Source organism: Diadema antillarum, unplaced genomic scaffold (assembly GCF_040938485.1).
Source record: "Diadema antillarum isolate AM-2024a unplaced genomic scaffold, OU_Dant_1.0 seq00000512_RagTag, whole genome shotgun sequence".
Taxonomy (NCBI): domain Eukaryota; kingdom Metazoa; phylum Echinodermata; class Echinoidea; order Diadematoida; family Diadematidae; genus Diadema; species Diadema antillarum.
The window spans coordinates 1-53,536 of NW_027271466.1; the positions used below are offsets into that span (position 1 = coordinate 1).

At 39.8% G+C, this 53,536-nt stretch overlaps 1 protein-coding gene across 1 annotated transcript; it reads right to left on the reverse strand.

Annotated features, from left to right (window-relative positions):
• Positions 1 to 450: 450 nt before the first annotated feature.
• On the reverse strand, positions 451 to 51,061 carry LOC139734153 (xanthine dehydrogenase/oxidase-like; the record flags this gene model as incomplete). The annotated part of the gene is made up of 31 exons (XM_071644957.1): positions 50,977 to 51,061; positions 48,791 to 48,848; positions 48,113 to 48,209; positions 47,342 to 47,450; positions 46,807 to 46,995; positions 46,407 to 46,472; positions 45,767 to 45,832; positions 42,804 to 42,945; positions 40,544 to 40,714; positions 40,067 to 40,143; positions 37,979 to 38,075; positions 36,847 to 36,956; positions 35,848 to 36,032; positions 34,664 to 34,829; positions 32,670 to 32,765; positions 31,033 to 31,150; positions 29,987 to 30,038; positions 28,361 to 28,478; positions 27,209 to 27,331; positions 23,382 to 23,600; positions 22,933 to 23,063; positions 22,254 to 22,428; positions 20,035 to 20,226; positions 17,375 to 17,523; positions 14,754 to 14,842; positions 13,660 to 13,751; positions 7,571 to 7,699; positions 4,399 to 4,473; positions 3,901 to 3,953; positions 1,255 to 1,435; positions 451 to 642 (listed from the first exon to the last, which is right to left on the reverse strand). Coding segments are annotated over exons 1-31 (3,768 nt in total), but the record flags the coding sequence as incomplete, so codon positions are not given.
• Positions 51,062 to 53,536: the final 2,475 nt, after the last annotated feature.

Sequence of the window (53,536 nt, forward strand, 5' to 3'; positions counted from 1 at the left end):
GCATATTTTAGAAGCAAAATTATCTCTTTTTCTTCCTTAATTGGCTTGTAATTCCATGAAATATGGTCCATCTTTACATTTTTTATAGCCACATGAAATAATTGTCAGTGATGAATAAGACAAATTAAAGTGAGATTGAGAATTCTCAACGCCAAAGCCATGCGTTGCGTAGTGTGTCGTGTGCATCCCCATGCAGATTCGTACACTGTCTGTTTGCGTGCAGTGTACACTCAAGCTTCGCACATGTACTAGGCAGGCGAGCTGTTTGTTTTCAATTAAGCTACTGTACAGGCCATACCTGAAGTGATGTGTACCAAACTATGAGATTCAAGAATACAATAATGGCTCATCCCATTCCTATAAACAATGGGCTATGTATACATGATCATTACAATAGGCCTGTTTGTTTCTGAGGCTGTGTCATTTTCTGTGCCTTGCAAGAGAACCCACCTTTGAGGAGTAAAGTGTGTCTTCAAGAATCTTGCGGTTCCTCAGGAGTGTGACGTTGAACTGCTTGGGCACATCCCTGGCTGTTGGGATCTTGTAAAGGCCGGGGCCGAGATTAATGAGAGCACCCTCACTGGTGAACTTTTTCTCCTCCATGGTGAAGTAGCCGTAACCCTGGACAAAACCGCCTTCAATCTATGAACCACCAAGCCAAAGAGCAATATACCCTTTATCTTTTTTTTTTTCTTTGAACTTTATTTCACTTATAATGCAACGTCATTAAGCTATTGCATTATCTTCACACTGCTTGCCATGCATGGAATCATGGGAGAAAGACATGTTGAGGAAATGTGTGGGGATGAAAGCTGAGATTGATAGTAGTCCACTACAGCTTGCAAAGGGCTACGTGTAACCTCTATAAACCCTTAACCCAAAATATGAATAAAAACCATCAAATTATGACTGAAATTATGAATTTTGACAGGGGCAGATCTAGCTTCTAGCTAGGGAGTGGGGGTGGTGAGGGGGTTTGCTGCCTATTCTCTAACTCCCAAAACTGGCTGACAACCCCCCCCCCAAAAAAAAAAACAAAAAACAAACAACAACAACAAACAACTGACAACCCCCCCCCAAAAAAAAAACAACAACAACAACAACAAACAAACAAACAAACCACAAGTCTTCACATTTTTTACTGCTACTTCTCTCTCCAAATTCTCTTTTAAAAGCAACAGAAAAAAACACACAAAAAAAGGTTGTTGAACTATACACAATCACTCAACTGCACACACATAACCACACACCAACCTGTCCGATGTCAATGGTCGGATTGATGCTCTTTCCGACATCCATCACGATGTCGGTGGACAGTAGCTGGTGCTGGCCGGTCAAGACGTCCACCTCCACCTCAGAGATACCCACCCCAGTAGTACTGTACAGGTAGAAGCTTCCCTTCATTGTACCATAGTCAAACGTTCCACCAGGCCTTCTGCAGATTCAATAATCAATTGCAGAAATCCTTAATCTCACAGACCGCGTATTCACGATTTTACCAAAAAATTATTAAACAGATCCAGCCTTGGCAATTGAAGTGTTATATTGACATCAAAAAGATTATCTAAAGATTTCTGATCTTACAGAGAGAAAAAACAGAGTAAAGAGGTCACATTTCTTTACAATACTAATAACCCTAGGTCCTATAGATCCACATTTACTTAACCCATTGAAGACTAGTCCAGAGTATATGTAACCCTGCACCTCAAAACAAACAAAAAGTCGCCACACATGAATTTTTAGTTAAGACCATATTCTGAAAGAGCAGACTGTAAGCTTTAAAATGATGTATAACTCAAATCAAATGGACTCTCCTAACCTATCCAAATATTGGAAAGAAAGCACAAACTCAGGAAAAGTGTGAACTGAGAAAAGAGGCTCTGAAGTACAGTGTCTATTCAAGCGCTTCATCTTTACCAAACCGTGCTAGCTGTGCGATGAATGGGACAAAAAACAGGAAGTAAACCACCAGAGTAACAACAATGAAGGGATTATCAGATTAAACTGAAATTAAGCATGCCTCATTAACACATTCTGTCCGTAATTAATGCCAACTTTCAAAGCAGTAGCACTATCCTTTCAAAAGTTACTAGAGTTGAAAGTGAAGAGTGTGGACAAGGTTTTTCAGAAATGAAAAAGGGATTCTAAAGACACACCTAATCACACTATTCTACCAAAAATGTTCGAGATAAACTGCTAAAAAAACACACTTTCCTGCCCGTTTTATGATACCAAATTTTAGCATAATGTAAAAGAAGACCCGCTCTTTCAGAAAATATGAAAAAGTCAAGTTCGGCTAGGTTGACCCATTTCACTTATTTTCAGTCCTCACGCAAAATCAGTGTGTGCGACTTTATGTTCGTTTTGAGGTGCACGGTCACATATATACTCAGGCAGGTGTTATAGCAAAACCAGTTTGTCCTGAACAGGTATTAATAAGCATACACACACACACACACAAAAAAAAAAAACAAAAAAAAAAAAACAGGGCGATCAACTCTCTTGCCTTCTGACAGAAATGAATAATTATGTTTATGCACATAACTTCTTTTTTTTTGGGGGGGGGGGAGGAGGGGATGGGGTAGTTGGGGTTTGGGGATGAAGGTTGTTTTTTTTTAGCTGGGTGTGAAAAGATGGATTGCATGAGTTTGTCTAATCCATCTAGAATTCTCGGTATTGCCAATGCGCGACAAACTTTTGCGCATGCTGCAGACCTCTGTCACAGATGCACTGTGGTATTCCTCAGGAGCATTGTCGCTTATACGGTTGGTTTGCGTGTGTCTGCGTTCCCATGCAATGCAATGCTGAATATGGGCTATCCAGCCATCTTCTCAGATGGAAAATTAACAAACAGACAAACAATGCACCTTTCATCTGCTTTTCTTTCATTGCTACTTTTTTTTCTCCACTTAGAATTATGCTAAAAAAATGTTTAAAACTTCTGAATTTTACTGATTTGTGGTCACTGTTTAAGGGATTGTATAGTTTTGGTTGAGACCTAATTTCCTGTTTCTGACATTTTTTTTTTCGGTGAGATAATGAGAAACCTCTTATGAAATATGAAAGACCATGTAATTCCATGAGAAATTCAATGTTTATTTGATGAAACTTGGTTTTGAAATGGCTGAGATATCCCAAACAGAGCAATTCTAATAAAGTGTGGGACCCACCTTTTATTACAATCTCTTTGTTTTACTCTGTTTTAGGATGTTTCAGTCATTCCAAACCCAATTTTCATCAAATAAACTTTGAATTCCTCCTAGTATGGTATGCTCTGTACTATTTCGTAAGTGTTTTCTTGGTATCTCGCAAAAAGTTAAAAGCCCAATTCTCATCTCCACCAATACTGTACCATCTCTTTAAGAGTCATGGTTCAATGCTGCAAGACTTCAATGTGCTGGTCACATGATGAAAAGTGAAGAAATCTTCAACAAAAAAATACCTCCTGGATAAACGTAACCTGAGTGCATGTGCAGCCAAAACCGGGACAAGTTTGTCCCCTGAGGTATCCCATCATGCATCTAAAGCGATGCTCACCATGAGGCACCAAGGTATTGCCGATACCAAGAATTGGGGGGGGGGGGGAGGGATTGAGCTGGCTGGCCAAATTTGTTTTTCGAAGATTGATGATCTACATACAATACACTAATGTAAATGATTAATTGATTTAGGAACAGCTGGGAAAACATGAAATCAATCCCTCATGGATTTTCACCACATGTCCTGATGCAAAAGCCTAGTAAATGTGAATTATTAAAAAAAGTAAAGAGAGAAAACCTTTACAGTATTGTCTGTCACTGCAGATGAGCCTACATACATTGCAATATTTCTTTGACTTTGCCCTGTATACTTACTGTACAGACTTGTACGTGAGGCTTACATCATTGCATGTGTACTTACTTATAAAATCCTGTTGCTGAAAGGCTGATACGATCTGCATAAGCAGCCTGGACCTGAAAAAAAGAGCAAAATTAAAGACAATGGAAACTTTATTCTCATTGCAGAAGTGAGTACTTGCAATGTATCTATCATTGTTTTTGTCACAGTGAATGTGGCTTAAAATTTGTCATAAAACCACAGCAGTTGAGAAAAGAAAAATCAAGAGGCATTTCTGACTGAATCTGACTTTATGTGACTGAATCTGCAGACTTTTCTCTTCATAAGAATTGTTTATTCTAATTTCATTCGAAATATTTAGAAAGATGATATATTCCTGAGAAACGAGGTTTTACTTGCGTCTCATACAGCGTAGAGAATGACATCACAGACACCTCTACTGCAGGAAGGAAAATATTTTCACTTTTCATGACTAAAAAAAACAAAACAAAAAACAAAACAAAACAAAACAAAACAATGACACATTCTGTAAACCTGTTTGCTTAGAAAAAAGAGACATACCCACTCTTCCCAGCTTCCCTTGGGGTTAGATGCACGGAACGGCTCCAGGCGTTCAAGAAGAGTCTCGCACGCCGCCTGTTGATCATGCAAGTACATCAAGTTGCATTATGGGAAGAGAGAATTGGTATTTTAAGAGACAGAGTCAGAGCGACATTTCTTTACTATTGCTTTGAGGGGACATATCTCTGAAGTTTGTAAAAATTCATTTTATCATTTGTTTAATATTGCACATATTCGGAATTATATCCCTCATGTTAAGCTTCTTGCCATAGGATTGTACAGAGCACGAACATGGTGTAGTTTTACTAGCTAGCTACGAGCAGCTGGATGCGGTGCAATTGGTTACTAGCCAGCGGGATATAGTACTTTTGGGAATCCATGATCTGCATCCAATCGTGATCGTGCGATCGATATCGACATTTCTCACTTAAGAATGTACGCAGTGCGCGCAGTAGCGATACTTTTGAGCGACCGACAGTCCTGTGCGTGGCTTGTAGCTAGCGCTAGCAGCGCTTTGGAATTGCGCGACGGCATAGAAATCTGTGGTGCGATGGCGTGTGTGTGTGTGTGTATTCGTTAGTGTGATCAATGCAGTTCAGCTCATTATTGACAAAGTGACTGCGCTTCAAGTAACGGAGGAATGATTGCAGCAGAAGGACACCATATCAGATCAGGTACGAATTAGGAATAAACTAAAAGCGATTTTGAAGATGATGTGGGTAACCAAGCCGCTTTAGACCTACTTCTAACGTAGTCCTGGACCTCCTCGATCTTTCGGAGTTTTGCACGCTGTAGTGTAGCTCGTACGTGTAGGAACCAACGGTGTCGTTCGCTACGCGCTGCACGCACTGCTGCTGCACTGCTACGGCCTAATGTTAGATTTAACGTCAGGAAATCTGCTCATTTTTCCAAACGGGAACCATCATCACTCTAGTAAAATGCTCGAGAGGGATATAAAACAAATATCGACTGCTTTCTTTCGGGCCATGGTAAAACTATTTGACCTCGGTGATTTCTCAACAGTGCCATGTCCCTCGACTTCGTCTCGGGACATAGCACTGTTGAGAAATCACCTCGGTGCAAATAGTTTTACCATCTCCCTCTGCAGCAGTCGATATTTGTATAGCATTTGACTCGGGAAAGTACTGAAAAAATCATCCATGCGTTTGTCACAAGCAGATTGGATTATTGCAATAGTTTATTTTATGGCTTACCTGATAATCAGTTACTATAGGTAAACTACAAAGGGTGCAAAATGCATGTGCTAGATTAGTCTGCAATTCTCCTCGTTTTTCTCATTGTAGTCCATTACTACGTGCATTACATTGGTTGCCTGTAAAGCAGAGAATCATATTTAAAACTGTTAATTGTATATAGAGCTATTCATGGTACAGCACCAGTGTACATACAGGAACTGGTAGAGTTAAAAACATCATTTCAAACATTTTATCACCTCCGAAGTTCACGGGATCAAACATTATTGAAATATCCATCATGGAAATCAAAAGTTACTCTCGGTGACAGGGCATTTTTGTATGCTGCACCAAAATTATGGAATATCTCCCTTTGTTTGTAAGACAAGCACTTACAATTAATGAGTTTAAGGTCAGGTTAAAAAGTCATCTTTTGAAGTAATGTATTTTTTGTTTGAATTTCTTGTATGTATCTGATTTTGTAATGCGCAGCAGAGTAATGTCCTTTATTATTTGTTTCTGGACCCAGTTTCACACACACACACACACACACACACACACACACACACACAAAATGTCAAAAAAGTCATAATTTTTCAGTGCCTTGAATTCAGTGGAAAGGTCAGCTCATCATGGAAAGTGGTCTCGTGTAAACACAGAACACAACCAAGACAGGAATAGCTCCCATGTGAACATTACTACATTCTACTGTAAAGTGGAAACTTTTGCAGCTTTGAATTTTCACACATTTTGCGCAACCAGAAACTAGCGCAAAAAATAAACAAAGATTTTATGTGAACCGCTACAACAAAAGGATTCGAAAGTTGAGGGTTGATTTTCTGAAAATGACTTGGCATTATTCAATTACTCTTCCGTTTTAGTTTCATATTGTTATTGAACACAACTCATAAGAGTACTTGGTTGCGGAGATATTGATGATTTTATGAGACCGTTTGGAGTGGTGTAGGAAATCAGCATTTTGAGAAAACCTCCTGAAAGATTTCTTTCCTACACAATTGTGATCACGGGGAGGTAAGACAGCCTTCACCCATTGACAATAGGTCTGCTCATAGGAACCTCCGCCATGTTCATTCAAGCTTATCGCCCACGGTCTACGCATGACCAATCAGTAACCAGGATGCCAGGGGTGGAGTCTATAAGCGGCGTTAAATCCAAATTTTCAGACACGTCTCTGTTCCATTGAAAGTCAGAAAATCATGGCCCAGAAAGATGCTAAGTTTCTGCCTTTCTTTGATCATTTAGCTTCGAAATTTCAGCAGATCATAGACAAAACATTAGATTACAACATTATGCCAAAAACAGAAAAAAAAATAATGGTTTTGAATGATTTTGATGATGTGACTTTAAACTCGATCTTCTTGGCTCAGCCGTCGGCAACTTTGGATCCCGTTTTGTCGCAGGTCACATATGTGTTCATATTTCATAAAGATATACTAATTTGAGCTATTGTTGAAGTATGGTACATAGTACATGTATGCACTATCATCAGAAAGTTGTCAATCACAATAAATAATCGCTGCAAACGTTGAAGGCTGGATTATGCCAGTATGTAAATATGTAGGGTTATTCATGATTTCATATTACTATCGTACACCTCCACAGTTTCCACATGTGAGAACACAGTATTGCAAGTATTTGATACCAACAGGATATTTATGCACTGAAAGTCGACTGTATATGAGTGTACGGCAGAGAGAGTATGTAACTATATTTTCCTTCTATGTAGCAGGACTGTCACTGTAAGATAAATGGGATGGGCAAATCACAATATTATAAAATCACAATATACTCCCCCAGACCTGTGCATGTGTCCATGCGGTGTGAACATAAAAATGTTTGTCTCAAATTAAAGTTCCCCAATTGTGTGACAGTATCAATTTCATACTTTAGCTGCAAAAGCATGCAAATAGGTGTTCCTGCAATAAGATCAATCCAAAAAATGTAATCCCATGTATTACCTTGACAGCTCCGCCATACAGATCAGTGCCACTGCTACCTCCAGTTGCCGTTGGGTTGGGGACCTTGTCTGTTGCTGAGGCACTCGTAGAAATCCTTTTTACTGGAATCCCTAACACTTTGCTCGCAACCTGACGAAAATTGTATGGAAAAGTAAAACAAGAAAAACTGTACCACTATCATTCAGATTCACCTACTCACGTCTACTGACTTCGTAGTCATCTTCATTCTTGTGTATCAAAAATCAAGTAGCACTGAATGCGCATAGCTTCATGTATCTGTATGTCACATCTTTACACACTATCACCATTTCCATATTTAAAAGGTTTGCGTATGCCTGACTTGAAGGGGAAGACTTGTATGCAAATTGGCAAGTGGCCATTCAGAGCAAGGCATTTAGAAAGCCATGTGTTTATTCATTTATATAATATGTATATATATATATATTCCCCTTCTTCTTCTTTGACTGTTCCTAATACATTGCATGTCTGCACTTAATGGGGTCAATAATTTGTACTGCAGAAGAAATGGCTAGAATGATTGTGAAATCAATGCTAACTTTATCCAACTTGAAGTCCGCTATAATTTTAAATCAGTTGTAAGTTTCCGTTTTACGAAGAGACTTAATAGGCGATTATAATTATAGCTCATCACCAAGACTTAATTATTGATTTTATAGTCAAAACGAAAAACACAGGACGAGGCTGGTTTCTGGTACTGTCTGCTTAAAAACAATACAATACATAAAGCAAAACAATCAACAAAATCAAGAATGTATTGTTTGCCACATAACACAGCCACGGAAGTGTAGTCTACTAGTGCGCCGCAGTATGATTAGCGCTACAGCCGCTGAATTAGCAGTATGTTATGTTTGCAACAGAACCGCAAAATATGCAGTTGTTTTGCATTGTATTGACGAAAGTAGGTCAATAGATCTAGCACATCTCGAGCTCAACGAAAATCTGCGTACGCGCGTACCGTAAAGATCCCGCACACTGCACTGCACTACGTATGTCTCAGTATTAAAATCTAATGTTATAACAGTATTCATTGACATGGATATAAAAAAACGTACAGTAACTGACTGTCCAAGGTGAAGGTCGTGTATGCATTGTTTCAAGTCTTGTGTGTTTACGTGTAGGATTATGGAAACTTGTGAGTGTGTCATGGTGACTATAGTAGCTTGTTTTTACCTCTACGGTGCAGATCGGCGTTGTAAAGAATAGATCGCGAGTCTACATGTCGAAATTCTAGACCTAGTAGACGCCGCTAATCATGCGGTGTTTCATACGGTAAGTACAAACGACTCACTGTAACGTTACTTAACTTAGGCCTAACATTAGGCCTATTCACTGGTTAGATCTTAAATTACTGTTGTACTCGGTGCTATAAAACGTTAGAATTAAACTCTTTATTTTCTGTATAGGGCTACTGAACTCTTTATTAGTATCTATTGACGAACTAGCTCTACGTAGGCCTACGCACGTCAGAAATCACTGGGTTTCCTCGCATATGGGTTCTGTGGCAAGATATGCATTGCACACAGATGCGGTTCCATTTACTCGGTTACTTAATTGCCCTTGCTGGCGATGGCTTGATTGGCGGGCGGGTGGGCCGAGGCACCGGGCGCGCAGGCTGGGATTGAGACTGCTGTCTAGGGTGTTTGCGTGCAGCAGTCGCGTAAAGCAATGCGTGCCGATCATGAATTTCATTCAAGGAAAAGACCATAATTACATGAAAGAAACACAACTAAATGTTAGAGAAAGTGAGCAGTTAACAGACCAACATTTGTGACAAGACCCCAGCTAGACTAGGAAAGTGTGACAGTCATCTTTCTTCAGTAAATTGCCTTACAATTGAGTCTACCTAGACTGTCTCTACTTAGGGTTAATATTTTATCAACTGTAAAGTTATCATGGATATGGAGTGGTTGAGAAAACTTATATGTTGATTTGGGAGGAAGTTGTTGAAGTTGATTTCCACTCTGGGTCTCTTGATAAAACAGACTTGAAGTTTATTTGGAAGTTAATCATAGATTAAGTGGACTTAGAGTTGATTTGAGAGGTTAATCATAGACTATCTTGACTTAACGTTAAATTTATCTTTTGATAAAATGGGGCCCAGGTGAGAGATTGTATTTGTTTAAGTAACAAATGCAAAGAGAAATACATTCTTTGGAGCAGCATTCTTGCAATACACACTAATTTCTCTGATTCCCCAAAAGGCTAGGGAGAGAAGACGTGTTGAAAGACAAACTGGTCAAATCATTGCTCACTGCTTGACAGAATTACACATAAATCTTTCTCACTGTTCAAGTGACTGCAATAGCAGTGCATCTGCCATCACACATATTTTATTTGATGTCTGATAACTAAATCATCATTCTAAGACTGTCTACATGTTGGATCGGACTAGAAATGAAAGATTCAATAACAAGAGACCCGGGGGTCTCGCGCACACCTGAGTATCGCAAGTTCACCTTCCATGCATTCTAGCAGACTCTTACCTAAGAACATTGGAAACTTGGGGCGTGGGCAGCTTTAAGAACTGGGGGCATGGTGTCTATTTGCATATTCCATCACACTCACTGGTAAAAGTACCTGCCAAGTACAGATTGTACTTTATAGAAGGTTAGACTGTGCAGTTTGGAAACAAAAAGACTTAAAGTTCTATCACTTCTGATTCTAGAGAAGAATATTATTGAATATTCCTTAATTTAAGAGGTTTGGGCCCCCTGGGGCCCCCAAGGAAAGCATGGTGCCCAATCAAACACATTGAGATCCTATCCCCCTAGGAATACTACTTGCCAAGTTTGGTGAAAATCCACCATGTTGTTTTTAGGAAGAAAATGAAGATATACATTTAAGGGGGGGGGGGGGGATCTGCAATGAACAAACTTGGAACTAAAGTCATCAATGTACAAACTCATGGTATTAACTTTGCTTTATCACTTCTGGTTCTAGAGAAGAAGATTGGGCCCCCTAGGGGAGCATGGTGCCCAGTTGAATAAATTGAGATGTTAACCCCCAGGCATGCTACCTGCCAAGTTTGGTGAATATTCACCAAATGGTTTTCAAGAAGAATATGAATATGTACACTTTAAGTCCCCATTTAGACCCATCCCACCCCTTTCCCCTGGGTCCCAAGGGGGGGGGGGGGGGGGGGGGGGCAGCCCTGGATCTGCAATGAACAAACTTGGAACTAAAGTCATCAATGTACAAACTCATGGTATTAACTTTGCTTTATCACTTCTGGTTCTAGAGAAGAAGATTGGGCCCCCTAGGGGAGCATGGTGCCCAGTTGAATAAATTGAGATGTTAACCCCCAGGCATGCTACCTGCCAAGTTTGGTGAATATTCACCAAATGGTTTTCAAGAAGAATATGAATATGTACACTTTAAGTCCCCATTTAGACCCATCCCACCCCTTTCCCCTGGGTCCCAAGGGGGGGGGGGGGCAGCCCTGGATCTGCAATGAACAAACTTGGAACTAAAGTCATCAATGTACAAACTCATGGTATTAACTTTGCTTTATCATTTCTGGTTCTAGAGAAGATTTGTAAATATTCCTTAATGTTGGGGGGGGGGGGGGAATTGGGCCCCCTAGGGGCCTCCAAGGGGAGCATGGTGCCCAGTTGAAGAAAATTGAGTTGTTAACCCCTAGGCATGCTACCTGCCAAGTTTGGTGAATATTCACCAAATGGTTTTCAAGAAGAATATGAATATGTACACTTTAAGTACCCATTTAGACCCATCCCACCCCATTCCCCTGGGTCCCAAGGGGGGGGGGGGGGGGGGGGGGCACCCCTATGTCTGCCATGAACAAACATGAAACAACAGTCATCAATATACTGACTCATTGTATGAACTTAGCTCAATCACTTCTGGTCCTAGAGAAAATCTTTAAAGATTCCTTAATGGGGGTGCATTGGGCCCCCCTGGGGGCCCCCAGGTGGGATATGATGCCCATTTCAAGGAATTGAGATTCTATCCCCCTAGGATGCTACCCCAAAATTCATCATGGGTTTTCAAGAAGAAGATGAAAATGTACAATTTAGGCCCCATTAGGACCCCTCCCCACCCCCCCCCTCCCCTGGGTCCCAAGCGGAGCACCCCTGATTCTGCCATGAACAAACTTGAAACTACAGTCATCAATGTATTGACTCTTAATGTGCCAGGCCCAAAACCCCTAACGTGCCAGAGGTTTTATCTAACGTCAGAACGTTTCAAAACTGGACTGACAATGACATTTAAAACCGCCATATCTCTGAAACTACAGACTGTTTTGAATTGAGTTCTACACAACATATATCAAGAAATGTTTGTTCTTTTGTGTCATATAGTCAGTTTGCCATAATATCTATCTGAACCTGAAATATTGCAGAAATAATTGACACATCAAAAAAACTATTAGAAATTTTTGTGTAGTATGGAAAAAAAGAGTCAGTCGTGTTTTTTCTTCAAAAGAACGCTCCCTTGACTCTGTAAGAAAGTTTTAGAGCAACATCTCCTCTTTCAAATGATAAGAAAATTGCCTTCTAGAATTGTATGATTCCAAAGATACTAGCAGTTTATTTTGTCTTAGCAATTTCTCTTTCTGATTCAGTAATACATTCCCAAATCTGAGCCCTTTAGTCCCAGATCCTGTATTTGAAACTTAAGTGATTGTCCCGCGCCCTTCAAGAGTGTCTTTTGTCCACTTGAGAAGGAAGAACCTACTAGTCCTCCTTTTGTCTAACCGGACCGCGGGCAGGGGGTACTCTATTGAAATCAGCAGGCCTTTGTCCGCGTGCAATTACTTATAGGCTAGCGTGGGGACGATTAGTGACGTTCACCAAAACAAAAGGATGAAAGACTTGACCGACGAACCTTAGCTGACCTAAGCTGAACCTCTTTGAGGGACAAAATCAAAGCAGCTTCCCGCAGGACAGCATCCAAGCGGAACAATACGAGTGGAACCGCATAGACAATACACGCAGATTCAATAGCACACACACGCGTGGTTTACCTATGAGACTTTTGATCCATACACATCTCGCAGAGGGTGCGCCCGCTGCGGATTTTCCCAATGTGAAAAAAATACATCTAGCTGAAAAATCACGTATTTACTCAAAATTTTCCAATGTAAGCATGCTCATATTTTTAGTGGAAACGATGGCTATACTAATTAGCTACCAGAACATATCATTGGCAGTTTCTTGGTGTAATGCATTACGGTATCATAAGAACTTAAATGATCAATGCTTTTCTCGCTCTTCTTAGTCTCCGATCGGCGACCATAGCACGTCAGGACTGAGGTCGCCGTTTGGCGACCATGGCACGTTAAGAGTTAACCTAGCTCTATCACTTCTGGTTCTAGAGAATAAGATTTTTTAAGATTCCTTAACTTTGGGGGGTTTGGGCCCCCCTGGGGGCCCCCCAGGTGGGGTATGGTGCCCATTTGAACAAATTGAGATCCTATCCCCCTAGGGATGCTACCTGCCAAGTTTGGTGAAAATCAGTAATGGGGTTCTCAAGAAGATGAAAATGTAAAAAGTTTATGCACGATGGACTACGCACGACGCACGACGCATGCCGGACGACGCACGCCGGACGAAGAACGATCGCAATAGCTCACTTGAGCCTTCGGCTTAGGTGAGCTAAAAATGCTGTTTAGGGAGCTTTTGCAGGACCTAATTTTCCTTACCAATTCAAGACACATGCCAGCACATAATGTGTTGTTTTGTGCACTGTCTGTTCCCAATATCATGCCTTGCAAAATATAAAGATGAAGTAATACCATTAGTATGATAAAACCTGGCAGGTTCTGCATGTATAATATGTGACCCTGCACCTCAAAACATGCAAAAAGTCGCCAGACATGATTTTATAGTTAAGACCATATTCTGAAAGAGCAGACTTTACGCTTTAAAGTGATGTATAACTCAAATCAAATGGACTCTCCTAATCTATCCAAATATTGGAAAGAAAACACAAACTCAGGAAAAGTGTGAACTGAGAAAAGAGGCTCTGAAGTACAGTGTCTAGTCAAGCGCTTAATCTTTACCAAACCATGCTGACGGTGGTATTGTCGATTAAGCAATAATCTTTACCTGAACCACCTTGGTATTGAGTCCCTGCCCCATCTCAATACCCCCATGGTTAACCAGCACTGATCCATCAGTGTAGATGTGTACCAGGGCAGCTCCCCCCCCCCCCCCCCCCCCCCTGGAAGATAGGAAGGGACAAAGTCAACTAACATTTTCATTGCAACTGATTGACAAATTGCCCTGCATCGACGTAAATAAGCACTGAATTGATCAGTGTTTTAGTAGTAGCCATGATAAAAAATCATGGGCGTACATGAGTATGTACGCCCATGATTTTTTATCATGGCTACTACTGAAACACTGATCAATTCAGTGCTTATTTACGTCGATGCAGGGCAATTTGTCAATCAGTTGCAATGAAAGCATCTCGACGGAAGAATTTAATGAATTTGAAACATTTTCATGTTTTGCTCTCTTAATTCAATAATTATTTGTCAGTCTACAGCCCCTTGTTTAGGTTTCCTAATACTGAGAACATCTGCTATCTACTCTGCTTGCTTGGTTCTTTGCTAGGCTACGAGTTATTTTCTACACACAAAATATATATAATACATATATATTAAAAGAAGAATGATTTTCTCCACATTTCATGTAGCATATGTTCTCGTACACCTGTAACTATCTGTATCATCGATGCCATAAGTTTTGAAATGCCCTTCATTATTTTATTTTCTTAACCATTGTCTATTCTTGCACTTGATGGAGTAAGATTTTTTTTTCAGATTATTCCAAATTAAATAATATTTCCAATATTATCAAAGCAATCAGCCAGAACTTGAAGCTTTGGAGTTAATATGTTTTCCACAGGTGAATGGAACAGCTGTAGTTACATGCAGGGCTGTCAACATTTACAAGTAAAAAATCACAGAAGTTCCAAACAGTAATCAAGGAGAGACTGAGTATGACTTGCAAGTCAATTACAGGCAAAAGTAATTCTACGGTATATTGGAGAGGCCTTTACATTCTCATACCAGTTCATTAAGAGATATTTATTTTTCATGGAGTCTCCTATTGAGCCAAGAAGACTTAGTAGCTCCAGGACATGAACCTGCATGGGTCCATACCAGCTGTAAATAATAGTACCATCCAGAGAGAACATACCTGATTCATAGTATTGTTTCCAAACATGCCGATACCATGTTTGGTGGGCAGAATTGCAATACCACGCTTCCGCCATGTGTTCTGCCTGTAAGCAAAGAAAAAAAAATCATCACAAGATTGTGCAACTTTTAAATGTGATGTTGTGACAGCAACAGCTTTCCCTTAACCCGTTGAGGACGAGTCCCGAGTATACTCAGAGAGGAGTCTATGGGAAATGCATGTTGTATCAAAATCAAACTGTCCTCAACAGGTTGAATTGTCCATCTAAAGCTATTCTTTCTTTCTTTTTTCTTCTCTTTTTATACAAGTGGTTAGGGCCACACAGGGCAGTGTCTCTGTCAATGTCTGTCTTGCAATGAAAAGATTTCAATCTATATTATATGATAGGACAGCAACGTTGTGTGAAGTCAAACTGTCCTCTCCAGGTAGATGCACAAAACTGTCCCCCGGAAACAAGGATGGAAACATGGAGGTACAGTACGTTCTACGCATGAAAGAGTCAAAACTTCTGCTAACCACACTCTACTTCTTCCTGTAGAGAGCAGGGTACAAAGTTCTGTGAAGTGGTATGTCTTGAGTACATCCTGGAACAAACAGCGCCGATGAAGCACACCCCTTCTGATTAGCCATCAGATGACTAGCCACAAGTCAGCAAATGGTGTCAACCAGATTTCAAAAAATGGCTATATTGAATGAATGAATCAATAGATCAATCAACCAAACAAACAAACTGAATGAAATTATGCTGCAACATAAATTAAAGACCACTAGGATTTATCCACAGCAAACTCTCGACTACCCTTTATGACAGGACACACAGATGGACAAGTGGGACTGAATGCTGATGGTTCAAATCTACCACACAAAAACAACTCAAAGTCCTAATACACAGTACAAGGGTTGACCCCTTCATGTAGGTTTTGGCTCACAACCTAAATATAACCTACAATGTACATGTACAATCATAATGGAAGTGCATGGGAAATCTTGATCCTACAGGGAGTTAAAGGCAGTGAACACGATAAATCACTAGCCACTGACAAAGAATGTCATGGGCCATAGATACATAACTGTTTCCTGAAAGATCTTCCAAAAAAAAAGTGCTCAAATGTGACAACACATTCAAAATCCTGCATTCTAAGTGCACTCCGAGGCACCTAAAACTGGGTTCTGATGATATCTAATATTGCAGAGCTAGATCATGTGACAGGTCTCTTTGGTATGTGTAAGTTAACCCTAATCAGACCGGGCTTTTTTGGCCATGCTAAAAACTGTGTGGTTTTTTTAATGAACTTTGAAGACAATTAAGGGGCATCCTCCTTCGTACAAAGCTATATGTACATGTGTACCTTGGCATAGCTACTTAATGAGAGAGTGCAAAGCAATTTCTTAATGTTTGGAATCTGATTCAAACAATTAATCATTGTGTCTGTCTACTTCTGCAAACTACATTTCTATAAACATAGGTGTAGAGTGCATAAATCTATTCCCTACCAGATGTTGTAATCCCCATTATCATAAAAAGGACCAACCAGCAAGTTTCTTTGTACACGAGGGCCCCGAATTCACGAAGGTGGTACAATCTTTGTCCATGGGGCGCCAATTAGTGTCGCATGGTCTTTTCGTTATGAAAAAAGTCATTTCATTGACAAAATGTTCATTTTGTTGACAAAATAGGCCATGCGACACTTGGCACCCCATACTAACCCTATTCTGACTGGGGGAGGGGGTCAATTTGACCCCCCCCCCCCGACATTTTGCGTTACGATTCCGGGACGCGCAAAGATTTTGCCGCATCGTTTCATGACTTTTTTCATTGAAGTCTCCAGCATATTTTGAGACCGAATTTGCGATGGCAGAGTTCACCACTCTGAAGTTACATTTTGTACGTAATGTTTTGCATATGCATGTCAACCCGAAAATGGCTCAGATTCATGATATCATGTGCAAATCCAATGCAAATTGTGTGTTTTTTTTTTAATTGATATAGATTAGATTAGTTCAACTTTTGACCATTGAAATTAATCAATTTTAATGTAGGTACACACGTAAGCTTGAAAAAGTGCCTGCAACAAATTTTGGCAAAAAAACAATAGAAAACAAAAGGTCGAAAATACATAAAGAAATTAACAAAACAATAAAAACAAAAGAAACTTAATTTGATTGTGCTATTTTTTCACAAGAAAATTGTTGGATGTGTCTTGAGGAACTCTGACACAAAAATTGAGCAATCCTTCAGTCTTTTTAATGGAGTTATAGGTGAAAATATGATTTCATGCGTAAATTTACATAACTGATTTACTATAAATAGAAAGCCATTATTTTTCTATTATATGACCATGTAATCTTGTAGTTATGTGAATTCGGGGGCAAAGAAGTCTAGTTTTGTTTTGTTACCTGTTTTAACCTTGTAGTTAACATCCAGCTCTATCTTGAGGCAAAATTTCACAGCGATCGCGTGATCGGCGGCCGATATCTGAAGGCAAGGCCCCCCCCCCCCCCCCCCCCCCCCCCCCCGTAAAAACTTGGTCTCAAATAGCCCAGTAATAAAATAGGGTTAAACCACCTTCGTGAATTCGGGCAAAGAAGTCCAGTTTTCTTAGTTTTCTTTTGTCACCTGTTGAATTCCTCCACCCTCTCCAGCCGATTCTCGTAATCCATCTGTCTGAGACACGTATCCCAGCATTCCCTGAAAGATGCCATGTCCAAAGGCGTGTCTCCTTCCACCACACAGTATCCCTGTGGCCGGAAGTTCATCTCTCGTACCTTGCATTGTAAATAACAATCATGCAACAACAAAAGAAAATGAAAACAAGGAAAAGTAGAAATTACGCAGTGCGTAATATATGTCCCCGCCGGAAGTAGCATTTAGTAGCAAAATGTACAATATAGGTAAAAAGATCAAGGTCAAAGGTCAAAGAAGTCAAAGGTCAAAATTCTATGTAGAAGTTTTGAAGCCCTCACCTAGTGCCATCACATAAAGCAAACGGAATCGAAATCGGGTTAGAAATGGCGAAGGAGTAGCATTTTGTAGCCAATGTACAATGTAGGTAAAAAATCAAGGTCAAAGGTCAAAGAAGTCAAAGGTCAAAATTCTGTGTAGAAGTTTTGAAGCCATCACCTAGTGCCATCACATAAAGCACACGGAATCGAAACAGGTTAGAAATGGCGAAGGAGTAGCATTTGGTAGCAAAATGTACAATACAGGTCAAAAATCGAGGTCAAAGTTCAAAGAAGTCAAAGGTCAAAATTCTGTGTACAAGTTTTGAAGCCCTCACCTAGTGCCATCACATAAAGCAAATGGAATTGAAATCGGGTTACAAATGGCGAAGGAGTAGCATTTTGTAGCAAAATGTACAATATAGGTCAAAAATCAAGGTCAAAGGTCAAAGAAGTCAAAGGTCAAAATTCTGTGTAGAAGTTTTGAAGCCCTCACCTAGTGCCATCACATAAAGCAAACGGAATCGAAATCGGGTTAGAAATGGCGAAGGAGTAGCATTTTGTAGGCAATGTACAATATAGGTCAAAAATCAAGGTCAAAGGTCAAAGAAGTCAAAGGTCAAAATTCTGTGTAGAAGTTTTGAAGCCCTCATCTAGTGCCATCATATAAAGCAAACATAATCAAAATCGGGTTAGAAATGGCGAAGGAGTAGCATTTTGAAGCAAAATGTACAGTATAGGTCAAAGGTCAAGGTCAAAGGTCACAATTGAAATTCTGTATAGAAGTTTCAAAGCTCCCATGTAGTGCTATCATATAAAGCAAGCAGAATCAAAATCGGGTTAGAAATGGCGAAGGAGTAGCATTTTGAACATTTTGATCACACACGGACGCACAGACGGACGGACAGACGGACGGACAAACACACGTACGGACCCCGTTTCATAGTCCCCTGCTCGAACTCGTTCGGCGGGGACAATAAATACTGTAAAAGTGGTTTCTTTCACGTACAGAAACTTTCGCGGTTTCCATCGGTGCCGACTTTTTCGTGTGTGTTTAAATTCGCGGTCTGTAATGATAGCATTGTAACAAGCGACGAGTTCAAAACATTTTTGCGTGATGTTAGATTCGCAGTTCAACCTTAAAGCGCGAAAATAAAACCACCGCGAAAGAAACCACTTTTAGAGTATTGACTAAATGTGACCCTGCACCTCAAAACAAACGAAAAGTCGCCAGACATGAATTTTTAGTTAGGACCATATTCTGAAAGAGCAGACTTTAAGCTTTAAAATGATGTATAACTCAAATCAAATGGACTCTCCTAACCTATCTAAATATTGGAAAGAAAGCACAAACTCAGGAAAAGTGTGAACTGAGAAAAGAGGCTCTGAAGTACAGTGTCTATTCAAGCGCTTAATCTTTACCAAACCGTGCTGGCTGTGCGATGAAAGGGACAAAAAACAGGAAGTAAATCACCAGAGTAACAACAATGAAGGGATTATGAGATTAAATTGAAATTAAGCGTGCCTCATTAACACATTCTGTCCATAATTAATGCCAACTTTCAAAGCAGTAGCACTATCCTTTCAAAAGTTATTAGAGTTGAAAGTGAAGAGTGTGGACAAGGTTTTTCAGAAATGAAAAAGGGATTCTAAAGACACACCAAATCACACTATTCTACCAAAAATGTTTGAGATAAACTGCTAAAAAAACACACTTTTCTGCCGGTTTTATGATACCAAATTTTAGCATAATGTAAAAGAAGACCCACTCTTTCAGAAAATATGAAAAAGTCAAGTTCGGCTAGGTTGACCCATTTTACTTATTTTCAGTCCTCACGCAAAATCAGTGTGTGCGACTTTATGTTCGTTTTGAGGTGCACGGTCACAAATAATAATACATGTAGGCAAGAAATATATTGCAATTCTAGAAGTATCACTCCATATAAAGGAGAAATGTCATACAATCATACTTCTCTTCTTTAATTATGTTTCATACATTGTTGTTATGCCACAACAAACAAACAGTCAAAAAAACACACAAAGACTTGGAGTGCACCTTACAGGATATACGTACAACGTAAGAATCATGTACACAGTGGCAAATTTCATTAGTTGCATTTTAAAGTATCTGTTCTGTTTATTTCTCATTATGCACAACAGAAGACACAATATATCTTGTTAACCCGTTGAGGATGAGTCTCGAGTATACTCGGGCAGGTGTCTATGGGAAATGCGTGTTGTAGCAAAAACAAACCATCCTCAACAGGTTATACTACCATTGCCAATGGACCTACAAAGAGCCCAGTAGATGGAGACTGGTTAAGATGAGGTTCCTACCTTTCTCTGTGAGATGCCTGTTTCCATGGCAACCTCAGTCAGGATGTGCTCAATAGCCGTCAGGCCCTGTGGTGCCCCGAAGCCACGGAAGGCTGTGTTGGGTGGCTTGTTGGTGCGGCACCCGTAGCCTGTTACACGGTAACCTGGAAATTGGTAGACGCTGTCAAATATGACTAGGGCCTGGCGGACAACCTGGGAAATGACAAATCATTATACATTGTTTTGAATACAGGAAATAAGTCTTCACATTAATGTCCCTCCATTTGCTATCTCTAAAGGAGTGTGCATGCTCCATCAGGCACTACGATAACTGCAAATTATGTGCACTCCACATGAATGATGACCTCTACAGTACCTATGCTTTTTCACCAGTTTTGACCTCACTGAAAATTAGTTTAGTGCACTTGGGTGAATCATTAATTTGTTGTGAATGTATTCTAGGCTAAATTACAGGTTACCAGCAGGTAATTGTGGAGCTTCTATCTTCTCTGATGAGAATGTAAAATAGCTTGCTCTTCCAGGGGGTCCAAGAGTGTCCTCTGTACCTGATGTAGTACTAGGGTAGTGTTTGCCTGTACAGTCAAACCTGTCTATAACGGACACCCAAGGGAGACGGAAAAAGTGGTTGTTATAGACAGGTGGCCGCTATAAACAGGTAATCCAACTTTGTGTGCATTGCTTACATGTACATGTGTGTATCATCGTTGTATCCTTACATGTACATGTATTTGTGTATGTATGCACACACCGTGTGTTTCAGGCATTAATCATGTCGGCGTATATAAAATTGTTACACAGTAGTATGTGTATTGTTGTGAAGAAAGCTTAACACTAAGTGCATTATTATGTCTGAATGAGGGATGAAAGCAGCGATGGCGATCACTGAGCGTTACCCATGAATGACTGGCACGGTGGTTACAAAGCAGAAAAACATGCTGAATTATCGGCTCGGCTACGGCTCCAATGGGTTTTTTGCCGCGGGAAACAAAACTTGTGGCCGCTGGCCGCGTTAGACAGGTGGTCGCTATACACAGGGTCTTTAACAGGGCTTTTCTCTCGCGGGGATTCTTCAGTGGCCGCTATAGACAGGTGGTCGCTATAGACAGGTGGCCGATAAGGCAGGTTTGACTGTATTTGAGTTATGCAAATCACGTCCATATGACCTATATGCTTATTTTGATGACACTGGTAAACTGTGATTTCCCTGTAATCAGGTAATACCCCTTTCATATCGGCCAAAAACATGGCACTTCCTCCGGCGACTGGTATGCCTCCGCCATAATGCATGGTTCTCTGAATAGGTCTATAGCACAATGTCTTGACAATGTGTGATGACAGTTTCACATAACTGGCAAAATATTAAAATGACAGGTTTGTCACAAATGCATTGAGTGTTCACTTTCCTTGAACTAGGTTTATTTGGATGAATGGCTATACTGTCTAAGAGTGCAGGTATTTGGGGATTTGAGGATTTGTATCCAACTTTTTACCCTTTTATAAGTTTACAGAAGAAGTGAAATTTAGCACTTTCACTTGACCTTTGACCTTTTGGCATGAAACTTCCAAGAGAATCTGTATTGGATAATACATGCATACACTATTAGTTTCAAGGAAAAAATCCTGCAGATATTGCATAGATAAGAGAGAAATAATGACATTTTGATGAGTTGACCTTGACCTTTGACCCCTGACCTTTGACCCCTGACCCCTAAATTCCCTACATGATCACTGCCAGTCAGTACATGCTCCTATACTAAGTTCCATGAAGATACCTTGAAATGTTTATGGGGAAATTTTCAAGTTTCATTAGGATACCTCTAAACAGTTTTTTAGATACGCTGTCCACAAACTTGATTACGGACGGACGGACGGACGGACAACCTGAAAACATAATGCCTCCGGCGACACTTCGTGGCGGAGGCATAAAAAAGCGCGGGAGGCTGGCCAAAAGTAATCACAGGACCTTGTCCCGAGCGGCTTGCTATGGGAAGGTGTGCCGAGTTCGTGCCGTGTTCGAGATCAATATGAAAGGGTATTACGGGCTGTACCTCGTGTTTACATAAGGATTTGGGAGGGCAGTCACGCCGAGTTCATCCCAGACTCGAGTCTGGCATGACATCCGAAGATGCCAATATGAAAGGGGTATGTAAATTACAATTCAGTATAGTGCATTTAAACTCTTCAAAAATCGCATACTATCATGGAATATTTACACTTACCCATTTTGTACACTGATCCATGTGTCCACCATCTCCATACAGCTTGGCATCCACTGCTAGGATGCGACCGTTCCTGTTGTAGCCAACACGGTAGTCCAAGTGGAACGGATGGCGCCCTCCTGTGATGATGACGTCATCTGTGCGTTCCAGTCGCATTCGCACCGGCCTATGGAGTCTGAATCAGAGTGAATAAACAGGTACAGGAGTTAATGAGATGAGCAAAGGTTTGTACAACGTACCAAGCAGGGCTAGTTCTTAGACACCAGAGGCTTTGCGACCATTTTTTATTATAAAGTTATTGCATTCCCACACTCCCCCTAATAAAACAACTACTGTATATGCCATATATTTTATAGTGAGTACAAATTTCTTATGAAATGGGACTTCCCAGCAATTTCACAAGTGGTTAAATTCGCGATTGTGGAGTTCAATATTGAATAGAAGAATGTATGCATGCAAGTTACATTCATGTCCAGATCAGAGTTAATACTTTCGCATGTTTTAAAATTTGCGGATAGCAACCGACTTGCAAAATTTGTGAAAATTTTGCAAAATACTCAGCAAGTACAATTAAAAAACAAAACAAGGGCCACATTCCTAAATACATATCACTACATGCTTCATGACACTGAACTCAAACAAACAATTCAAAAGGGTAAATAGCAGTAGACGGACTTACTTTTTGGCTGCCACACAGCAGGCAATGAACAGTCCCACCTTGTCTCCCTTTCCTCCGAAACCTCCTCCAATTCTTTTGGCATGGCATGAGATGCAGTTCCTCGGAACACCCATCGCCTTGGCTATTGCTCTCTAAAAGGGAAAAAGGAAGGATGTGGAATACCTGTATGAAACAGTGAAAGTAGTATTCAGTTTGGCAGGTTTTGTAACATTATATATTCACGCTTATTAAAGGAAACCAAAACCCAAAGAGAAATGTGGATTGAGCGAAAGCAGCAACATCAGTCAAATATATCAGCAAAAGTTTGAGGAAAATCGAATAATCAATGCAAAAAATATGAATTTTTAAAGTTTTGGGTGTTGGACCAGCTGGATGAGGAGACTACTTGAGTTTATGACAGTTGCCATTGCTGAAATGGTCTTTGATGGCAGTTGATATGGGTAGGATACCTGGAGCATATCCAGGGTCTGAAGTGAGGCATGGACCTCCACTTCATCACCCTCTCCTGGCCGTGCCACACACGTGTGGGTCTCCAGGTATAGGTGCTCCTGGCCCCCGACCTCAAAGGATCCCTCGAGGATTTCCTCGGCCTGCCCAAAGCTATCCTCGAGGTCCCCTTTGGAAAACTCCGTCACAGTGTCAAAGAGGGAACCCTCCTTGATCGCTTCCTGTAAATACCAATTGCATAACAAGACAAAAAATTAGCTGAATGTCTCAACAAATTTAGGATGGCATCACTGCAAATAATCATCACAAGGATTTATACTTCAGCGAGAGAGTATGTCTTTCACAGATACTGAATGCTCTCTTCATTTTCAATATTTTCCTCCAAAGCATAAGCATGAATGCTGAATAAGCTTCTGGAATCTGCTCTATCATGTACAATGAAAAATTAAAGCAAGTATCTTGCTTCAGTGTATTGTTTGAATTGGTAGTTGATACTAATATTCATGCATAGGAACCTAACCAGTATTAACAATGATACATATTTGTGACCCTGCTTCACAAAACAAACAAAAAGTTGCCAGACATGGATTTTTAGTTAAGGGCAGATTCTGAAAGAGCTGACTCTAAGCTTTAAAATGATGTATAGCTCAATTGAAATGGACTCTCCTAACCTATAATATTGGAAAGAAAGCACACACTCTGGAAAAGTGTGAACTGAGAAAAATGGTTCAGAAGTACAGGCTCTATCTGTCTATTCAAGCGCTAAATCTTTACCAAACCAAGCTAGCCGTGCGATGAATGGGACAAACAAACAAATGTAAACCACTTGGGCAACAACAATGAAGGAATTATCAGATTAAGTTGAAATTAAGCATGCTCTATCAACACATTCTGTCCATGATTAATACCAACGTCCAAAGCAGTAGACTTATCCCTTCAAAAGTTATCAGACTTGAAAGTGAAGAGTGTGCAAAGGGTTTAATATCAAGAAATGAAAAGGGGCCTCCAAGACATACCTGATCTCACTACTCTACAAAAAAGAGTTGTAGAAAAACTGATGAAAATGCACTTTCCCATTCATTTTACGATCCCAAACTTAAGAATAATGTAGAAGGGTAGTTCTTTCAGAAAATATGAAAAACTCAATATTGACTTAGTTGACCCTTTTCACGTTTTTTGAGTCCTCACGTAAAATCAAGGGGTGCGACTTTTTGTTCGTTTTGTGATGCACGGTCACATTTATGATGTCACTGGCATTATCATTACTGGTTGATGATGCCATGATGTGCGTAGGTAAATTTCTCTTGTTTTCTTACACCAAGACGAGCACTATGGGTTCCTGCACATATTCTTGATTCTTGATGGAGTAATCCCTATAGCAGCTGCAAGCACAGCTAGACTGGGATGGGTTGGTGCAGTGGCAGTATGTGATGGTGCACGTGATGATATCAGTATATGTACAATTAAAACGTGATACATGTGCAAGTAAAAGATGCTCTTGAATTACAGCATCCTGTCACCAATGGGAGGCTTCATCCTTCGGATGGCTGGAAGGGCAGCCTCTTGGAAAGCAGCCAGGGTTTGTGCTGTTACTGCTTGATGTGGTAGACAGTTCCATATACGGATGGCTCGAGGATAGAAAGAAAACTTGTAGGAATCTATGGTGGCCACAGGTACTGTAAGCTTGAGGCTGTGGTCGTTTCTGCTGATGTATGGGGCTGGTGCTATGAAAGCTGGGAAGGAGATATTTACAAGTTGCTGCCGTATTTTGAAGAACATTGTGGATTGTGCAAGGAGGCGACGTGTGTGCAAAGGATCCCATCTAAGCTGTCTCACGAGACTCGAAGATGATGTAGTCGTTCGGTAGTCCCGGGTTACAAAACGTGCAGCTGCTCTCTGGATTCGTTCAAGGTTTTCAACACACTGTGATGTGTAGGGATTCCAAGCTTCTGGACTGTATTCAAGTTTGGGGAGAACCAGGGCTTTGTATACATATTCTTTGTTTGCATCTCATACAAGATTTGCCTTACAATGTGTATGTTACCTTGTTGTCTGGTGCATGTAGAATTACACTCTTAACCCTAACCAGGCCGGGCTTTTTGGGGTGTTCTGTGGCCGGGTGAGGGTTGATTCAACCACCCCCACCCCTCCCCCCCCCCCCCCCCCCCCCCCCCCCCCCCCAGGATCTCGACCGTCAATAACACAATCGCCATGAAAATTGGCACATGCATTGCCTGTGGTGTAATCTACCAAACTATACAAAGAGAAATGGAACTTTTCATTATATTAATTAATTATGCTAATATATGCATAAACTTATACATTGTGCTTTAAATCAGAAAGCAAAGCTCCTAGAACCCTTATTTTTGGTGATAACATTCTTTGTAGCATTCCTTAACAATGTACTTGACAAAAAATCTGGTATCAAAATCAATTTCTTATGTATTTTATTGTTTTATGAATTTCTTATGTATTTCTTTGTTTTGACCATTTTTTTTTCTCATTTTTTTTTTCACAAAATTTATGACAGAACCTATTTCAAGCATAACTATGCTAAAATTAATTGATTTCAGCCTGTGAAAGTGAAAATAATTATATCTTTATGAATAAGGTGAGAAAACTCCAGTCTTTATACACAAAATCACATTTTTTGGGAGCCGTTTTCGGTCTGACATGCATGCATGCCGTCAATCCCTCGTTTGAGGCGAGACCCCACTTCCACGAAGCTGATGGGGTGCTATACCTCGCTAAAGATTTTTCGTTTGGGAGTTGGGAGTCGAAGTATTTGTCCATTGCAAATTAACTTTCTGCTCAGGCGTGACAAACCTGAAGGCCAAGCCAGGGTTTAATGACTCAAGCAGCTGTCGTATTACGTCAGAGCATGATAAGGATATCTGCCTGTGGCAGACCATTCAAAGTGAACTCAATTTTCTCTATCCTTTCTAAAGTTTTCAATTTTATATTCTATTGAGAAATTCTATGGTCATCCATTTTACATTTCGAACGAAAAAAATTGACCCGTAAATAACGAAAATACAGGAATAAGAAGGAGAGCATTCCCAGTTTGCCGGCGCTGACAATGTGTAATGCACACGTACACACACACACGCACCATGGAGCTACATAGCCCATGCCAAAACCAAAACAATCTCCTCCTCTCGCGGTGCCCCCCCCCCCCGGTGGCGCTGTGGCGATGACTGATGCTTAGATTAGGCCAGGGTCAAGAAGCATAAACAGGTGTTTTATATCTTTGGTTTTTAAGTCATTGATTGCCAAGATATACACTGGCATTATTTACGGGGGTGTAGCCTCTTCAAACAAGAGATTTGCGTCATGTATAAAAGGTCGTGCAGTGTCGTAACGGTATGCACGATTTTCGCGAAAATGGTGTCAAAAGATACGCGAGACTTTAAAGTAAAAAGTCAGTGAACGGCGCTGTCAAAACAATTTCGCGCGGTGGAATATTCATGAAAAATAGAGGCGAGGGGGGGGGGGTGATTCAACCTCCCCCTCCCCCCGGCCTTTTTAGGGTTACAGAAAATAAGATCAAATAAAATGGAGAATACAAAAGGAGACTAATACTCATAGGCATTGCTTTCTCTTTTACTTTTCTGTGAACAATTCAGCAGCTCTATGATTATCTCCCTGAGAAGCAGAAAGGTCTTTTAGATCACACATTATGCACAACCCTACCTCCCTTCAAATTCTGAACCACTAGAGATTGTAAGAACAAGCAGACACCAAAAAAAAAATCTCAGAGATTAATAATCCTGCTTTTAACTGATGCACCCTGCTGTATCCAACAACACAGTTGAATGAGAATACTTGCCTGGAGAGTGAGTATAACAGGTTGCAGATCCTCATACTGGACATCCACCAGTCTGGCCGCCTTGACCGCTAGCTCATGAGACACGGCTACAATAGCACCAATGGGTTGACCGATGCAGTGAACCTATGGATAGCCAGACATACATTCAGCCAGCAAGACAGACAGACAGATGCATACACATTCACACACAAGCACTAACTGTAGTGCAAAACAAGACATTTGGTGACTTTATTGACACCAGGAAAAACATTTGAATGGTTCCATGACATTTGCTCCTGTGACAACTGCTTGCATGGAAATATCTGCATGCTAAGTCAAACAAGCCAAACATAAATTCCATGTACAGACATATAACTCTAACCATAATCCTTATCCTCACATGAAACTACTGTAAACCTAAAATCCTATCACAACCCTACCCCTAAGTCCTTGGAGAAACTATGAAAGACCAGAAAGATCTGGGGTTCTAGATGCTCTGTGATGCAATTTGAACCTTATTTTAGAGACCATTTTTCCAAAAATATAGAACCTACACATGTATGGGTGATTTCCATACAAGCACCAATATGGATAAGAGAAATATCAGTCTTGGATAACATGTATGACTGTTCTAAAAAAATCTATGTCAATTTTCAAAAAAATCAGAATGCTCAGTTTTTCATGATCCCAAAACCACAGAAATCAGTCTGAGAACAGTTCAGTTTTAATCAGAATGGTAGGTAAGTATGCACTTCTGCATCAGATCAATATCACACTGTTGCTCAATTTGTTCTATGATGTTCACATACAAAGTGTAGTGGTTTCTCTTCCAACCTTCAAGTGAGCAGGGAAAAATTCTGTTGACACGATAACTTCTTTCTGTATTTCATATCATACACTTTTCAAAGTTGTTTTGATACTGACAGAAGGAACAAAACTATTGTTTGAACCATTGTATCACATTCACACATTGCTCACATACTACATTTGTAGGTACATTGTGGTTTTGTTACTAGTACTCCCTCATCCATAAAGGTGCTTTATGTAAGTATGCAAGTGTATTGTTGCAAGTTTCCAAGTGATATAATTATGTTAATGATGTCATTAGCTGCAGATGAGCACTCACAAATACACCCAACACTGAAGCAAACAAATCTCATATGTGACTGTCACCTCCGTGGTGGCGAATATCTCTTCTTCCTCATCAATGTTGTTACTGGCAGGGATGTCTGAGTGACTGAGAAAGGATACCACTCCATCTAGGGCGAGGGCTTGACTGGGATCTACAGCTCTACAACCAGGGGAAAAAAAAAGCAACAAACAAACAAACAAACAATCAAACAAACAATATAAACAGATGAGAGGGAATCACTCATATCAAGTAATATGTATAATACGGGATATGTCATCATGACAGCCAACCAACATAAAGCTGCTACATTGTACACTCTTGCTTCCCGGCATATGCATTTCTAAATTTTCCATGTTTTAGGCTTTCAGTTCATTACAATTCGTCAAAATCTCAGAAAGAGTAAGAAAGCTGGTAACCTACAATTGTACAACATATTGACCGATTCTGTGACGCGCTATGTGTATTCTTGGCAAGGGCAGCGCCATTACTCGGTGTCTCAGCCGACCCCCCCCCCCCTTCCCACTCCCCACCCCTCTCCCTACATTAGCACGCGCCCAGAATGAAAAACTGCTTTAGCCAATGGGCGTCTCGTACTGAGTGCGCGAATGCTTGCTTAGTGCGCAAACCTTTGTTACAAGTGCGTGATAAACATGTTGCCCGGGGTGGGGGGAGAGCAGGGGGGGTCGGCTGAGACACCCACTATGGCTGCGCCCAGTGCCATGAAATGTCTGCTGCCCTCAACGAACCCGAATCGGTCAATACAGTGTAATAAACATACTTTTGATAAATCAATGTCTTTGACTTACTGTGATGCACTGCTGGGAGTCATCATAATAATAATAATGTGTGATTCACTACATAACAGGCCCACCATTCTTTAAATGTAAGCATATCAAACACACAGATAGCTACAGACAAAAAAAAAATAACTAAAATGCTTCCCATTCTGACTACAGTTGTATATAAACAGCATAGCTTACATGTATCTTTAAAATGACACTAGAAGAACTCATATCGCATTTATCACCGTCTTTTCTATAATCAATACTACTTTCTTTCAACATTCCTATGATCAATACTACTTGTCTACATCCGTAGTTGTACTATCATACAAGACAATATTAGATCATTTGACTAAAGTTATGACATAGATATCTAAATGAAGCAAATAAATATAAATACACATAAAAGGCCATAATAGCATTATTGCGGCTATTAGTTTCATCATTGATTCTAAAACTACTACGCAAAATATCACACATGATGATCATGACCGTGTAAATATTAAACATGGCATTCATAGTCATCAGCAATGAATAAAATTTCTGTCTACTATGTCACTAGCACAGAGGGTTTTCCATTCTTCATTTTTATATTCACAACAGACAGGTTGCTCCTAATTTGACAGGCTTTCCCTAGCACACCTTCCCCCGACCAGTATTAACAAAGAGACCAGGGGCCTGTTTCACTTGTCATCAGTGACAAGTTGTCATAGATATGACAAGCTACTGAAATCTTTGCAGCTGATTGGCTGGCACCAAATTTGTCATAGAAATGTGGCAGTTGTCACTGATGACAAGTTTTATGAAATGGGCCCCAGGTCTCCAGGAGATGATGCAGCTACATAGAGAAATCCCAGGGGGAGGAGGAGGAGCAGTAGGACTTACAAGAGTCGGGCATGTGCCCTGGAGCTGATGACAGGAGCAAGGTAGAGCTCATCTGATGGACAGGCAGACAGACAGACGGACAGACAGACAGACAGACAGACACAAAGTGTTACAATACAAGCGACTTTCATCAAAACTCCTGTTACATCTAGTCATGAAAGCCGGGTACTAACCACCTCTCATATTATATACACACATACATTGCTGTGTAATCTAGGCCCTGTGGCACAAACAATAAAATGTGCACAGTTTCTAAAAGTGAAACAATTCCTCACTTCCAGGGTGCCACATAACTTTTTTGAACCACTTGCCCAGTTGGGCAAACATATTTTCAAATTGTTGCAGAACACTTGCCCCAACATGAAATTTACTTGCCTGAAAAGAAAGTCCACAAATATAAGAAATGACACAGAAAGCACATGTTGATTGCCATGTTTGGTTTGATCGAGTGTTGGCGATGCATTGCATCGCCATTGGGGTTTCTTACATAAGTGTTGAAAAGTTGCTGAAATGAAATTAGCATCTCTAAATAGTCATTGTTTTAGGGCTTCTTTATGGTTCACTTCTTCATGGGTTTGCATGGGGAAAAAAGTGAAAAGTGGCTTCAAACCTTGCTGCTTGCCTACTTTGGGCAATCATTTTTTTTTTCATTGTTTCAAAACACTTGCCCAACTTTGCTTTTAACTTGCCCCGGCAATCAGGCAAGCACTTAAATACCTAGCAGCTTGACTTCATTATCCATCCCCTTTCTATGAAAATATGGGGCGTTCCCAGGCATATCTAATTGGCAACAGATGATCAAAACTAACCTGCACATAATGGCATACAAAATGACTGATATATAGCAGCTAGAGCATCAAGCCATTAGTGTGACAAGCTACACTATTCTAGCAAGAGGATCTTGTAAAATACAGGGAGTCTTGATTTATGAGAGGCATCCTCATGGTAAATGTCTCTCACCTACATATTTCTCTTGGCAACACATAAAAAAATTTATACAATGTACATGTATATGGGGCACAAATGTGTGTCAAGTGATATCTTACCTGTCTGTGGTGGTATGTCGTCACAGTATGCAGCTTCACCCGAGCACTGTCGGAGGGCCGAAAGATTGACCACTGGCCGGCCTAGAGGATCTGCATCTGGCTGGTCCAATGGGGGTGGCTGGTTGGAGACCATGATTATGTTGTTATTATGAGGAGAGCTCACTGTTAACTTGTGTCTGTGCATAGATACTGCACAATAACTCCATAGTGACATTCTATATCACTGCTCGGGAAGTTTTACATTTTGAAGTAAGGGGCATTGTATTTTCAATAGTACATCGGAGCAGTTGTTGTAATGCTGTAGCAGTAGCAGAAGTCTCATGAATGGCAACAATAGTAAGCTTAAAACTTTAATACTATGTAATAGGATCACTGAATAAAAGGACATCACTTTATCTTGGCTTGTCAAAGCTGGGTTGCCCTTTGAATACCAACATTGGAGTTCATAAAAAGTCAACACAACGACTGAGGTGTCAACATAACGAATAAAGACATTACATGAGTCCTTTACTTTAGGCCCTATGAGTCCTTTCTTTTTTGTTTTCTGTTCAAGTTATAATGTCAGAAATCACATATCTTTGCAATGTAAAATTGCACAGGAGAGATTCTTATGATCTGAAAATGCTTGCAAACTTGAGAGACAACATTATGAAACTCCACTTTAAACAAAACCATAATTTTCATAAAATCAGGCACATGTACTTCACAGAGCAGGCCACCGCCATACAAAATTTTCAAGAACATCAATTTAGAGGCATGCACGGAATTCACTTAATAGTCTACTGAGCGGTATGTATTACAGACATTTGATGTGACCCGCCACAACAATAGGGTCTGAAAGTTGCTGAAGGCTGAGCCGGGAAAAATCAAGTTTGAAGGCAGATCATTAAAATCAGTCAAAACCATCTGATTTATATTTTTGACATAATTTTGTAATCTGATGTTTCGTCTATCATCTCCTGAAATATTGAAGCTAAATGATCAAGGGAAAGGCTAGAAATAAGTGTTTTTCTGAGACATGATTTTCCAACTTTCAACGGAACAGAAACGAGTCTGAAGATTTAGATTTAGCGCCGCAGTTAGACTCCGCCCCTAGCAATGAGGGAGTGATCTTATTGGTCAGTGTGTGGCATCCTGGTTACTGGTTGGTCGGGCGTAGTCCACTGGCGCTAAGCTTGAATGAATATTGCAGAGGTTGCTAGGAGCAATCTTCGATTGTCAAGAGGTGAAAACTGTCCCACCTCCCTTGATCATCACTGCATCGGAACAAAAACTTTGAAGGCAGTTTTCTCAAAATGCTGAAAACAATGCTCTTTGCCTCACTTTGTCTCGGAGAAAAGCACTGCACCGAAGTACTGAGCACTCCAGTACTGTAGATGTGTCACCACTGCTGAATTACCAGACTAGTCCTTTCGAGAGAATTCAAAGTTCATTTGTGGGTTTATGGCATCACCTAGTGATGCAAATACACACTGTAAAACACAATATTTTTATGACTTGAAACTCTTGCGAATTGCGAACATTCAATACATGTAATGTCGACAAGAACTTTCACATGCATTTTAATTTTGCGAATCTTGGCTTTCGCAAAATTCACAAAATTAAAATGCACGCGAACACTCCTTGTTTTACAGTACCTGATAGACCTGGGTGCTGACTGGGCCATCCTCATTATACGAAGGCAGCAAGCTGGGCTCTGATAACTGGCCTTGGCCATATGGACCAGTCAAGGCCTATGCAAAATAAAGAAGATATAAGACAAGGAATAACAAATTCTCCTTTTGATTCAAATCATCATTCTCACATTGGTATGGTGACATTGTGTGAACTGATTAAACATCGTTATCAGAATCATCTTTGTCTTCCTTATATTACCATCTTCACAACACTCTACAGTCAGTGGCAACAAACTTTAAAAGTACAGTGCACTCCCGTCATAACAAACATGGTTATAATGAAATTCCAGTTACAATGAAGAATGAAATTCCAGTTACAATGAAGTGAAAAATTCAGGCTGCAGCATTATCTGCTGCATGTTTTTTATTACCCACGCCGATGAAAATCGGCAGGGGGTTATGTAAAGGGTTCTGTATGATTGTTTGTTTGTTTGTTTGTGTACAAGATAACAAGAGAACGGGTAAACGGGTTTGCACGAAATGTTCAGGGGATGTTTGGATAATGACAGGAAAGAATCGATTAGATTTTGGTGATAATCGGTTGACCCTTGCAAATTCTGTGTGACCTTGAAGTTTTGACCCCATGGTATAGTGACCACTCCGAAAATTTCCCGTTTCTCACTTTGCGATTTTCCGCTACCATACGAAAACATAAACTCCCAAACGATCCGACTCCGCTGCTCAGATGTTCGTAAGAATTCCGAAATTTACGTTTAGGCCTATTTGAGGGACTATGTCCTTCTGGATTTATGAAAGTTCGTTCTCCGTCGTCACAAACTGGCCTGTATTTTGATGATTTTTCAAATTAACATTGATTGTTTTTTTCGTTGGAGGAGCATTTGCTCGGTCGCAGTCACACTGCACGATATGCGCGCTCAATGTCAATGCGTGTGCAAGGCCGCTGAAAATGCATCGCGCTCTACCCTGTTGGTGCAAAATTGCATCGGGGACGTTGTGGCGCTCGTTGGTGACCGAATACTGGTGCAGTAGACATTTGCATTCAACCCTTGCATTGAATAATTCCCGTAGACACTAATCATAGGGGTAATTGCCTAGGGAGTACGTAAATTTTGTTTTTCTTTTGCGCTTTTGTGGATACCATCAAAGATCGTACACTCCTACGACCTTTGATATCATCACACTCTCGGCTTGTTATAAGCAAAATATCCCGCAAGAAAACGGCATATTTCTCGATTTTTCGGCGACCCGTCGCGTACAAGTTGTAGACAATACTCTTAAAACTGGACTTAATTCGCGCGCGCTTGGAAAAGTTCCGATTCTGCACTTTTGACGGTGGAATTTGGGATTTTCGATGGATTTTTGGAGGAGACTAAAGGACTTTCCTGTTGTGAATGAGTGTTCCCGTATGTGAAATGATGTGATTTGCGTGTGATGTGATTGTAGAACCAATGTACGATCTTTGGTAGAACTCACTGGCTGGTGATAAAGGATACTGGCAATTAAGTGACCGAATTCTGGTAGATGACCGAATGCACAGTATGTTTACCCCGACTTTGTACAAGGCGTGGGTCTGCCGCCTTTGACGGCCCCTCTCTAGTCACTTATTTGTTGGGTTATAACAAAATTTTGATAAAAGTAACAAAAGGAAACTGCCAGTCTCGAGGATTTCATTATAACAGCAGTCCATTGTAATATTTTCTACACAAGACTGAGAAAAGGAAAGAATGAAAGGAGAGACAGAAGGAAAGAATGAAAGGAGAGACAGAAGGAAAAAAAGAAAAAGAAAAAGAAGTCAACAAAGAAAAAATAAAGAGGATATTAAAGAGAAGAAAGGGAGGACGAAAAAGAAATCAATGAAGATAATGACACAAAAAAGATACATTGTACTCTTCAAAGGGGAGTACATTCAGCCAATAGATGCAAAATGCACACTAAGCCAAGATCTGAAGTGTTGGAAAGTCTTGACTGCATCAGTAACATCGTCATAAAAATACCTCCTTGATGTTGATCTGATGGGAGACGGAGACATAGAACCTCAGGAAGCATGTCTCCATCAGGCTTTGTCTGTACTCAGCGGAAAAACCCATCACATGTGGAGCTGGATGGACCTCAGATGAGATGGAGTTGAGTGCATCCTGAAGAAGACTCTGATTCCATTTTCTACAGTGGTTGTGATGAAATAAAAGTAGCTTGATTAGGGATTCCAACTGGTATCAAAACATTCTTTGTACCTTTTACATAGTAAACAAAAGTCAATATTCTGCTAGATCTTACAACTTTTAACTTTTTGCGTGCCATGTTCACACACCGGACTCAGTCGATGGATTGCAAAGTTAATACATATTTTGCTCTAACAAATGCACAACCCCACCGAAAACTAAACAGCAATATATTGCCATATGCCACAGTACACTGAAAGCTTCACTAGTGATTCTATTCCTCACAAAGACACTGTGTGTTGCCTGATGATTTAAAGGTAAAACAAAGGTAAAAGGTTCTGGTAAGGATTTGAGAAACCGTACGTCTAGCATCAGTTCATATTTGCTTGCAATATATCGTAAGGGTCTACCAAGAAACTTACCTGGGTGACGCGATTAGCCAGGATAATGAGTAGTTTGGGAGTATTTTTAGATTAAAAGTATAGAACAATAAAAGTCAGTATACCGACCTTTACTCCATGCAGGATCCAGGCTAACTCGGACTCAGGGACAACTCAGCCCTATATCAAACAATAATACATGCAGTTTGTGATTGCCATGGTTTATACATAGGCGTATGTTTATTTTGTTTGCATTCCAAATAGAACCTCTTTGATGCACGTGTAGATTCAACTCGGCCCCTAACTGCGACCAGTCACAACGCGAAGTGCTCCCATAGTACAACTGTACAATTCAGAGGGAGAACTCAGCCCCGCCATCAAAGCGAGGCTGAGTTGTCCCCGAGTCTGAGTTAGCCTGACCCTGATCGGGTAAGTTCTGAGACTGCGACTCCGACAAACCTTTTTGGTTAATATCTTGCATTTTCATTCCTCTTAATTATGTGCAATAAGAATGCTTCTGTTACCATAGCAGCCTCCACCATATTATGGTGGGTACATAACACACACTGCACACATTTCAAATGCTTCCATGCAAGGTGCAAATAATAATTATGAATCTATGGACTGCATGCTACTTACTGTCCAATCAGACTGTTGCTTGTCTTCATAGCAAGAACCACCTGACTGTCCACTCCTCCAAATGCCAACAACAAATCCTTGACCTTTGGCCCCTCTGGGTCAAGGGTCACCCTCAATCCACAGGTGACCCCTGCAAGGCTACAGTGGTGGCGTGGTGCAATCTTCTGCGCAAAGACATAGTCATTCTAAAGGAAGAAAAAATAAGATGCCAACATAGTTCCTGTAGCCAAATAAAATGACTTTAACAATGTCTTGTGAGTGACTTACTGTAAAGCTAGAAAAATGTGTTGCAATAAACTTCGGGAATTGGAGGCAATTACTTTTTTTCGCTGCATAGAATTCTCACAATTACCAATTGGCATTCAATATATTGTGTATCTAACAGCAATTTTGGCTTGCATTTTACTTTTGCAAATCTGGTGTCCTTGCAAAATTTGTGAAGAGTTTTAAGCGCCCTCAAAAATCTGGTTTTACTGTACTGTTCTTCACAACATCAAATTAAAGCCATTTTAAGCATTCTACATCAAAGTAACTAGGAAACAGCTTGTGGCATCTTCTTATTTCTAAGCTTTCTCTAAACTTTTATCTCCATTCATACAAACATTTTTACTTCTGTGACAAAAGTCTGGGAAAATAGTTCACAGATAAAAAATAAAAAGGAAAGAAGAAATGATTTTACATAGCATTTGCCTGGCATTTAAAAAGATATATACACATATTGTAATATTATGGAAAAACCTTCATAAAACAATGCAACTAAAATATATGTGTGAATTGAATGAATGTAGGAATGTTAGCAAAGCACATGATTGAAAGATAAAGGAATTTTGGACAATCCATTCAAAGGTTATTTATTTTTTAAGTTTTGGTGCAATCACAGCTGCATGAGAAGACTCATCAGTTGTGATGTCACATACAATGTATGAAGAATGATATACAAAGAACACAAAGAAAATTTCCCACGAATGATGGAAATTTGCAAGCTTGCAAACTACTTACTTTGTCAGTGAAAGGGATGTGTAGAGACTCCACAATTTCATCTCGGTCAATCAGAGTTTGATCAGGTGTGGGAAAGAAATCAATGTTGAATGGAACAGTGCGCCTGCAGTCTGCAATTATACAAACAAGTAGGTGTCTTGAAGGTCAGTAAGGGGGAGTAGATATTTCTGAAAAATAATGCACACATACCTCATTTGAAAATGCACAAATTCATGTTGACCGATTCTGTGACGCGCTATGTGTATTATCGGCATGGGCAGCGCCATTACTGCGGTGTCCCAGCCGACCCCTCTCCCTACATTAGCACGCGCACGGAATGAAAAACTGATGCACGGTTGCTTCAGCCAATAGGCGTCTCGTACTGAGTGCGCGAATGCTTGCTTAGTGCACGAACCTTTGTTGCAAGTGCGCAATAAACATGTTGCCCGTGGGGTGGGGGAGAGGAGGGGGGGTAGGCTGGGACACCGCAATTTGAGCTAATGGCTGCGCCCAGTGCCACAAATTGTCTGCTGCCCTCAACGAACCCGAATCGGTCTATAGAGAATAGAGAACATAATATTTCTTCAAATGGCCCAATGATTTCCACAGTAATTCATATGTTTCATCTATTCTGAACATTGATTCTTAGCCTTGTACATCTAACAATCTTTTAAATGCCATGAATTGACATCAACCTAAAGATAATGGTCATCACTAATAACAGAATTCAAATCAAATTGAATGAAAAGATAACTAAGAACTATAGTAATGCACAATAGGGACACTAATTTTCCCAAATGTTCATTGCTCCTCGTCACCGCAAAATAGCAGCTTTAAAAACAAACAAGCAAGCAAGCAAACAAACAAACAAACGAACACATACAATGTACCTCTCCCTTCACTTTGGCAAACATATGATGTACAACATGTGAGACAACCTGCCACAAAACAACAGATATGAAGCCAAAATGAATATTCAGTAAACTGCCAGTATCTGAAATACAGGTTGTATCAGTTGTCCATATTCCGTTGTTTTTGTTCACACGTCGTACCTCTGATACCTAAAATTACACACTTGAATGGTTCCCATAGACAAACTATGGCTATCTAAGAACAAGAAAAAAAAAGAAGGGGGTGGTGGGGGGTAACCTACCACCTGCCTTGACCAGAGTGACCATTGTCTTTGTTGCCATGAGAACCACGCTTAGGTCCATTCCACCTGAGGCTGCAGCCACACTGGGACCTATGGTCTGCAGATTGGGAATTAAGACAGTTCAGTGGATGACACAGCAATATTCTGTGGGGATAACGGAAGTAACATGGAAAATCACTGATATTCAGATGGTACCATTCAGTAATGGATTACAGCACAATGCAAAACTGCCATGGAAAAGCAGGGCATTCTCAATTCAATTATCCCTATACTTCTTTTTTAATATTCTAAGCCCTGGTGCCTTTAATCCATTCCCCACACAATTTTCTGACAGCCTTCAATGCCCCCAAACAATATTCTTATTGCTCTGCGACAGAGAACAAACAGGCTGGTAATCTACCGGTGCAAAAGCAGTCAAGCAGTACATGTTTCCCTTTTCCGCAGTCAACTGCGCAATTGTGCCATCATACAACTACAATGCAAAATGTCGAGCAGGTGTAAGATTATGAATACAGTGTGCTCTGATGGGTTCACAAACCCTTTTGGTACATATTATAAGGCATCTGAATGTGGTCAGCATAAGTCTATATGTTATACACTTTGATACAAGTCTTTTAGCAAACAAGCATGCTACTATTAAGGTGGAAAAGGTCGATTCAACAAAGATACGAGCAGTTTTGATACAGAAATAGAACAGCCATACATGGAAGAAATTCTTAATCTTTCAAAAGATGAATATGATTTTTATGGTCAGCATAACACAGATAAGCATGAATTTATGCCACAAATGGAAACACTCTTGTCTACAATTAGGGAACCTGGTGTATCAGGATCCCATAAGGAACGGATAAATCTCTTATCACCCTCTTACAAGCAATCCATTATAACCACTGCAAATATGGGTAACATAAAGCTGGACATGCCATAAAGATATGATATTAAAGTCTCTACACTTTAACAATAAATTTTGTGTTGCAGTGTACAATACTTGTACATTACATCAATTGTTATCTTAAGTCATCAGAAGCAACTTCTTTTGGATTCCCACAAACTGAAAATAATGGTGAGAAGCTGGTAAGTACAAATTGTTAGTATAACTTTTCATGCCAGCGGAGTCATGTGAAAAATAAAAGACAAACAAAAGAAAACAAAACAAGTGACAGAGGTTACTTTCAGATATCATCTTACTCAACACAAGGATCAAAGGTGCATAATGAAATCTATTTTCCCAGGACTGGCTATCACACCTGAGACTGATGACGCCAATAATTAAAGGACAAGTCCACCTTCATATACATAAGGATTGAGAGAATGCAACAATATTAGTAGAACACATCAGTGAAAGTTTGAGGAAAATTGGACAATCCGTTCATAGGTTACAAATATTTTAAGTATCTGCGCAGTCACTGCTGGAAGAGAAGACTACTACAGTGTATGATGTCACATGCGTACAACTATATAAGGAAAATAAAAAGAGAATTTCACAAAACTTTACTTTTTGAATAAAGTGCACATTTCTTCGACTTGCTACTGACGTATGTTAAGGGCAATATTATTCCCCCTGTCTTCTGAAAGAGAGAAGTTGAGTGTTCTTTTGTTATGCGAGAAAAATGGAAATATGCTGAATTTTCTTTATTCTTTCTTTATATCGTTGTACTCATGTGACATCACAAGCTATAGTAGTCTTTTCATCCAGCCGTGACTGAGCAGAAACTTCAAAAATTCATAACTTTTTAATGAATTGTCCAATTTTGCTCAAACTCTCACTGATGTGTTCTACTAATATTGCTGCATTCACTCAACCCACATGTCTATGAAGGTGAACTTGTCCTTTAAGCTGACAGTTTTGGGTCACAGCACTTTTTTGAAGACCTGGGACCAGGTAAATGTCTCCTTCTCTTTTTTTTTCAAATGTTTGACCTTTTGCCTACTAGTACTTGGACGGTCAATGGTTTTGTTTGCTTCATTTTGTTTTCTGTTTTGTTCCGTGTTTTGCTTTGTTTTGCAATCTGTTTTGGGGACAGGGTCATATTACTTTTATTACAACGTATGCTAGAGCTCCCACATGCATGAGAACAATGCACTCACAGCCATATTCCTGATCTGCTGTCCTCCGAACCAGCGCAGGATCTCAAGAATGGCAGATGCGCTGCGAGTCTGATATTCTGGACAGCACAAGGAGAGAGGGTCAGATGATGTGAGAGAGCAGAAATTCTGTCATCTGGCAGAATTGTACATGATTTTATTAGCCATAAAATTATAGCTCATTCATTCATTCAGGTGTCTTCTGCTCTCGTTTCTTTTTTCTTCACTATGGGGCATTCTCTTAAACCGGGGGAAAAAAAAACAGACTTGTGACAAAAAAAAAAAAAATGTAATACTTTTCTTTCTGTTGCGCTATACACCCATTTTTGTCTCCTGTAAATAATACTGGGTATTCTTCCATCCCATTAAGACAGAAAAAGCTAAAGAAGATATTAAAACCATCGTGAAGTTCAGTGCATTGCACATAATATGCAATCATTACTCAGAACACGATTTACAATAGACGGTAATAAACCATACCTGGGTATTTATCGACCACTTCTTTGAGAATCCTCTCCAGTTCTGTCACGGTGACCCCTGACCCTAAGGTGACCCCAGTGTCAGAGGTTGTGACCTTGGTCAGTTCTGTTATCCCATTTCCAGGGGAGACCACGCGGAGTAATTCAACCCCATCACAGGTTTTCTCCACTCCTGTCCACATTAAATCGATGAAGATGAATCATTTTGTGCACAAAAAAAAAGAAGAAAATCTGTGCACAGTAAATTAATGTCATTGGACACACATGGTCAGTTGCATAATGGCCTTCTTTAAATGAACATATTTGAACAGCATGACCTTCTTATTCCACAGAAGATGCTAATGAAAGTGATTTACAGTCAGACCTGTCTATAGTGGCCACCCTATTAAGGAGATGAAAAAAGTGGCTGTTGAAGACAGGTGGCCGCTATAGACAGGGTCGTTTAACATGGCTTTTCTCTTGGGGAAAATTGTGTTTAGGGGTTGCATACGACACATGGTTGCTAAAGATAGTGATTCATTCTCATTGCAGCAATAACACCTACTTTTTCTCTTTTTTTTCTTTCATTTTTTTGCTGAATTTCATACACTTGCAACAAAAGTAAATACATCACATAGTCATGGTGTGTAGATTTGATCATTAACTATCGCTAGAGCTAACCCTATATACTGGGCTATTTTGAAATTGTAAATCCCAAGCGGCTTATTTGCACCCTCCCCCCTCCCAGATTTCTGCCACCAATCACTAGATCACCTGAAAATCAGCATGCATGTTGCCCATTATGTAACCCACAACACGGTCATTTTCTCTGAATTATGCTAATTATGCTAATTTATGCATAATCTTTTCTGTGCATCAGATTTTAAGCTCTAAATCCCAAAATAAAACTTGATATGGACATTTTTGTGTGTCTACAGTGTATGTGTGTAAATACTCTCTGTAGTATTATAAATGAATTTACATGAAAGAAATTGTGGCATCAAAATCAATTTCAATTTCTTTTGTTTTTTATTGTTTTTTACTTCTGATGTATTTCTTTTTGACTTATTATACATTTCTTTGTTCTTTTATTTCTTGTTTTACATTCTTTCTTTCTATCTAGAATATCTGATAACCAAAAGGAATGTCATCTGAGTAAAACAAAGGAAAAACATTCATCTGACACTTCCTGTAAGACCCTTACATTGTAAACATCAAAGTTATTGGAAACTACCATAATGATATTTTGGTGACATTGGTCACAAAAATGTGCCATATCTTAGCAAGCTTATGCCTGATATTTGCTACTAGGGTTTTAAAAATGTGCGCAAAATGTGAAAGAAAAAAGTAATGACATTTCTGAAGAAAAAAAAATCATTTTAAAGGGAAGCAGTCCTGATATTTTCACTGTACTGATAATTAAGAAGAGTAAAAAATATAACCTTTCACCAATTTATACGCGTGGACATCAAAAATTGTCTCCGTACGCGATTTTAAAAAAATAATTCCTGCAAGCGATCGTGTAAGAGCCTGCCAAAAGGTGCAACGTCATTGATGCCCTACTCTCAAGTTGACAGCCGTGCCTCAGAAAACCAATTTAAGTGTTCAAAATGATCATATCTGATTTTTTCAAAAAATGTGACAATATGTGGTTTTATTATTTCAAACAAAATATTTCTAGCTTTTTATATACATAAAAATAAATAGTAAACATGTATTTATAAATAACTAGGGATGACGAGCAGAACACCGCTGGAAAGAGTTGTGCATCGATGACGTATGACTCTCCGCCAAGACTTGCTCATTTGCAGAGTCACACTTTTTTAACCGAAATGTACGAGCTTATTTGGTGATTTGAAAGTTGCTTTGTTTTTGATGAAAGTAGTTCATTGGAGGTACCAACAACAACATATTTTTTTAAATTTCGTGAGGACTGCGTCCCTTTAAAATTATCACAATAAACCCCCTCCCCCTCTCAGCTTCATAGGGTATACCGGGAAAAGTGTGGGTTTTTTTTTGTCTATATAAAGTAAATACTACTACAGATATCATGTCATCTAAGATATATTGCTATTTTGCTTGCTCATCAATATCCAGCATGATCTTGCAGATTAACAAGACACTAATAGCTAAGCAGACATGGTGAACATTTCTGGAATATTTTATCCCTATTGTATAATGAAGACTGTACAAAGCTGGTTGAGCACAGGAAGAACAATTGGCACTGTACAAATTTGATGAGGTAAGAACCTTAGTTGTTGATAATCAAATAAGAGCTTTACCCATCATGGTATTTCCTGCAATCATGATAACACTGGGGTCATCTGCCTTGATTCTCAGTAGCTCTGTGAGCGACGAAGCCAGGGTCCAGGTGAACCCACCTTTTGCAAAGGTTGCAGTTCTGTTATACTCATCATAATCAGCCTGACAATACAAAGAAGCGGAGGAAATATTAACAGATTGATAACTTGGCCATGAACTATAAAATATATCAAAAAAAAAAAAATAGCAGCATTGCTATATCAGCTTTTAACCTTTTCCCCAAAATTTGCCGAGTACACTCCTCTTGCATGGTCACACATAGGCAGGTTTCTTTGGTAACACATCCTTGAAGACTGTTTGTTTCACTTGTAAAGTCACACTTACCATTGTTACTTAGATTTTATGATAAAGGATAATTGACTCTTGGCAAATAGTGCAGCTTTCACGCTGACTGAATCCCATTATAGTGATTTCTAATAAAATAGTAAAATTTGATATGAGAGTACACCACAAAAAAGTCTCAAAACTATAAACTCAGAAGGCAGCCATTTCTATACTATGTTTTATAACTGCCCTCATGGGGAAATCAAATTTGTTTGAAATAGGAAACTTACTTGCAGTTTGCTGAATAAGTAATGGTTCATCACCATGATCGTTTCATGTGTTATTATCATTATCATTATAATTGTTAGTAGTTAATCATTATCATCCATCAATGATAATATCATCATTGTAATATCATGCTTCATTTTTCCTTCTGCTAATTACTACATGTATCATCATAAATGTTACTACTGTATGTTTTTTATCACTGCTATCATTATCATCATCATCAAAATTATTATCATCATTTCGCATCATGATTTCCTGTTTAAAAAAAAAAATGTAGCATTTAGTAGTAACTCAAAAGAATGCTCCCTTAGCCTGCCTGGAAGATGAAGACAAAACAAACAAGGAAAAGTAGAATTTACGCGGTGCGCAATATATGTCCCCGCTGGAAGTAGCATTTTGTAGCAAAATGTACAATACAGGTCACAAATCAAGGTCAAAGGTCAAAGAAATCAAAGGTCAAAATTCTGTGTAGAGGGTTTGAAGCCCTCACCTGCTGCCATCACATAAAGCAAACGGAATCGAAATCGGGTTAGAAATGGCGAAGGAGTAGCATTTTGTAGCCATTGTACAATATAGGTCCAAAATCAAGGTCAAAGGTCAAAGAAGTCAAAGGTCAAAATTCTGTGTAGAAGCTTTGAAGCCCTCACCTAGTGCCATCACATAAAGCAAACGGAATCGAAATCGGGTAAGAAATGGGGAAGGAGTAGCATTTTGTAGCAAAATGTACAATACAGGTCAAAAATCAAGGTCAAAGGTCAAAGAAGTCAAAGGTCAAAAATCAAAGTCAAAGGTCAAAGAAGTCAAAGGTCAAAATTCTGTGAAGAATTTTCGAAGCCCTTACCTATTGCCATCACATAAAGCAAATAGAATCAAAATCGGTTTAGAAATGGTGAAGGAGTAGCATTTTGTAGCCATTCTACAATATAGGTCAAAAATCAAGGTCAAAGGTCAAAGAAGTCAAAGGTCAAAATTCTGTGTAGAAGTTTTGAAGCCCTCACCTAGTGCCATCACATAAAGCGAACAGAATCAAAATCGGGTGAGAAATGGCGAAGGAGTAGCATTTTGTAGCAAAATGTACAATACAGGTAAAAAAATCAAGGTCAAAGGTCAAAGAAGTCAAAGGTCAAAATTCTGTGTAGAAGTTTTGAAGCTCTCAACTAGTGCCATCACATAAAGCAAACGGAATCAAAATCGGGTTAGAAATGGCGAAGGAGTAGCATTTTGTAGCAAAATGTACAATATAGGTCAAAGGTCAAGGTCAAAGGTCACAACTGAAATTCTGTGTAGAAGTTTCAAAGCTCCCACATAGTGCTATCATATAAAGCAAACAGAATCAAAATTGGCTCATAAATGACAGAGAAGTAGCAAATTGAAGATTTTGATCACACACGGACGCACACACGGACGGACACACGGACGGACACATACACAGACACACACACGTACAGAGCCCGTTTCATAGTCCCCTGCTCGAACTCGTTTGGCGGGGACAACAAAGAGTATAGAACTAATATTACTATAAAATGCAGGACTTCCTTATGGCCAGTAAACATCAAAACATACCTCTTGGCCAATGAGATTGTAGACTTTCGTCAAGTCACTCTAAAATCTAAGCTGTCAAACAAAATTGCACAAAATTGCAAAACTACCTGACGAATGTATGAAATAGTTCAACTGAAGCTAAACCATCCATTACTGTCTTTTGTGCACTAAATGGCACAGACATTGGAATGCTTTAATCCCATACTGAGTGACTATAATGTCACAACAGCTTTCCCGTTGAACTGAGGCATTGGTACAGCCGAGTGAGATGGCTGAATTTACATCACAGTGTACATGTAGATGCACAAGTTGAACAGGGATGAACTGCATGTTTTAATGGAAATGCTTGGGAAGCTTAGATGAGGGTTAGCAAGACTTGTTTAAAGGGATAACATAATATTGGTTGAAACCTGGCTGCAGGTTACTAACTTTTTGGTAAAATAATGAGAAACCTCTTATGAAGTATGAAAGAGCACGTAACCTCAAGAGAAACTCAATGTTTACTTGATGAAAATTGGGTTTGAAATGGCCGATTAACAAATACAAAGGGATATTAATAAAAGGTGGGACCGATGTTTTAGTAGGATCGCTTTGTTTTACCTTGTATTTGAATATCTCAGCCATTCTAAAACTGATTTTAATCAAATAAACTTTGAACTCCTCTTAAAATTGTATGCGCTTTAGCATTTCATAGAGTGGTTTGTAAGTATCTCATTAAGAGGTATAACACTAAAACTTCACCTCAACCAATACTACCATCCCTTTAATATCCATCAAATACAAGAATATGAACCACATCAACTGCAAAATGCAGAGTGTATAAACTCACCAGTAATTCAGGAGGAAATATTGGTTCTTGAGTTGAGTCATAAGGCTGGAAATCAGTATTTTCTTCCTAAATACAAACAAAAGGAATACAGAGAGAGAGAGAGAGAGAGAATACATTCAGAAAAAGAAGAAAAAAAAAGATTTTGACATCAAGTACAGACAGGGCTATAAACAGCTACTTACTACTGCAATAGTTTTGTGCTCATAGTGATAGTTATTGATGGTTGGAAACATTATCTTTAAATGTAAGACTGATACAATGTTTATTATCTACAACAATAGAAATCAATGAAGAGAGATCAACTAGTTGCAGATATTCATCATGTAGAGGTGCTAGTAGAGTCAAAGAGAGACACTGCATCATGAAATAGTCGAAGATCAGAATGCAGATTACTTGAAATGCTGGTTTCATAATCCCTGTTCAATGAAGAGGAAGTATTTTAAAACTGCATCACTACTGTCTGAATTAATGGATGGCTTACTGCATCGAAACCACAATGACATATGAAACCAGAACAACACATTCAAGCTATCATATATCTTTTAGTTTCCTGAGAGAAGGACTGAAAGTGGATATGGGTCAGTTCTACAGCTCAAAAACCTATAAAGTGACATACACGATGTATGTGCACAGTTCATACCATATTGTTGTCTTGGTCCGGTGATCTTGATTTGCAAGGCCCTCCCGTCACCTGGCAACAGTTTTCCTGAAAAAAAAAATCAAAACAAAACAAAACATCAGCAGATGATAATACAAAGAAATGATAGGTATGAACTATGCACCACAACCACACAACTTTCAAGTACCATCACATGCACATACTTATTTAAATACACATTTTCATTTATCAGTTGATAGCTACATGAGTATAATTTTGTAACGCATTATACAATTCATCAATAGAACAGTTTGCTCTGACCTATGAATCATTGCCTGCAGCCTACTGACAACCATTTCATTTTTGTTTCTTTCAAATTGGCAAAGTGCAACCTGTTACTAGATAGGGGACACAAAAAGCTCAAGCTACTGCAAAATCTCACCCCACAGAATGACTTGAAGCCATCCAGGATGGTCCTGTAGCCGGTGCATCGACAGAGGTTCCCCTCGAGGTGGCGCAGGATGTCCTGGACACTGGGCGTGGGGTTGCTTCGCAGCAGGGCGTACATGGACATCACCATACCAGGGCTGCAGAACCCACACTGAGAACCATGGCTCTTGGCCAACCTCTCCTGGCAATTTGATACATAGACAATGTACTTTAGTAATTTCTCTCTTTCATAGTTGGCCCATTTTTGGGTGGGGCTGATGTGCTGATGCAAGCAGACTTAAGATACTGAGGGTACACTTTAACTTTACTACTTTACTCAAGTCAGGTGTGTCACCATACATAATTTATTTTCTATCTAAAACATAAACAAATTCATTGCATCCCTGGACAAGGAAGAGATTACACAGAAAATATCATACTACAAGTACTTCCAATCCCTTCACTCTACTTCAATTGTAGACAGTTAAAGGTACAAATGTAGATTACGGATTGTTGTTGGCTCTTCCTGCCTGCACCCATAATCTCACCTGTACAGCGTGGAGTCTGGTCCGGGCACTGCCTATGCCCTCAACAGTGGTCACTGCCTTCCCATGGAGCAGGCAGATTGGGGTCAAGCACGCCATGACTGATTTGTGCCTGGTAGGAAGAAGTGTATAACATCCATGTACTATAATATCAATTCATCTTGTAAGAGACTTTGTTGGGGAAATACAATATGGTGTTATAGATACACACTGTCAATACATAATTCCTAGCTGTACTAAAGTACACACACCGTATGTATACTGATAGGTATTTTAAGGTTTTAAGTTCAACTGACTGAAAAGAGTGTGACCCATCAGCAAAAAAGCATATAACTAAAGTCTCTGAGGATTGATATTCTATTGGCATTCTTGCAACTCTTCCCCCTTCAGCCTTTCCAATGATAGAATTAGTTGTACACTTTACTTCCGAAGAAGTAAGCCACTATAAATACACTGTGAGCAAAATTTGAGACCTCAAATTATGGCTTTCAAGTTTACATGCTGTCATCAGGCATGAAGGGGATTCTAACACAATCTTTGCCTCTCAAATTCTCATTAAAAGGGTGGTAGTTCAGGTTATCATAGATCAAATTTCGAATAATATCAAATTTCTTGGTGTTCTGCCAACAGACTATACCACATTTGTGCTTCCATGTTTATTATTATCAATAACTTTATCTGAGTAACGTATGATGGGGGACACATGTTATACAGCTGGAAAATGGCCATATTTGACAAGCTGCATCAGAGGAACAGCCTGAAACACTTTGGTACCTGACTGCTCGTGTCTGGGGGTGCACATCCGACACCATGACGGTGCATGCACCACATCCTCCCTCGCTGCAACCCACCTTGGTTCCACATAACCGCACTGACAAATTGCAGTAAAAGAAAACGGCCATGACAGATATGCTAAAGGTACAACTGCACCTACATGTATACCTGGTGTGCAATAAATTGTACACTACAGCAACACGAGTACAGTTTATTCTCCAACCAAAAGCCATGGTATACATTTAATTAGAGCCAGTCATATTGCAGGCTCCACTCAGTCAAAAAGGGACTTGAAAAGTTTAACACAAGTACCCCAATTTGGATGCAAAAACAAATATTTCAATGTTTCAGATAGGACTAACAATAATACATATAAAATTGTTTGCTTGTTAACGTTTCACTTGGCTGAATCTTCTTTGCGGTCCATGTTGATCAATTACCAGAGTTCTTTCATGACAACGCTGATGAAATGATATGAAGAAAAATATTATTCAGTACCAGTATATACACTGTAATAAAATCAGTGTACAGTGTTAGTTGGTTGGATGGGTCAAAGATGAAAAGTGTTCATACGATGAACACTTTTCATCTTTTACAAAACCAGACAATGAAATTGAAAAGAAAATTTGGGACTCTTGTGTGTTTGTTGTTTTTGTCAATGATTTTACAAAAGGATACACTTCCCCCTCAGGTAAGTTGCCAGGTTCATCTGTGGATCTGCATCTTTTTCAACAATCTGCAAAACAAGAATGCACAGATACTGTCTCATCATTACAAAATATCGAATGCTTAATTTCAGTTTAATCTGATAATCCCTTCATTGTTGTGACTCTGGTTTACTTCCTGTTTTTTGTCCCATTCATCGCACAGCCAGCACGGTTTGGTAAAGATTAAGCGCTTGAATAGACACGGTACTTCAGAGCCTCTTTTCTCAGTTCACACTTTTCCTGAGTTTGTGCTTTCTTTCCAATATTTAGATAGGTTAGGAGAGTCCATTTGATCTGAGTTATACATCATTTTAAAGCTTAAAGTCTGTTCTTTCAGAATATGGTCTCAACTGAAAATTCATGTATGGCGACTTTTTGTTTATTTTGAGGTGCAGGGTCACATATGTCATAATGACCCTGTAGTGTACTTGTTTGGCTCCCAAAACAAGATCTTATTGGGAATATGAGACAACTAAGCCATGATCAGTCCTACTTTATCTGGCTTTTGATTAATATGCAGCATGAGTGCATAGGCTTGAAAATATTTGAATTACATTAATTAAGTTTAGCTCCAACTCTATACATTCTGACCCAGTCAGACACAATCCAAATCACTTTATTTCATGCACACTCTTTTTTTTTAAACGAAGAATTCTCACTCTCTTTTTTGTGTGTGTAAATGATGAACAAGTTAGATAATCATACACTCCATGCTGTGGAACAAACAAAATATTTAATGCAATAAACAGGTCTATACACACTTCTATTCTCTATGTACAGTCCTGCAACCTTGCCTCTCTTTGAGGCAATTAGGGCCTATACTATTTCATAATTTGGACTGAAGAAATATTTATAGCTTTCAACTTTCAGAAAATTAGATGTACAAGAGACTAAAATTAATTGAATAGGGCCTGTAAAAAGAGAACTTTGCAGGCCCGTAACTAGGGGGGCGGGGGGGGGGGGGGGGGGGGGGGGGGGGGGTCAGGGGGTTCGAATGAACCCCCCGCTAGCGAGCAGGGTCCAAAATACACCCCTTCCAGAGTGAGACCCTATCCTGCTTGGTTGCTTAACTCCCTCAGAAAGGTCCACTATTTCTAATTTTGACTGAGGCCCTAGGTGATTATCCTATTTAAAGGTTGACGGTAATGACAATGTATCTATATTTGTAAAAATTTTTATTGTAGCTGGCTTTTTACATAACAGTACCAAAATTAATAGGAAAATAATTTGCTCTCCTTTCTGGCCATTTCTGTACAGCTTAAACATACATTCTCAACATAATAGTGTAATGTTAGAATTCTTGTAATAAAACATAAACATATTAGCATGGTTAGCCTAGTACTAGTATGGCATCTTTGATCTTTACGCAAACCCTAACAAACGTTACAGAGGACGGACGAGCCCCGGCCAGCTCCTGCCCTCATCGAAAAAAAAAAATAAAAAAAAAAAATAATGTCCCAGGTGGTTGGTTTATCTCCCCTGGTGGACTTATCATGAAAATGCAATGAACAGGAATTATGCAACAAGGCAAATGAAAGCAGAGCGAGTGTATTGCATCCCGCCGCCGATCACGGCGAGGTGGATGCCAGTCTTGGATGCCATTGACTGAAGACTGTCCTCGCCATGGTCGTGGCTATCCGCTCGAGCGAACAGCACTGGTGCAGTACCTCGGTACCTGGACAAAATCTCAAATCTCGACGCACGGCGTCTCCGGCGCGGGGTGCGCGGCCGTGGTACTGTACCTGCTGAGCTGGACGATACGAGTACACGACGGTGTTGAAGTAAAAATCTCAGTCCCTGTAACCAGTAATATTTTGAGGAAAAACGTCCCAAACGAACACACGCTTGCACCGTTGGTGTTAAGACGAAACTGTGAGTACATTTTGTATATCGCACTTCAGTAATGTGTATAATCGGACTAAGGACACACATACAAATAGATCTACGTGATCATAAAATGAACCTACATCCTATGTTAGGTGTGAAACGCATTCGTACTGCAGGGCCTATTTACAGACGTACAGTACAGTTGTACTGGTACTCGATCACGTAGTGGTTATACGAGCACATCCCAAAATCGAAATAAGAGTTAACGTTACACAGGGAAATTCATCCGAACCTCGACGTATTGTAATTACTAGCTAGTACCAGAAGTACCTTGCGTCCATTGCAGAAAAATTTGAGCTCGCATCTGCCATATTCAGGCATCTCTGAGGTGTTTGAAAATCCAGGACCGAAGCGATCGTCACTTTTTGATTGGGCGTGCAGTGCTGACGATAACTGCGCGCAACGCTGGGTATCGGACGAGGAGGGGAGGGTGGTGTGGTGGTATGGTGGAGGTCGAAGGCTCCGGTATCGAAGAGTCTGTGCGTCAACTTGGCGTCTGTACAAACAGCTTGCTCTGGATCTGTGACTGCACCTGCGTGCCAGAGCGAGGTCATACAACTGGTACCGTAATATGGAAGTTGAAGAGCTAGAGAAGCGTTCCTCTACCGAATGTCCACCACCACCACCACCCCCCCCCCCCCAACTTAAACCTTGCCTCAAGTTCAGTACATCCCCAATATTGCTGGCCGCTTTTGAAAAATGTGAAAATTTATGTTTGTTCCAACAGATTCTGAGAGATCGTTACTAGGTTAGGGATGACGATACAGTTGTACATGTGTTAGGATAGTGACCCAATCACGGACTTTTGGAAAGGGGCCAGCAAAATTTGCCCTCCTTATATCACAGTTTTTCTTTTTTTTTTCTTTCATTAAAGCAGCATGACGCAAGTGACGTCCTACGTGGTAGGGACCGCGGGTATAATGAAGTTTATGATAATGTCCTGCGAAAAGAAGGCCAGCCCAGCAATGCTTTGCAGCAAAAACATCGTAGCGGGTTGTACAGGAGAATTGGAACAACTATTTCGTAAAATTCGAGACCCTATTTTACCATTTATGGGAAATTGAAAAATAACCTTGATTTGTCTTATTCGGGAAAAGATACGCCCCTCCCCCCCCCCCCCCCTACAACTTTTCAGGATTTTCTCTGGGGCCGCTTTTAGCCCCTACAAAAATCCGGAACGCGCATGCGGTACAGAATTGGTGACCAATGGAGGGGTGGGGGGGGGGGGGGGAGGAAGTGATCCAGGCTCAAAATCACCCATTATTTTATTCAGTCTTGAACCCCCCCCCCCCCCAACTGAATATGTGTATAAGCTACTTTGGGGCTCGTTATTACACCTGGAAGGAAAACTTTCCAAGAAAAATTTTCATCAAATTTCCACGTACAACTTCCATGCACACTTGTCATCTTGTTCCGTTTTTATGAAGGCAGAAAAGTTGTGGGATCTGCTTATAGTATGATATATCAAAACAATCAGAGGCGTATATATAGTTCATACTAAGACTATTTCCAACAGTAGGCCCTATATTATTTGCAGATAATCAGGGGTATATAAGGGTCTACATTGACCCTAAAACTACAAGTGTTACTGCCTCTGTTTTCCTCCACTGCTCGTAGTCGCGATGGGCAGCTGTATCATACAGCTTCTTGCAAACCTCCATGCCATGGAAGTCTGGTCCATTCTTCCTGGCCGATCATCTACAGAGAAGTCACATCTTTCGGCTCTCTTGCCCGAATACAATTCTTGATTCTTGATTTTTTCCCCCATATACTTAGGCTCTCTGTAGAGTTAATTGTAACTGTATGTTATTTCTTAATTGTGCCATAATATTCTGAGCCAGTGTCAGACTAAAAGACCCAATTCTGACATGCACAGAATCAGGTTCAAAGATAAGCTTTTCAGGGTTAAGAAGTCACACATAACTTTCATCCTACGATATGTTTGCACACGCCATTCTCATGCTCGGGGGACTGGATCCTTCTTACATCCATTGACTGATGCAGAACGTACTAGTACAACTCAGACATTTTCTATGCATTTCATTTTATACGGAATAGCATATCCTTATGAGCAATGAGCGACAGCTGATATCCTTTCTTCTGGAATGATTTCAGGCTTCAGTGACTTTACTGTTGATAACACATGAGCATTAATCGCAAACTGTTATGATGCGCCTTTACATTTTTTTTTTCGACTGCAACTCATGCATCCGAGTTACTACAAAATATTTGAGAGAACTTGCATGCACATGTTTGTTTTGGTTTTGATTTCAAGTATCATTATCTCTTTGCACATCAAGGAAAAACTATAACAGGGCTATCATATACAATGCACCTCGAAGATACAATATTCGGAGGCTATGGATACGCTGGTAAATGGATATAAAGGCAATGTTAATCATTGTTAGACCTATAGAAGTGAGATCGCAAGTTTGTTAGTCGAGAGCAATGTCCATGAACGGGTGGTGATAAAATCTATCACAGACACACATATTATCGCACGCATTAATTAACTCATCTCGAGTCTTGCTATACATTACGGCTACATACATAGGCACCTGCAGTTGGGGACAAAAGGTATACAGCTGTGCATCACTGTATATAGAAGGGAAATATTCATCAGATTTTCAGCAATTTCTTTTACCCTGTCAACTTACATGATGATAGACATGTTGCATATACAGGTCTATGTGTGATCTATTAAAAACCCGAGACATGATAATCTGTGCTTGTAGGGTCCATACAAACAGTAAGTATTTGCGGATGATAAGGAGGGTCAAGAGTGTACCTACCATAAAACTTTGTGCATTTTAATACTGCCTCTATTTTT